Below are 72089 nucleotides of genomic sequence, written 5' to 3' on the forward strand. Positions count from 1 at the left end.
GGTATAAGAAAACATAAAGGAGCATGCAGTATTCCCGAGCTAGGGGCAGTGGGTGTCATTACCCATCAGGCCTGCGGGGGCAAGAGAGTGGTGTGGGGTGGCCATCTGACAGGCTTATGGAAGTAGCTTATGAAAGTATGCTTATGGCTTAGGTAGTAGCTACTACCCAGAAAACCCATGCGGAACCATGAAAATAAGTCTCCCAACTTTACTTTTCTTTAGAACTCATGCTAGTGCTCCCCGTTGTATGAACAGAATGAGAAACTAGAAGAGAAGAAAGATGACATAATTCTTTCTGGCCAGTCTTCTTAGGTACAGAGGTGAAAGGAGAAGTGAGGAGAGTTCATCTGGAGAAGCAATGAAAAGATTCCCAGGAAAGGCAATTAGTTCACTCCTACATCCACTTTGATTCTTTATTCAGACAAGAAGTTGGTCTCCCCAACAAAGTCCCATGAGCTACTTATCATGACCATGTTACTACCTGAAACCTAAATTATAAGCCATTATCAGTTCTTTTTTTCCACAGAAGGTAGTTGGGGAGGTAGTAAAGAAAGGGAGAAAGAAGCAATTAACTGTGTTAGTCTGTTCTCACACTGCTGTGAAGAATTACCTGAGAACGGATAATTTATGAAGAAAAAAGGTTTAATTGGCTGATAGTTCCACAGGGTGCACATGAAGCATGGCTGGGAGACCTCAAGAAATTTACAATAATGGCAGAAGTCAAAGGGAAAGTAAGCACATCTTAACATGGCAGAGCAGGAGAGTGAAAGAGAGAGAGAGAGAGCAAGAGCAACAGTAAAGGGGGAAATACTACAACCTTTCAAACAACCACATCTCATGAGAACTCCATCACAAGAACAGCAAGGAGGAAGCCCACCCCCATTTTTCAATCACACCCAGCTAGGCACCTTCCCTGACACATGGGGATTACAATTTGACATGAGATTTGGGTGGGGACACAGAGCCAAACTATATCACTAACATAAAACAGAATTGCTACAGTTGCTGCTTCTACAGCCAGTCACAAGATCTGTGCTAGTAATCATAGTTGCCACTAACTATTCTCTATTCCCTTATCCTATGTAAGCACCTCAATTATATAGGGCTCTTTAGATAGTGAGATGACCCAAATCATCATTACTGGGGAATATGAGTCCTTCGTGATCTTTATTGGGTTTTCATGGTTTTCCATTGACCAGGATAATTGAGCAAGAAAATACTTAGAGATGACCTAGTGAATTTTCTGGGCTCCAAGTATAGTTCTCTTTGCCCTCCTTGACATTCCTTTCTAGAGCACAGCCACAGTTTCAGATAATGGGCATATCATAAGACCAGTTACACTTCTTTTCTGTAAAAGGTTCTCTGGTTGGAGGTAATGTTAGGTGGGATATCATGATAAGGCATAAATGTAAGTCAAAAAGTGGTAATGCTCTCTGAAGTCCTCCAGGCAAGAAAGAAAAACCTGTTCCTGAAATTTGAGAATATTCCTAAGAAAATAAAGCACTCCTTTAGCCATGAAGGAAGAGATCAAATGTAATCAACTGGCTACCAGGTAGACAGATGAAGCCTCCAGGAATTGCTCCCATATCAATACTTGACTTTAGGCTCTCTTGGCAGGTGGGAACTCAACAGTGGCAGTCACAACAGGAGCCTGGGCAAGACCATGTTGTTGAGTGTATAAGGCTTATTTTCTGATTAAGATGCAGTCTTCTAAGACCAAAGAGATTCAGAGAAAAAGGTCGAGAACTATGCGCCAAGTCTGGCTTAATTTAGGCTTTAAAAATATCCAACCTCTCTTCTAAAATACAGTACCCAGATACCTCAAAGTTTTCCAAGAAAGGGGATAATGGATTCCTAATTCAAGTAAAGGCAGGGAAATATGTGACGATTCAATTCATCAGGCCCCTACCCATGTGGAGGATCTCTTCCTCTTGCAAATTTTGGAGGTTATAGGTTTTTTATTAAAAGACAAGTTGGGTAGAAGATATTGCATATTGGATGAGTTGCAATCCCCCAACCTCTCTTTCAGCATTGTTTCTATTCTACAGGCTCTCTATATACAAATTGTGGTCCACATATCAAGAGTATTGTTATCACCTGTGATCTTGTTGGCATTGTTCTACAGACCTAATAATCAGAATCTGCAGTATAACATGATCCCCAGGTGATTTAGATACATACTAAATTTTGAGAAGTACTGCTACAGACTTCTTTTCCCAGTATCCTGTCATAGAGTTTGTTGCACGACCTATGTTCTGCCAAGCAGATACACCTGCATGTGTGCAAGACTTGGAGAAATAAACTGAACAATTTCACATAGCAGTAGTTTTCAAACTTTAGCCTGTATCAGAAACACACATCATTAGGCCTCATGCCCAGAGTATCTGATTACATAGGTCTGGAGCACGGTAAGAGAATTTGCATTTCTAACAAGTTACCAGGTGATGCTGATACTGCTAGTTCAGGGACCACACTTTGAAAACTGCTCTCAAACAGCATCGTGGCAGGGGTGTTTGGTTCTTCTGAGGCCAATAGCAGTGACAACACTTGCCCAATGCAACATCCTTCTGATTGTGGCAGAAGCACTGGGGTTCTGAGGCCAATGGCAGCAGCAGCTTCCTTAGCAAGCCAGTTTTTCAGTGTGGTTCTGGGCATCGTTCCCAGAAGCTCAGCCTAGAGTCTGTACTTTTAACTTTCCCAATAATTTTGTGAACTATCATAAATCCCTTTCCAACTAAACTTGTTAGGTCAGATTCTGTTGCCTACAACTAAGAACCTGGCCAATGTTTCTCATACATATACTTAGCAAAGAGGTCTTAGAGATTATTTTTATTGTTGAGCCCACTTCACCTTGAAAGGCCAGCAGACAAAAGGGACAAGACTTAGCTAAAGCCTTAGTCAAAAATAAAGAGTATATTTAAATAGTGTCTCCTGCGTCATATATTTTAGGAACCCAATCACAGTAGCAGGTGACTGGAGTCTGACTGCAGCACAGGTGAAGAATTCTCAGCATCTAGCATTGTCCAGAGGACCTAACCTCAATTCCTGAGGCATGACTAACATCTGCATTATGTAAAGCTTAATATAGTGATTAAAAAGATCACATTTTAGGCTGGGCACGGTGACTAATGACTCTAATCCCAGCACTTTGGGAGGCTGAGGCGGGTAGATCACCTGAGCCTAGCTAGGAGTTTGAGACCAGCCTGACCAACATGGTGAAACACTGTCTCTACTAAAAAATACGAAAAAAAAAATTAGATGGACATGGTGGTGCTCACCAGTAATCCCAGCTACTTGATGCTGAGGCACAAGAAGAATCACTTAAACCCGGGAGGCGGAGGTTGCAGTGAGCCAACATCACACCACTGCACTCCAGCCTGGGCAACAGAGCAACACCCTGTCTCAGGAAAAAAATGAAAGAAAGAAAAATCACATTTTATTTATTTTATTTATTTAGAGACAGAGTCTCGCTCTGTTGGCCAGGCTAGAGTGTAGTGGCATGATCTCGGCTCACTGCAACCTCTGTCTCCCAGGCTCAAGCAATTCTCCTGCCTCAGCCTCCTGAGTAGCTGGGATTACAGGTGTGTGCCACCACACCCGGGTAATTTTTGTATTTTTAGTAGAGGCAGGGTTTCACCATGTTGGCCAGGCTGGTCTCGAACTCCTGACCTCGGGCAATCTGCCTGCCTTGGCCTCCCAAAGTGCTGGGATTACAGGCGTGAGCCACCGCACCCGGCCATAAAAGATCACATTTTAAATATCCATTGAGAAGAAATCTCTGTTGGGTATCCAAACCATATCATGAATTAGCAATGAAAGGCTTGACTTTTGATCATGCATAAACATATATTTAAAATAATCTTTCACAGCTAATGAGGCTAATTATATGTACTAACTAATCTTCCTCTGAAAAGCAGGGCTTGCAACTGAATTATGACACCACTGTTGAGTTCTGGCTTTCCAAATACTACCACACAACTGTTGATTAGGCAAAGCTGAGTTCATTGCTTACAACATAAGGCAGGATGCCCCTCCCCTACAAAAGTGCCTTGGCAGTGTCCCAATTTATTGGGAATTGGAAGTTTGGGTTAAGGTAGGTCTTTCAATTTGGAGGTTGTGGACAGTAGTACAAGCAAGATGGGGTTGGTTAGGATTTGGTGAAGATCATGAAACAGCAAGGCAAGGATTTTTGAGATTAAGAATTCAAAGAATTTGAGGATGCAAACTGTATGTTGATGTTTTCCATGAAAAGTTAAACCCAATAGCCTGGGCAAGAGTTTCATAGAAAAAGTAAGTTATGTTAATGCAGACAGTAAGTTATGAGGAGTAAATGGTCTTAGTTTTCAGTGTCTAAGCTTTGTGGAGCATCAGGCCACTGATTTTGGTTCTTATATACTACCAGAAAGTGAAATCCTTCAGGAAGGAACCTTCTACTACAAGTGCCTAGTAAGCACCTGGTACTCAATAAATGTTTGTCAGCTGCCCCACTGGATGGATTGATGGATGGATGGGCGGGTGGATGGATGAATGAATGGATGGATGGATGGGTGGATGTATGAATTCATAATGGTTTTATCTGCAGAATCACAGAAGGATCCAGTCAGAATCGGGGGCTATCCAATATTTTCTCATATGGCAAAGAATTTTGTAGTTATAATACAAAGCCAACAGGAAAGGAGGTTTCTGGTGGGTCATAGGGAGAGTAAGTTGCTACAGTATAAATTATAAAATTTCAGTCTGAAAAGGAGATGGGGCTCCTTCTGTAAAAAATCAGTTTAGAGTGTTCTTAAATGCCAGACATGCAGACAACAAAAGCGTTTGACAGGATTATGATCTCAGAGTCAGCGTAGGGTAGATCAATATGGGGGAGTGAATGCCATCTCCAAAAACACTACATCTTGGCGTATGTTTATGATTTACATTAGCCCCAAGAGAAATCAGAGGGGAAGAAGTCTTCAATTTGACTGTATTTAAAATCAACATCACTGAGAAACCACTAAAACTGTAAGTAGCTAAATGAAGTTTTCTGCTTCAGACTGAAAAGGGGGCTCAAGATGAAAATTGTCTAGTTAACAGCTGAATTCTACCAGAGGTACAAAGAGGAGCTGTTGCCATTTTTTTCTGAAACTATTCCAAACAATTGAAAAGGAGAGACTCCTCCCTAACTCATTCTTGGAGGCCAGCATCATCCTGATACCACAACCTGGAAGAGACGTAACAAAAAAAAAGAACACTTCAGGCCAATATCCCTGATAAACAATGATGCAAAAATTCTCTGCAGCACACCAGCATGGCACATGTATACATATGTAACTAACCTGCACAATGTGCACACGTACCCTAAAACTTAAAGTATAATAATAAAAGAAAAAAAAATTCTCAATAAAATACTGGCAAGCCAAATCCAGCAGCACATTAAAAAGCTTATCCACCACGATCAAGTCGGCTTCATCCCTGGGATGCCAGGCTGGTTCAACATACACAAATCAATAAACGTAATCCATCACATAAACAGAACCAATGACAAAAACTACATGATGCATCTATTGACAAATGATGCAGAAAAGGCCTTCAAAAAAATTCAACATCGCTTCATGTTAAAAACTCTCAATAAACTAGGTATTTATGGAACATATCTCAAAGTAATAAGAGCTATTTATGACAAACCCATAGCCGAAATCATACTGAATGGGCAAAAAGTGGAAATAGTCCCTTTGAAAACTGGCACAAGACAAGGATAACCTCTCTCACCACTCCTATTCAACATAGTATTGGAAGTTCTGGCCAGGGCAATCAGGCAGGAGAAAGAAATAAATGCATTCAAATAGGAAGAGAGGAAGTCAAATTGTCTTTGTTTGCAGAAGACACGATTGTATATTTAGAAAACCCTATCATCTCAGCCCAAAACTCCTTAAGCTGATAAGCAACTTCAGGAAACTCAGGATACAAAATCAATGTGCAAAAATCACAAGCATTCCTATACACCAACACTAGACAAGCAGAGAGGCAAATCATGAATGAACCCTCATTCACAACTGCCACAAAGAAAATAAAATACCTAGGAATACAGCTTACAAGAGACATGAAGGACCTCTTCAAGAACTACAAACCACTGCCCAAGGAAATAAGAGAGGACACAAACAAATGGAAAAATATTCCATGCTCATGGATAGGAAGAATCAACATCATGAAAATGGCCATACACCCAACATAATTTATAGATTCAGTGCTATTCCATCAAACTACCATTGACTTTCTTCACAGAATTAGAAAGAAACTACTTTAAATTTCATATGGAACCGAAAAAGAGCCCATATAGCCAAGACAATCCTAAGCAGAAAGAGCAAAGCTGGAGGCATCACGCTACCTGATTTCAAACTATACTACAAGGCTACAGTAACCAAAACAGCATGTTACTGGTACTAAAAGAGGCATATAGACCAATGGAACAGAACAGAGACCTCAGAAATAACACCACACATCTACAACCATCTGATCTTGGACAAACCTGACAAAAACAAGCAAAGGGGAATGGATTCCCTATTTAATAAATGGTGCTGGGGAAACTGGCTAGCCATATGTGGAAAACTGAAACTGGGCCCCTTTCTTACACCTTATACAAAAATTAATTCAAGATGGATTAAAGACTTAAATGTCAAGCCCAAAACTATTAAAAACCCCAGAAGAAAACCTAAGGAATACCACTCAGGACATAGACATGGGCAAAGACTTCATGATGAAAACACAAAAAGGAATTGCAACAAAAGCCAAAATTGCCAGGTGAGATCTAATTCAACTAAAGAGCTTCTGCACAGCAAAATAAACTAGCATCAGAATGAACAGGCACCCTACAGAATGGGAGAAAATTTTTGCAATCTACCCATCTGACAAAGGTCTAATATCCAGAATCTACAAGGAACTTAAACAAATTTACAAGAAAGAATGAACCCCATCAAAAAGTGGGCAAAGTACATGAACAGACACTTCTCAAAAGAAGGCATTTATGTGGCCAACAAATACATGAAAAAAGTTCATCATCACTGATCATTAGAAAAATGAAAATCAAAACTGCAATGAAATACCATCCCACACCAATCAGAATGGCATTTATTAAAAAGTCAGGAAACAATAGATGCTGGTGAGGCTGTGGAGAAATAGGAATGCTTTTACACTGTTGGTGGGAATGTAAATCAGTTGAACCATTGTGGAAGACAAGGTGGTGATTCCTCAAGGATCTGGATCCAGAAATACCATTTGACCCAGCAATCCCATTACTGGGTATACAACCAAAGGAATATAAATCCTTCTACTATAAAGACACATGCACACATATGTTTACTGCAACACTATTTACAATAGCGAAGACATGGAACCAACCCAAATGCCCATCAGTGATAGACTAGATAAAGAAAATGTGGTACATATACACCATGGAATACTAGGCAGCCATGAAAAAGAATGAAATTACGTTTTTAGAAGGGACATCAATGAAGCTTGAAGACATCATCTTCAGCATACTAACACAGGAACAAAAAAACCAAACACTGCATGTTCTCAGTCATAACTGGGAGTTGAACAATGAGAACACATGGACACAAGGAGGGGAACAACACACACCAGGGCCTGTTGCGGGGTTGGGGGCAAGGGAAGGGAAAGCTTTAGGACAAATACCTAATGCATGCAGGGCTTAAAACTTTGATGATGGGTTGATAGGTGCAGCAAACTACCCTGGCACATGTATACCTAGGTAACAAACAAGCACATTGTATACATGCATCCTATAATTTAATGTAAAATAAAAAAAATTTGTCTAGTTACAGAAACATAAAGAAAGTAATATTTTGGCATCTCTGTGACTCACGCAGTTTGTACACTGCTACATAACATACATTTTCTCTCCAATAAAAGGGTTCAGCTCCAAAAATCCCTGTGTCAGGAGAATTCACATTTCCAAAAATAAGTATAAATAAATAAGCTTTTAAGAGAAAGTTAAGACTGGCCCATCAAGGTTGTGGATTAACCTATGAAAGTTTTTATAAGTATAGTTTTTTTCTTTATTGAAAGCCAAACAATAAAGAATAGCATAATAAAACATCTCCCCAGCATTTTCAACAACATACCTGTGTATTTATTATGCCTTATGGTAGACAATATGCCTCGGCCCTGCCCTATACATATTATACTCCACATAAGTTACAAGGCTTTCTGGGTAGGTGAATGACTCCTTGACTCCTGTCTCCTGAATCACACAGTGACCCTAAAGAAGTACAGTAACTTGGCTGGAAAAAGCCTTAGGCAACTTTTATTTCAGTTACTACGCATATCAAAAAGTTACCTCTTAGGGCTTCCTTATACTCACTCACAGAACTTTAGCTCTGCTTATGGGGCTAGAACACATTCACCTCTCCTTCCTCCAGCCAATATGATGCAATTCTAACTTTGCTTCAGCCACCTTAATTTCTCCCAAAGCTGCATTTTAAAAACCATTCTCCTGCTCTGCCACCTGCTTTACTTCTTTTTTGCCTTTTCAAATTCGCAAGTCCTTACTCCCTCTTTTTCAAATTATCCCCAACAGGTGTGCATCTAATCAAAGTAAGATTTTCCTGATTGTGGAAAAGTGTACAAAAGTAAATTCACAGATGTACAATTTCATGAAAGAGAAATTGAATTTGGCAAGGGCTTTTTATAAATGCAATTATGTGTGAAAAGTGCTACAGTAGTGCTGTGGACAAAGTGCTAGGGAACCATTTGAAAAAACTTTTAAGCTTAAGCACCAGGCAGCTGGAGTCAAGAACAATTTCTTGTGGTAGAAACCTTTGCCAAGAGAATTCACATTTCTACATAATAAGTCTTTAAGGAAAACATAAGATTGGAAAACCAAGGTTCTGCGTGAAACTATGAAAGTTATTGTAACTAACTTTCAGTAGAGACTGGCTCTGTGCTTATAAATCTGCTGATAAGAAAACTACAGTCAAATTAACATGTTTCATTTACTTATCCATTCATTCAACAAATATTATTAAGAGCCTAATATACTCTTACTTCTGTGTTGAGTACTGGCAATGTAAGGGTAAGTAAATACACATCCTGACCCTGCACTGGATGATCTTTAGAGTTTGGATTTCCCATGCAACAGCTGACTTTTGCCCATAGAAAGCAACAGACCCGAGGGAGAAAAAGAAAAAAATCTTCAATTTGCTGTGCTTTTTAAATTAAATAATTACATCTAAAAGAAGATCAAATTTTTGTGCTTATGTCCATTTAACATTTTATGCTACTTTATAATTTCTTACCTTAACACTTTTTTCCTGATACTTTAAAATTTAATCTTTAGTTTGTATCCCTCTTTCAGAAAGCTGGATACTATGAAATAACATCAGGCTACATTCCTTTCACCAATAAAATCTAAAATCATTGTCATGGGAAGGTCATGATTCTCCCATTTCAATAGGACTAGTGATCTACTCCACTCATGATGTGGGAGAAACCATATTCAGTCTTCACTGGAACTGGGGCATTCATTGATTTATGAATACATGGATGCATGCAGGAATTCATTACAACAAATATTTGAAGAGAAATTACCATATGCTTAGCATTGAACTGAACCATGAGGATATATAGGGTAATAAAGGATAGGACCTGCCAACTAACTGCTGCTATTACTATTAATAATAATAATAATAATTGAATATCAGTGCTATAAAGTATGAACAAATTACTTTTGGAGGAAGGATTGACTGGACCTACCAAAGTAGATGGATAAAAATTTCACAGAAGAACAAATATTTGATTTAGTCCTGTGTTAATTTGGCCCTAAAATATAATTTGTGATTAAAATAGGATCTTGTGAATGTGTAGCTCCCATATTCTTTAGCATTGTGTTTGCTTATTGACAGTATATTTAATTCTACATTTTCTTTGAAGTAAGCCCCCCATAAGCAATAAGAAATGTTACTTAATTTGACTAGCCTGTTGTGAAGCACATTTTAAAACCCAACTTTTCCTAATGAATACTCAACCTCTAGGTATTATCGTTTGAATAAACTGTTCTAATTAATGCTTTGTTGTAAATAGCTTCTTGACTTCTACATAAAGTTAATCAAGTTGGATCTTAGAGTACTATCTGATGGTGTCCAGCATGACAATGATGTTTTCTAATAGGTGGCTCCTCTGAAAATAAGTTTTATGAAGGTCTAGCCAATAGTCTCTCAGCTGTCATTATGGTATTGCCCTAAATCTTCTTGGCAAATAGTTATAGTACTAGTTAGTACTACTGGAACAGAGAATCAGTCATAACCCCAATACTCAATACATAACCATGGTAATTGAGCTTGAAGATTGATAACAACATTGCAGAACAATAAAGTGTTTTACTTCCTAAGAATAGACTGTGTAACTCTAAACTCTGAGCCTTCTAGAAGGAAGGCTGCCCCTGAGAAATTGACATCAGGGAATTGGCTTTTTTACCCTCTCAATACGATTTCACAGATATCCTGAAAAGTTGCCTGCATTTGGAAGGCATGCAAATACTCCAAGTGTCCTGAGCAGTCGAGAATAGGCAGACAGAAAGAAAATCCCAGTGAGAATGGCAAAGAGAAGTTCCCAAAATACTTGCTCATATTCTCACTCCAGCCAAGTGATTTCATTGGCAGTGGGTCATCATTGTGGAAACCTGAAGTCCATTGAAACTTCCTCCAACAAAGGGCAGTATGGCTTTTCATCCCCTCTAAATGCTTCATACATTATAGCCTTAACATAAAATACAGGACTTACATTCTTCTATCCATTAGCATTTCTCTATGGATCAACATAAGCCTGAGATGACTGCACAGGCTATTATCTGGTATGTTAAAGAAATACAGTTGATCTTGACTTAAAATTGTTCTACACCATTAACTTCCAATGCCACCACTCTCTGCATTTGACCCAGTAAAAGTAAGACCTAAAGATAAAGCAATAAAATAAAAAAGGGTGCCACCACTTCTTTATTACACCCCTTTCTTGGGTAATCAGAGTGCTGTTTTTGTAACATACCCTTGTACCCTACAATCTTTCTAAATCCTTTCCATGAAAGCAACTCACAGGAAATAATTGGGAAGAAAGGAGGGCGAAAATGTCAATGCACATCGTACCTTTGAAATTCTGATCCCCAGAAGTAAAGAGTTACACACAGACAAAAAGAACTCTGAAAATAGTATATGCTGCAAATAAAATTTTTCTATTTCCCCAGTCATTTGGCCACATCTGGTGGTAAAGGATGCTGGAGAATACAGTCTAGCTGATGACAAAGAGTAAAAATGTTTTATTAAACAGCTGACAGTCTCTGCCTCTGACAGTACAGTACTAGATTAATTCCATACAGATAAAAGAATTTTCTCAGAAACTGGCACATCATCCTACCTTCCTGCTATATATCTATGTAAGGAATTTTTCCATTGTTCAGGACTATGGTGACTGTAACCGGCACCTGGACCACTTTGGGTCTATCAAGCTTAAAATGTTACAGCAGCAGGCTAAACCTGTAAGACCCAGAACCCTCTTTTAATGACAGTTTGTAAGATCCCCTTTATTGCCCTGAAATTAAATTCAAATATATTTACACAAATAATTTCCAAAAATATTAACATAATGTCATCATTATAAAGTAAAGAGAATAGGAAGATAATTTATAATAAAATGATACCTATTTCTATATGAAAATGTTCAGGTATTATAACAAGAAGCCATATGAAATAGTCAGATGTTTGTGTCTATACTTAGAATCAGCATGAATGTGACAACTACAAATGGAGTCGGGTACAGGTGTGTTGCATTGGCAACTCAAATACTGCAAATGGCGTTGCCATTGGTGATGTGATTTTCTGAAATGGTGAGCAACTCTTGATAGAGTTTCTAACAAAACAAATTACACTCTTCCCTCAATTTACAATGTACTTGCATTCCTAGAAATGTTGGTGTATATTAAAATTATGCAAAAATACTTTTTGTTTGTATGTAAAGTGGAATTAGGTTTTAGGTCCAAATAATTATGAGTAAATTTTTTACCTGCATGAATGCCTGTCAGGATATTTTAAAGCCATGCAGGATACAGAACTGTGCTTCTTCTCATGGGTCTGCCCTACACATGGCAGGAAATGTGGAATTACTGACCCACACACTGTCAGTAATCCTACCAAATGTCATAGCATGCAAAGATGTACCCACAAACTACAAAAACACCTCCAGGGTGTGGTATTGCCCCTGTTAAGAACCACTAAAATAGGAAGACAAGTGTGGCTAGTCAACAGAGGGCAGAGAAGAAAGCAGTAGGAAATGAATGAATCAGGGTGGTAGGGAGGAGCCAGACTGTGTTGCTGCTGCTGTTGTTATTGTTAAGTATTATGGGAAACCATTAGAAGATTCTAAGAAGGAAGTAACATAATGTATGATTTTTAACCATTAGAAGATTCTAAGAAGGAAGTAACATAATGTATGACTTTTAAAATATCACTTGGCTTGCTGTGTAAAGAGTGGATTATAAGGATATAGGAGTGGACAGATAGACCAGTTAGGAAGCTATTGCAAGTAGGTTGGGAAAAGATAATAATGCTTTGTATTAGGATGGTAGAGATGGACATGGGGTAACTGGCACATTCAGGACTTACTTTTGAGAACAAGAACTTGCTCATGGAGTCAGATGTGGGAGGCAAAGAAAAATGAAATCAGGAATGGCTCAAAAATTTTTGTTTGGGCAGCTAGGCAAGTAACAGACATTTTCTGAAATGGAAAAGATTAGTGAATTAAGAGGTTTTTATGAAAAATAAGAGTTTTGTTGTGGATATGTTAAGATACCTGCTAGATATGCCAAGTGCCAAGTAGAGCAAATGGTTGTCTATGTTGTCCAGAGCTCAGTAAAGTGGCCAAGAGTATTGAATGAGTTAAGTTGGGGGACATATATAGGTGGATGGAACTTTGGCACAATCACAGGTGGCACAAGAAAGTGAGCTATTAAAGGAAACTAAGAAGTTTTCTTTCAATTAGGTAGGAAAATATATGGTTACTAAATCAAAACAAGGAAACATTATTTAGGAAAGAGTCACATCTTTCTTGAATTATGCTGAAAGGTCGAGTAAGATGAACGTAGGAAATAATCATTTATTTTGGGATCATGAAGATTACCAGTGAGTTTCGTAAGAGCAGTTTCAGTGTGGTGATAAGGATCGAAATCCTATTAGATTGGGTTAATGAGAAAACAGGTGTCAGGAAGTAGACACTGCAACTATATACAACTCTTTCAAAAAGTTTTGATGTGAAACAGTGATGGTAAATAACAAAGTAACTGGAGTGAAATATACAAACTTTCTTTTAGGTGGGAGATTTCTGAAAATTTGCGTGCTGGTAAGAAATAATCAGAAGTATGGTTATAAAGGAAAAGTACAATATGTAAGGTACAGAAAATAAGAACTGAATGATAAAATATCTGAGTCTATTAGGGGCTGAGGAGTGGATAACAGATGTTATTAGTTACTCCACCCACTTCCTTTTGCACTTATCTCCACTTACTAAAGGCTGATTACTGGATATACCTACAACTGCCCCAGCACTATTTTTTTTTTTTGACACATGAACCATGTTGGCCTATAGGTGCAGCAAACTGAACATATCAAAGAGTTAATTCCCTCCAAGCAATTTTCAACCTATGATTGGCAGAGAAATTATGGATAAACTCATTAACTTCTTCTCCCCTACATTATGATGACACCGAGGTATGTTCTACACTGTCTCCCAGACACTTCCCAGCTGAATTAAATTCCAGGTACCTAAAATGGTAGCTTTCTTACAACACACATTTTATTGACCTCCTTCTCTTCTTTATCTTAATTCCTTGCTGGTGTTTCTTGGGACAACTTTTCAAATAAATTATTTGCAATTATATCCTTGTCTTATGGTTTATTTCTGGAAGAATACAAACCAAGACCCAAAGGAAGCAGTATAGAGTATCAAATCAACATAGGAATATGATATCAACTTTGTTTAGATATATCTTCGGAAGAAAGTCTTATAATAAAATTAAATTGTTAATATGAGTTTACATTAAATGGAGGATTCCATTTCAGTTGCATATCAGGGAGGATACTTTCAGTTGCATATCAGGGAGGATACTTTCAGTTGCATATCAGGGAGGATACTTTCAGTTGCAAATTACAGGAAACTCATCCCAAAGTGGTCTTATAAGAAACAGTATTTTTGAGTTTTACATATAAAATGTGTGGAGGAAGGACATAGCTTGATTCAGGTTTCAAATAATGTCATAGATTCAGTATATCTCATTTCAGTTGTTACCTTTGGTATCAACCAAAAAGTGACAAGTCTGGACAACAATTCTAGTCCCTAAGTCCTCTGAACTTTGAAAGTCATGAAAAAGAATGTGTCCACTTCCTTGATAGGATAAACAAAAGTCCCAGAATTGAAACTTGTTGGGTGTGATGGGCCAAAGAGAGGTGTGCCTATCTGTGTAGTAATCACTGTGGCCATAGGGGTGAAAGAGATGTGCTGATTCCCTCAACCCCAGTATCCCAGAGTGACTCCAACCTCCTATCCACAAGGGGCAAGTGGTCAACATTAGGCGGCAGATTCTCCTGTGTGAAGGCCTATTGGGGAAGTTGGCACATTCCACTTGCCTTCACTCCCACATTAAATCAGTTACCCAATTCTGAATTGTCTATGTCTTAGACATTTGTTCCTTACTCCCTTACCCAAATGACCGTACTCTAGTCCAAATCATTGGCATCTATCACATAGATTAGTCAGTAGGCTCCTAACTAGTTGAGATGCATCCTCTCTCATCAACCCACATTCATCCGTTATAAAACATCCAGAGATTTGTTCATAAAACTCAAATTTGATCATGTGACTTCCTTGTTTCAATCCTTTTAGTGATTCCCATTCCACTTACAATAAAGACCAAATCTTTAGAATAGCTGAGTTGCACCCTGACCACCTCTCTCATATCATCTTATACCACTTAGTTTTCCATGTTTCCACCATGCTGGATTTCTTTTGGCTCCTTGACCAAATCCTACTCCTTCCTACCATATGAATGTTGCAAAGGCTGCATTCTGTGTTTGGAAATCATTTCTCCTTCCCAACTCCTCACCTTTCACCAGCTAACTGACCTTTATGTCTCCCCTTAAATGTTTTTTCGCCAAAAAGTCTTCACTGATTCTTGCCTACTCCTGCCCCTGCCCCAGAATAAGTAAAGTCTGCCCATCACATGCTCCCACAGAACTCTGCATCTTGAATGCTTCTGACACTTGAGATTAGTCCCTTCTCCCACCGGAATTCATTTCAATGAGGACAAGCTAGGAGCTTCATATTTTAGTGAAAAAAAATAATTAATAAATGAAAACTACTGCTTCATACTTTGTTGAAATTGAGATCCCAGAAAACATATATTTAGAAAGCTGATAGTTGAGGGTAATTATATATAAGTTATGCTTACAATTATTATGAAAATAATAAAGCACAATAAAAGTACTGGAAGAAAACACTTTGATATCTTGAGGGTGGTTTTGTCAGATGTGTCAGGGGCAGTGTAATAAGGGGACAGGTAATTGCTTTCCATTCTTCCATATTTTGAAAATAATCTAAAATAATTATGTATATAATCATATGGGGATGCCAAAAACATTTTTAAATGACAGAAAATTATCATTGCTCATATTCATGAAGAAAAATTGTGCACTTAAGTAGGGATTTCAAAGCTTAATTCTTAAAACTCCCAGCTGGCGCTCTCAGAGAGCTCATTTAACTCTGGTTTTCAAACACTTTAAGCATTTGAAACCTTTTATTTTCAGCTGACATCTCATATGGAAATCTGATATATAAAACAGAAACAGAATTTTCTGGTAGGAGCAGGGCGAGAAACAAAGGCAAGTTACTACGACTCTGCAATATCCCCACACCCCACACTTTCTCAGTGCAGCCTTGAGAGATGTCCATAGAATGTGGGACTGTGGAGAAGAGTTTGAAAACCATGACCTCACTCAAACACAGAAATGATCAACAAAACCCAAGCCCCCAAATCTACAAAGTGAAGACCCAAATAGATGCTCATCCCTCAAATCCTAGAAACATGGAGGGTCTATATGTTTTTTAAATATATATTGGTTCAAAAATATCAAATACATCGGATGTTTCAATAATGGGAAAGCTGACATTTTTATTTTTAGGACTTTTAAAAAGCTTTTCTTCCTTTTCCTTTTCTCTTTTCTTTCATTCCCTTCTAGGACAATTCAGTTCTAAAACCACTGATGAGGATTAGGTAAGGTAAATGTCCTCACCGGAGTGGAGGATAATGGCCCACAACATAGTGTAAACTCCTGAGTGGGGTCAGAAGCCCTCCCACCAGCCCTGCCACCTCCACACCCCAAACCACTGGCAGCAGTGGTTTGAAATTATGAACCAGAGATGGGTAGGATGAGAAGTTTATCTATGTGTGGGGTGGCAGAAAAGGGTGTCAAAGCCCAGGCAGAGTGAGGAGACATTTGTGAGGACTGGGGGGTTGGTATCACTTGGAAATTGATTACAAAGATGCAGATTGGTTAAATAAGTAAACATATCAAGGATAATGGGAACCAGGCATCTCACTGTTAAAGAAGGAAACTCTAAACATGGAAAGGGAGAAAGCTAGAATTAACCCTGTATAGAGCCGAAGAGAAATTCGGGGTGTTGGTATGAGCTCACGATTTTTTTTTTTTTTGACGGAGTCTCATTCTGTCGCCAGACTGGAGTGTGGTGGCGCGATCTGGGCTCACTGCAACCTCCAACTCCCTGATTCAAGCAATTCTCCTACCTCAGTCTCCCGAGTAGCTGGAATTACAGGTAAGTGCCAGCATGCCCAGCTAATTTTTGTATTTTTAGTAGAGACGGGGTTTTACCATGTTGGCCAGAATGGTCTCGATCTCCTGAAATCATGATCCGCCCATCTTGGCCTCCCAAAATGCTGGGATTAGAGGCATGAGCCACCACGCCTGGTCTGACCTCATGATTTTTTAAATATAGATAGACAGGGGCAGAGATATAAATAAATAGAATATAGAGATATAAACATGTAAATGTACAGAGAGAAATGAGTGAAAATGAGAGGGCCTGGGAACAGTGACACCTCAACAGCCATGAGCACACAGAAACTATTTTCTAAGTACCAGGTACCACTAAATGGAGCCAGGCCCCTTGGAGACATGATTCATCTCAGGACTAAGGCAAAAAAGTGTACAATCAGTCTGGAATGCCTTTTTAATATCAGAAAGCAAAGGAGTGCTCAAAAAATAATAGTGACACATCTAAAAGATACAGAAACTGGCTTGAAGGAGAAAATCTGAACAAATTGGGGATAATTCAAACATAATGAAAATTATAAATTATAATCACTTGACTAGGAAACCATAAATCCTTACTGATACAAATAAATGAATAAGTTGAAAGCTTGATGGGGAAAAGAATGAATCAATGACACCAGTTTTATGAGGAAAAGGATATTTATATAGTATCAAAATATCCTCCCATCATACTTACAAATTACAAAGGGAAAAAGAGTAACATTTCAGTGGTGAAGACTGGCAGACACCATATTTATCAAGTAATCAAAGCAATAGCATCTGTAACACGACAAATAACAATTGTATGCACCTGATAGGAAACAGTGAGAGCACAATGTTGCTTCTGGGATATTTACGCTAAAGATGCATGACTTGACTCTACTGATTAAGAAACATCAGACCAACCCAAATAGAGGGACAACCTACAAAATAACTAGCCTATAATTTTCAAAAGTATCAAGTTCATGAAAGTCAAAGAAAGATGAAGTAACTGTTTCAGATTGAAGGAGACAAAAAAATGCAACAACAAAATGAAAGATATGATTCTGAACAAGATATTTTTGCTCTAAAGAGACATTACTGAGAAAATTGTAAGATTTAAATAGGGTCTGAGAATTATACGGTAGTTAAGTATCAATGTCAATTTCCTGATTTTGATGATTGTGTTGTGGTTATGTGGGGAAATGTCATGATGGTAGGAAATACACGCTAAAGTATTCAGAGTTGATGGGACATGAGATCAGCAACTTACCCTCAAATGGTGCAGAAAAATTTGTTATTCATTTTGTACTTGCAGTTTTCTGTTAGATGGAGAGTGATTCAAAACTTTAAAAAATTATAACAGGAAAACCCTGTCTAGGTTGAATTTTCACGTAGGAGTACCTTATAAACCACAACACAGCTTTATTTGGTGGCATTTCTCTCTCCTTCATTCCACTTGCTCTCACTCTCAGTGAGGTCCCTAATTCTCGCAATTACTACATTCAGTATCTCCCTTAACATAGACTGCTTTTGCCCTTTGGCAGGGAGAATATAAGGAACTCTATTTTCTATTTTAAAATTTCTCTAAGCCATCTTATAGGTGTTGGGATTTTGCATCCTTGTCTTCTTGGCCTGCCATCTGGAAGCTTGTTTCACTCCCTGTTTTGCCCTAGCTACCTTGACTAAGTCCTTGGTATTCAGCCAGTCTTTCCATTTTTTATTTGGTCAGTCAATAAAAGATAGGGAAATACTCAGTGAGTATCAACTCTGTGCCAGACACCATCCCAGACACAGGATAATAATACAGCCAAAACCCTTCTGATGAGCCCTATGTATTGAAACAAACAAGACTGTCTTCAAGAAGAGCTCATTTCTAAAGTCACAGTTGTTACTCTTCACAACATTCACACACACACACAAAAAAAAATTAGGAGGAGGAAGATAATAAGTAAAACGATTTATATACTGTTATTCTCTGATACTATTCCCATTGGAATGAGCAACACAGTTCTGGAAAATAAATGACCCGTACCTGAACCTATTAAATTGCCATGACTCATTTCTAAAGTATCCCATTTGGCTTATAATCCTTCTGAATCAATTCTATTAAAAATATCATTAACACTTGCTTACATCATTTACATAATGTGCAGGAACTAAATTAAAAGAGTTTGGAACAAACAGTGTATCTTGAGGCCTGGGTAGAATGTTATTGTATGCCCCATGATTTTTTGTTCTTACTGCAACATTCTCTTCATAGTAGTGAATGAGTGGTGGGAGGAGCTTTCACCTTAATGCCTGTTAAAGTGTCCCATGCTAATGCACAATGACTTATCTCATCTTCAAACTTTATTATTTGGAAGGAACCTATCCATATGCCTGGACAATATACAGATAAACACACCTGTCTCAGACTGAACTGCCCCTGAAGAATTATGGGATGACTATTATACTGCAGATTCATGCATTGAATTCTGGACTTCTCAAGAAAATTCCACAGCCAATGTCTTGCTTAGAGCTGATTTCTACATTGTACATTAAATATTTTTAACTGAAAATTGGTTTTTAATTTTATTTTAGAAATTACTGTCCCATGTGTTAAAAATACAAGACAATCTTATTGCCTAGATAAGCTACACAATTGTTCCATCCAGATTTTGCATCTACCTGATGCCCATAGGTATCACTGCTCTACTTAGACCATATCTCTTGAGCGGTAGGTTTCTAGTTTTATATAGTTAACCAAATGGCCACAATTACAGCGCTTTTTTCTTTTTGGTACACATTAAATCTCTGGCTCAGTCACCCAAATGAGATCCTTGCCTATCCACTGTGGTGTATAAGTTGTGTACAAAACAAGTCAGAATTTGCTCTACTTTCTAATACAATGATAGGGACTCTTGATCTTTACTAAGTTCCTGGCATTTTCCAAGTATCATAAAGCCCTCTCTGTATTATCTCATATGTTTTGCAGTTATCCCCTACCTGTGGTGAGAATGAGACCCAAAGTACAGAAGGAGAAACTGAAACACAAATAAGTTGATGTTAATCCTTGTGATCTCCAGACTCCACATCTAAAATGTCTTTTCACATTGCACTGAGAATAGGGTTGGGAGGAGAGAATATGGTTACCTAGCTATAGGTAATAATTTATATTAAGTCATGAAACTCTAGATACTCAAAGATGAACAAGTTTATCCTACTGCCTTCAGACCAGCTCAGACCAGCACGTCATCATTCCCCAACACTAAAAGGCTCTTGAAGGGTGTAGGTTAAGCTTTAAGACCCTGTAAATATAAAGATTCATCTTTATGCCAATAAAAATAATTTCTCTTACCATTTAAGCCAAACGTTCTTGTTTTACTAAAAATCAAAAGCAACTGGTAAATTTTTTTCCATAAAGAAACGATTGTATGCATTTTGAAATTCCCATTAGGAGCTGGGGACAGATCACCACAATCCAGTAGAGACTTAAGTAGATCATGGCTAGGCTACATTTTGGTAAACCTTCATCCAACTCTGGATCACCCCTCCGATGTGAACCCTCCAGGAGTCCTTACTGAGAGACTGGTAAGCTCTTTCTGCTTAATAGGTCATGACTCCAATTATTTGTCTCTTTATCTCCATGAGAGTGCCCAAAGATGCCCCACTCGCTTGTCAGAGTGTGACTTTCTGGTTTGCTTCTTAACTTCCTCCTCTGCCCAACTTAAGAATTCCACAAAAACTCAAGGGAAGATCTGTAAAGGTTGGGTATCTCTAGCATCTTGGCCCCTCGAGCATCTCCCCTCTCTCCAGCATCTTGGTCTCTCAAGTCCTAGGAGCCTTCATAACCCTGAGCTTTAATTGTTTTCTTTGCATTGTGGATTTATCAGAAGTTCTGCTGGCTTCTCTGCCTCTTAGCTGCAAACCCCTCTAGGATTTTTAGACTCTCTCCACTGGCCAAGAATGATAAATATCTCTGGAAGGAAAGCAGCTCACAAAATATCAACTCATCTCTCAATAATTACCTTCTTTTCTAGTAACTTGGCCCCTAAGTTACCTCAACTGTTCACCAAATTCTTCAAATACATCCTTTTTATATTTTGTCCCATTTTTCTATTGTTCTCAGTGGGAGTGTTGTTCTACCATAAGCTAATACATCATGCACTTTAGGATCTACTTTAATGATCTTTTAACTGAACATACATCATAGTTTAACATGACGCAATTTAAGTGCAAGTTCATAAAAGAACTAGCTCCTGTCCCCATTTTTCTGTGGCATCTTATTATTTCATGTGATATAATTTGAATAATGGAGAAAGGGTGGGTCTCTGCCCAAAAACATTTTATTCACATATATTTGTTACTTAAGATCCAACTTTAGGAAATATGTTCAAAGAATTATCTCTGTTCATATATAAATATCTCTAGAAGAAGTTTGGCAGTCATTAACATTGATGACGACGGATATCAGACTTTTATAAGAGGAGGAAGATAGAGGAAAAATAGGAGTCCAGGTCCTGCTAAGGAGAGAATTCCATGACCGGGTAGCCAGGAAAAAGAAAGGAAAGCCACAATGTGAGAAAAGTACCCTGAGAGGATCAAGCTTTTCTATATCCCAATTTTGGCCAGGACTGGCTCTAACCTGTCAGGATATTGTACCTCTATCCAGATGAATAAATACTAGGAAGAAGCTTAATGTTCAACAAGGTTGGATACTCTTCTTAGGGGCTGAAAGGGAGCAACTTTGTCTGCTGGCTTTGTAGAGGGTGTATAGCCCAACTAGGCCTGACCTATTCACTCCTTTTCTAATTTTCTTATTAGTAGACAAATGTTTCCATTGATCCAGCATGTTAATTTTTTTTCCCCGAACAATAATGAAACACATGGAAAAGTCTTGTGCTTGCATAGAAAAAAGTAACACATATGAAAGAAATGAAACTTTTGATCTTAAAGTGCTTGTGCTGTGAACAACATGTGCTAAATCAAACACTTTCTGTATACCCAAACTTTAGTCTTAGATTTGGTTTGGACTAAAGTAAGTTCTATTACTCATTGTGAAATGGGTGTGTTTCCTGTTTCTCTGGAAATGGGTGCTGGTTTGCATCAAGAGGCTTCATAAAGAAAGAGAAAAACCGCAAATCACTATACATGATCAACATTTGCCATTCTACTAGCACGTTGCTACAGCTGCTTCCAGCTTTGCTGGGGTAAAACACTGACACCTGTTATTCAGCGAGGTATATGTGGGATGGATGGAGCCATGAGAGGGAAGCCACAATGCCAACATGCTGCAAATGGCATTTTATTTGTTTCTAAAATTAAATGAAAATGGTTACAACCCTAGCCAACCTTGACCTTGGGCTCTCAGGGCCAAATTTGTTCTAAAACCAAGAAATAACACCTATATCTCAAAGATTCACAGGTGGAAAGAAATGGAAGACTACTCCTACAAGCAATGATTAATTTCAAATTAGGTGAATAAAAAGGAAATAATATTTATTAAACTCCTACCACATACCTGCTAGGCTCAGGGCTTATTGACCTTTTAACATTTAACTTTCACATTACTCCCATGATAGCTGGGATTATTCTCATTTTTCAAAACAGAAATTCATGGCTCTGAAAATTTGGATCACTTCCTGAGATGACCCCACTAATGAATGGTAGGTATGAGATTTAAGGCTGGGTGCTTCTGATTTCAAAGCTCATTGCTCCATGATGCCAAAATATCCACTTTGTATCATCCTGTCTTCTGGATTTTTTGAAGACCTTACTGCCATAGTAGACCATATTCAATGCCTTTTAAAATCACATGGAGGCATGTGTGCCTTATGTTTCACAGCGAGACAGCTCCATACGTAAGTTAAAGCCTGAGCACATAGTTGCCAGGGCCCTGATAATATCACCCTGGCATAAACTGACATAGTGGTAGGCCTCCTCAATTCAAGTTCTGTCAAATCCAATGACTTAATTAAAGCCCTGGGAATGATGGGAATTTCAATAGCAGGGCACTCTGGGAGCTTTCTATAATCTAAAGCAAATACAGAAATAAAACTACAGGAGAGAACCTATCAAAACCACAATATATCTATTACCACGGCTGTTTCTTCTCAGACACTAGGCTCCCTCCTGAGCCTATTATTAAGTGCAAATGACCAGGCTCAGTTACTGTTATTTTTAAAAACATTACTTATCGTGCATTGTGTTCTGAAACTTGTTGACTTATTTTAATTTGCATAATTATAGTAATTTTCTCCTATGTCAATGCTGTAGGATTATATTAGGATTTTGCCTTTTATTTAAAGAACTTTGCAGGTTCAAAAGCACATTGTTGTCATATCACTTTTGACCCTTTCAGGCAGTTGAGAGGCAGTGATGATGGAAGAATATATTTTGCTAAGTTTACTTCTTGGCTCATGATTGGAAGAACTGGCAGAGGTTTGAGAGACCAAAAAAGGGAAACAGAAATGAAAGAGATTAGGAGAGTAAAAGAATGTAAGGAGATGTCAAAACAAAGGGAAGACAAGCTCCTCCTCTGTAGAGCTTCTTCAGAGTGTACTTTAGTGTTTATTATAACATTTGCTTTTTTTTTTTTTTTTTTTTTAGCAACTCAGGGTACTTGGTCACATTTTACAGAAAATGAACTTATGAATAATTACTCATCTAGTTTGCCTTAGAGCCAGGTTAGAAAAGAAACCTGTATCTCTCAGCTCTTGATCAAATGTTCTTCTCCATGGAATAAATACTTCGTCCAAGAAGATTTGCACAGCAAAATATTCAAAGGACTGCTAAGCTATTAGGTGTCCACCCTTACATTGTAGAATAAATCAGGAAGCTTTCCACTGTGTGATCAATTCATTTATTTTATTTTTAAGAAAAATTGTCTATATTTACTTACCATATGTCCAGTGCTTAAATTCTACTTCCCCAAGTATTTTCACAGGTACCCCCAGGTTCTTCTGGTATGTCTTGAAACCAAAAAAATAACAAACCCCTGATAACATCAAGACAGCAGGATTCAGAACTTGGCTCCTGCCCATCAATCCCAAGTCCAAGGCTGTCCAAGGAAAGTACAGTCAGGTTCACATAAAATCCAAAACACTCTCCCCGAACTCCAAAAGGGAGATGAAGATAGAAGCTCATGGCCCTAGAAGATGCCATTACCATTCTGTTCCTTATTTCTCTTTTTTCTAAAGCTCTGTGGCCCCTCAGTCAGTGGAAGGACAATCAAGCAATTGAAACAGCCCAGAAGGACATGGGAAGAAAGGGGGCAGCACAGGGACGCCAATAAAGCTTACTAGTCTTGTAGAGAAGAAGAAGGGTTTCTGCATGGGCCATCTGACCCTGCAGATGAATTTCCAACTTTCTTCTAAGCACGGTCCACTGGATCACTCATCATGCCTTCAAATGCCACAAGATCTAAGTCAAATATATCCTCTTCTCCTCTTAAGCCAGTTTTTCTTTATAATTCTAAATTATAGAATTATAATTTACTACTTACTGCAGGAAGGTTATGAGGACCAGATGAAAGAGAGAATATACAAACATCTGTAGGCACTCAGAAAAAGTTGCATCAACTCTTAAAATGATTTTTCTCATTTCCAGTGTCATCACACAAATTAAGCCTTTATTGGAACTCACACTGATAATTGCAATATGTTCTGGCTTAATGGCTCTCAAGTGCATTGGCCCTAGTGTTCTCTTCCAGTATTATACACGTATGGATGCCACAGTCAAAACATCCCTCCCTGTTATCAGAACACCCCTATGCTTCCTCCCTATTTCTCGGTTTCTTCCCTAGTATCCCCTTCCCATGGAATGTTCTGCTTTCCCTTCTCTTAGCGCATCTCGAATTTCTTTACTTCCATAAAGTCTTTGTTTGATTTTTCATATTACATCTGATACCTACCATATTGTCAGTACATTCTACTCTAAGAATTTCATTAGTGTCTTCCTTGTACCACTGTCCAATTCCTTGTGTGTTAATCATATGTCCCTGTTTCAGCTTCTGCGTCCCAGTTTAGAACTTCTTTACATCAAAGTCTTACTTATCTTTATATGCTCAGGGTCTAACATAATGCTTTCCACAAATTTTTATTGTTTTCAATGTGTTCTTGGAAATACTTTTTTTTTTTTTTTTTTGAGACAGAGTCGCGCTCTGTTGCCCAGGCTGGAATGCAGTGGTGAGATCTCGGCTCACTGCAAGCTCCGCCTCCCGGGTTCACGCCATTCTCCTGCCTCAGCCTCCCGAGTAGCTGGGACTACAGGCTCCTGCCACCACACCCGGCTAATTTTTTGTATTTTTAGTAGAGACGGGGTTTCACCATGTTAGCCAGGATGGTCTCAATCTCCTGACCTCGTCATCCGCCCACTCGGCCGGAAATACTTTTTTTAACTGATCATATAGTAACATAGGATACTATCAAATTGAATTGTAATTACTTAGGAAAGAAAACTATACAGCCAGCTTTGAGATTCCCAGAGATTACTTAAGATGTCACCAAAACATGATTGAAAAATCAGTCACTAATCTGAACCAAGGCAACTCTAAAATAAGCTATTATGTCTTAGAATAGAAATAAGAAATGTTTTAGCTACAAAAATAATAGTATTGACTTTAAATATGTTATTGAAAATAATCTCTCTTATTTGTGAATATATATTCACATATATGGTGACATATATGGCATATATATATATTCATACATATATATTGATGACATATATATATATGTGTCACCAATAAGAAAGCTGAGGCTTAGCAAGAATGAATAGTTTGTGTAAGGCAGCATAGGTAAAGAAGAGTTAAACCAAGACTCAAGACAAGCCTTTCTGTCTTCACTGGCTGTGCTTTTCTCATCACTTTGCACCAACTGCTAGAGTTTTATCAACTCTACTTATGAAAACTTCAAGTCCTTCCTGGGTTTGGGAATAGGCAAAGAAAGATTAAAATACAGCATTTCCTGAGTCACGATGTTATAATCTAGGGCTTGGCAAACTTTTGCTGTAGAGGACCAGATAGTAAATATTTTAGGCTTTGTGGACCATATGGTCTACTCAAATCTGCCATTATTCTGTGAAAGCAGCCACAGAAAATATGTGATGGAATAAGCATGGCTGTGTTCCAATAAAACTTGGGAAACTTTAGAAAAATCAGACAGTGGACCCAATCAGGCCTGCAGGGTGTAGTTTTGACCCCTGTTAAAATCTACAATAAAGGTTCACCTACTGTCATGGCAAAGACGTCGGCAAAGTGCTGTCTTGTGCTAGTATGAAACATTAATGAATTAATCATTCATATTACACTTGTATTAGATATTTAGGGCACAATACTGCATAAAACATGGAAATTGACAAAATTATACATAATTACAACTCCGAAACACATGTTATTCCCACAACAGAAAATGAGATAATCTACTAAAACACATTTTAAAAATCTGAAAGTGGAAAGCATTTCTTTCCTGCAGTTGTTTGAATTTAGAGTATGTCATTAATAGATTTTAAGTCCAGAAAATAAATGAAGCCAAATACCTATGACCTTTGGTTTCTACATTCCCACTCCTAAAATAAATGATCCATTCCAGTGAGTGTGCACTATAGTACCCCAGACTAGAGATGATTCAATAATAACCTAATCTTTCTTAAGAAGAGGATTGTGTAGGAAATCACAGCATGCAGGATATAACTTGCTCTTAATAGAGATGTTTTGTTTTCATATAAGTGAGTGGAAATATTTGACCCAACATGGCAGACAATTTATTTATAGAGAAAATGCCTCTTTCCCTTGTGAGCTGGTTGAGAGCATTCCCTGAGATCTTCAGGTTGGTCATACAATTGTGGAAAGCTCACACAATGTGAGGTTATGGCTGAGTAAAGAATAGGAGGCACACTGCTTTGCTGTCTCTCCGGGAAGCCTGCCCTAACCTCCACAGCAGAAACTCTATCTCCTTTAGATCTTCTCTTATACTCATGGTTCAGAGCCCTCATTTGTTCCTATGTACTGTCTGGTATTGTTACCCATTTATTTCAAATATATGTCTTATTTTTAGAATTAGATTGTAATCTTTGAAATGGGATACATGGGAGTCTAAACCTCAATTTCACTTTTTATTAGCTTTGTGATTGTTGCCAAACTATTCATCTTCTGTGAATCAGTTGCAGATAGTAATAGCATCTATTTCATAGGCTTTTTGTTGGCTCACATTTAGTAACCAGCATAACCATTGTCACCACCATCACTATCATCGGTATTTTCATGCCTTCTCCTCTATTAAGTTTTCATTAACTGCCCAACCACAATTCATTGTTCACCACCTCACAGAATTTTCAGCATTGCCAAATACTTTATCATTTTTATGCTCATTAGGTCAACCTACTCCCAACAGAATTACCTTCACTTATTTATGTCCTGGGATTGTTATTGAGGGTAGACATAAAAAAAAAATTCATTTGAAAACCACCTATCTGTTTGAGGTACAGCTATAGATAAAAAACACTATGTTGTTCAATGTTCCTTTTATAAGGTCAGTTGTGATATGAATTAACCGAGAAAATGTCACCTTTTCTCAAAAATCAGAACACTACTTTCCAAGAGTAATAAGAATTATCTAACTACATTTTACTTGTTGCCCTAGATTCTCTGGATTCTGAGTGGTAATACCTCCTATTTTGTATGTTTCTTTTTTCTTTTGTGGGGCTTTGATTCTTTAAAAACAGTTCAGTGACATATATATTAACATCTCTCAATTTACATGTTGGTTAGTTTCTTGGAAAGTGGCAAGTGATTCAAAAACACTTAAATCAAACTTAAATTTGACATAATAAAAAAGGAGATATATTTTGGTAGGTTAAAAAAAAACAGTTTATGCTCCCCTTTTTTTTCCGTATCACATCAATATGAACTGCAAATAAACATTTTATGTAAACATGTGAACATATTAAAAATGTTTATTCATGAACAGAAACAGAGTCCCTGAGACTGTCCAATAGATCTACAATAACATAAGGCATGAAACCATTGGGAATTACCGCATACAAAGTGTTGCACACCAAGGTGAAAGATAAAACCCATAATGCTCATTAATTCACCTTTTTTAATGCATCTGAGAGCCTAGATTTTTACTCCACTGGTGTCAGCCTTTTTCTATTTCTTTTTCTGTGGGCCTTCTGGCTCACATTGTATTTTTTAGTCACGATTTTTACTTGAGATGGACACAGGACTCCATAAGGCATAATCTCAGGATACTTGAAGGGTATACATAGTAACTTAAAAGGATTTTGTGAGTGCTGGCCAAGCAGTCACTGTGCATTATGACGAGGGTAATGCCACATGCTGTCGACCTGACCACCAGGCAGTACTCTCAAATTAATGAAGGAACCCCTCATGCACATAAAATCTGGCAGGCAGTTTAAATCATGCCATTCTAAACTTAGGACACATATCTGCTAAATATTGTTAATTTCCTTATCACTTTCTTTCCATAACTTGCAAATAAAATACACACAAATTTACACATTGATAAATAGGTTTAGAAATACATAGTTTTAAGTTGAATCAAATATTCAACTTCTATAAGCCCTCATTTTCCTAATTATAAAACAATACTAGTATATCTCTTTCATGGAGTTGTTGTGAGAATTATATGAAATAATGCTGTTTAGTGTTTAACAGCATGCCTGACACGGTGAGTACTCATTAAGTGTTAGTCACTGTTCTTGGATATTACTGAAAAGTGACAGATGTCAGTAAATAAAAGTATTTACTGGGGTCTACTCTATCTCTAACGCTTCAAGCCAGTCTGATACATAAATTTAAAATGCCCCTATTGGTTCATGGAGGTGAAGAATAAACACCAGTCAACATTTGTTCTAACCTTATTTCCACCAAATCCCACCATTTAGCCCTAACGTTGGAAACTTCAACTAACAGTTAGCAACCAGAAACATGTGCATCTATCTTGCAGACCAACAATATTATAATTTCCTTGTGTGTAAAACTCTGTCTCTTTGTATCCATCCTTACACCCTCACCTCAGCTTTTCTACATTATGAAAGCTCAATGACAGTTAACAACCTGGCTTCCTATCCATTACACTAACCTCTGTTATCCAAGCACGGAACAACCCTCAAGCAGCAAGGAAAAAAAGAAAAAAATGAAAAAAAAGTCCTATCCTCTCTTCTCCCAGCTCATCTGCAGCTAGAGCTATGAAAGATATTTATGTCAAGTCACCCATCATTCAAGCTGAACTTGCATCAAGACAACACTATTTACAGACACTCTTATATAAGGAAAGCTAGGAGCAGCCAGTGATACATTTAAATGCAGAAGTATTCCAGAGGCCAAAAGGATGTAAATGGAATTTTCACAGCCAAAGCTTCATGGGAAAGCTTTTAAATTTTCCATTAAAAATCTGAGTAATTATTAGGGATAAATTTTAACAACCTGCAAGTAAATTTGCAACAAGTCCCCGGGTAATTCTGAGCCTCTCTTTATCTTTTCTTTTCAGCTCTCAGAATCCTAAATAGATTCAACCCTTTTTCCAAATGGACTGTCATTTACACACACACACACACACACACACACACAGTGTTGTGCTCAAGCTAATATGTGCTTACAGAGAGCTGATTGTTATTCCGGAAATTGTAAACTGATTGATACACTGTTTGTAGCTGAAATTGGCCATGGTGGGAAATATTTACACCACAGAAATCAGCAAACTCTACAAATCAGGCCTTTTTTTCCCCAGACAGTGAGTTCACCAGCACAGGTTGACTAATGTGCTGTTATTTGTGGAATTACAAGAAGTTATCAGGACTCAGCCTGGGGACATCTATAACAAAGCAAGAGTAAGATTTCCAAAAGAGAGCTCAGATGACTGAGAGAATGGCCAGCTATCAACAAAGCAAACATTTTAAAGGTAAGTTTGGGGAAATCAGACCCTGTATATTGTTAAAACACTAATACAATTTTTAACACTGCCTATGATGGTGACTCTTTTACCTATGCTCTAAAAAGCCAGTCAAGTTTTGGATCAGCCTAGGAATTCTATGTATACTATAGCTGTTTTCTGGACTAAGAAGACTGATAGAAAATAATAATGGCTCATAATAATGTAAATGTGGCTCAATCATTAGGAACAACATATGTGAATAACTGACCTGGTAATTCAGGGCCCCAAATGCTTTCTAACAGTGATTTCATGGACCAAGTCATTGTCAGTGCTCCTAATACTTAGGTACAAAGTGGATTCTCTAAATTAACAACGCAGCACACAAAGTCCCTGACAGTCCTATCTCTGTTCTGTGACCCATACATCAAAACCTATTCATTCTTTAAGACAAGGAGGGTGACAGAAAGATTCAAGCACAACTAAAGGCATTAAATATCTCTGGATCATCATGAGGAGGCAGAGGGAGGAGTAACACCAGTTGTGACAGGAATGGAGGAGCTTAATTTTAAATTGCTAAGATTAATCATCATTTCACAGTTATAAAACTACACATTTAACTTTCTTGCACTTTTTTCCAGAAGCAATTTCTTACAATATTTGTCTAAATGCAGACATTATATAAAAAAATAAACATTAATATATACCCTAAATGGTGTCAAAACTAGAACAATCAACATCTTAAAATGAATTCAGGTTTGTAAAAGGAAGAACATAAACAAGTTTTAAGCATTAAGCAAATAACCATCAAAAATAATTTTTAAGCACCAAGTGTTCACACAGCATTGCCTTCACTATATAAGTCGAAGGCAAATATAAGCTGAAGAAGTACTTCATCTTCCAAAGCCAAGAAATCGATATCTTAGTTTTATGAATAATTTTCATAGAAAATGTTACAGATGAACTCATAAAGCTTCTAGAATTTACTTTTTTATTTCCTGAACTTACTTTTAAGGATCAATGTAACAATACACAGTAACAGGTAGCCACACATGACTTCTTCCTTACATGACTCTTGTAAACTTAGGTTATTTTTACATTTTTAAAATATTATATGAAAATTATATATACACATATACCCACACATATATATACACGTGTGTATATATGTGTGTGTGTGTGTGTGTGTGTATGTGTGTATATATATATATATATATATATATATATATGATTACTATAAGGAATTGGCTCACATGATTATAAGAAGTCCAAGATCTGCAGTTGAGCCAATGGTATAGTTCTAGTCCAAGGCCAAAGGCCTGAGAACCAGGTGAGCTGATGGTAAATTCCAGTTCAAATCCAAAGGCAGGAGAAGATCAATGGCCCAGTTTAAAGACAGTCAGGCATGAAAAACAATTCTTTCTTACTCCACCTTTTATTCTATTCTGGCCTTCAACAGATTGGATGAGGCCTATCCACACTGGGGAGGACAATTTGCTTTACTTATTCTACCAATCCAAATGTTAACTTCATCCTGAAACACCCTCACAGACATACCCAGAAATCATGTTTAATCAAATATCTGGGAACCTCCTAGCCCATTCAAGTTGACACATAAAGTTAATCATCATACTGCCCAGTTGTGTAAGTTCCTAACTATAAGTCACTCAATATGACCATGGACCTTCCATTTTTTCAGAGCAAATAGAAAGTCATACATATATTTTTCTTGTCATATTTCCAATAAAATACATATGTTTTCTATTGGTTCTGTGTCTCTGGAGAACCCAGACTAATACAGATAGTAATCTTGTCTCTGACTTCATTGTCTATTCTTATATATTTTGTTGTTGCTGCTGCTGCTGTTTTTTATTTGCTTTTGCATTTGCCAAACTTTTCAGCTTTTTATGTCTATTTTTTATATTGAAACATTTCTGTAAATATCTTAATACTTCTTAGGGCAATGCAAAATATACATAAGTAAATAAAACATTTTCTATGTCATTTTCTTTAATCTTTAAAAATCAACAGATAAAAGTTTTTAATATTTATTAGCTACTTTTACCTTTTCATTAAGATTTTACTATTCTTTTCCTTTGCCTAATATCTATGGAGTGGTTGGTTATGTTTGTTTGTTGGTTGTTTTAACTAACAATAAATAACTATTATTTTATTAAGGCTAATGCATATGATGTAAATACATTTTTCAATTTGCTACTTGTCTTTTAAATGTTTATGCTGCATTTTGCTATACAGAAGTCTTTTACATCCTGTAAGAAGTCAAACTTTTTTTCTCTCTTAGTTATGGTTTTCCTTTTGATCTCATGTTACAAAGCCCTTTTATAGTCTAGCATCATAAAGACATTTACCTAGTTTCTCTAAATTAATGTTTTATTCTTAACAGTTTTAGTTCTTCTGAAGCTTATTTTTAATAACTTTTAAAATATCTTACTATTTTTACACCCATTAACCAACTATTTCATCTTTTACCACTGATTTTACACAACATACACAACTTATTATGTATTAGGTCTCTTTCTTGGCTTTCACTTCTGTTCATTTAAAATTTTCCATCTATTTTGGAGCTACTACAGTTCTACTACAACTATTTTAACTTTATAATTGGCTTCAGAATCTGGCAGTATAAGTTCCCACTCCTCACTCTTCTTCTTAAAAATCTCCAGGTATTTTTTCTTCCCAGTTTTTCACATAAATATGAGAATTATTATTAATCCTCCGTATTGATACACATATATATATAGACACACACACTCAAAGTTATATTTGGATTTGTATTAAATTTATGAATAACTTAGATGGCTAGATAATACAAATGTTTATCAGCCTGATAGAAATAAAAAAGGTACTGTCTTTGATGGCTTTGTTCCCGAACTGGTAAAGTCACAGCATATTTAGTTTGACCTGATCTGGTAAAGAACTTCCAAATAAATCAAAACTGGATAGTCATTTTTTAAACTATATTTTAAGTTCTGGGATACATGTGTAGAACATGCAGGTTTGTTACATAGGTATACACGTGCCATGGTGGTTTGCTGCACCCATCAACCTGTCATCTACATTAGGTGTTTCTCCTAATGCTATTTCTCCCCCAGCCCCCCACCCCCTGACAGGCCCTGGTATGTGATGTTCCCCTCCCTGTGTGCATGTATTCTCATTGTTCAACTCCCACTTACAAGTGAGAACATGCAGCATTTGGTTTTCTGTTCCTGTGTTAGTTCACTGATAGTGATGCTTTCCAGCTTCATCCATGTCCCTGCAAAGGATATGAACTCATCCTTTATATGGCTGCATAGTATTCCATGGTGTATATGGGCCACATTTTCTTTATCCAGTCTGTTATTGATGGGCATTTGGGTTGGTTCCAAATCTTTGCTATTGTGAATAGTACTGCAATAAACATACGTGTGCATGTGTCTTTACAGTAGAATGATTTATAATCCTTTGGGTGTATACGCAGCAATGAGATTGCTGGGTCAAATTTTTAAGCTCCATGGTAGAAACTTGGATTTGAAACTTAGGGATCTGTCCTAAAAAATCTTTTCTAGTATAAATCCTGTATTTCAAGGAAGATAATAATGTTAATGGGAAAAATACTTCTTTAAAGGCCAGTAGCCTAAAATACTCACTAGCTTTTGGCTTTCTTTGCTTTTCTTGGTATGTTCCTTCCTTCTTTCTCACATATTTAGCTTGTCAACATTCTGTATCTAAGATGTTCATTCAGCTAATGCATAGTTTATCATTTGAGAATATAATCATTGATTTTGCTCTACAAAATCCATAAGAAATATATTCTAATTTGTGAAGTAAGATGAACATGATCCTCAAGGTTACATAATTTAGATTTTACCAATTGTATTGGTCTTTCAGTGCAAACATGTTTTCATAATTATATATTAAGAAATCATTAAATGTTAATATGAAATTATTTTATAATGCAATCAAATACAAAGCATTTTGGTTTGGTCTATTAAGCAACATAATGCATGTGTGTGTGCATGTGTGTGTTTATTCATGCTTTATCTGGGAAAATATTTATTTCTGTCTTGAGGCTTCAGAGGTTTGCTTAATTGGGTCTTCATGTTGCCATAACCCAGCACAAGCTGTGATGGTAATTGTTATGTGACTAATAACACATGGCAAAAAATAAACAATAAAACATATCTACCTATATCTAGGGTATGTATGCCATAGAAAGTAATAGATTTTTATCTATGTTAAGTACAATGAATGGATTAAGTTGAAAAAGATCATGTACATCATTAATTACAAATTATTCATTTCATAGATGAGAAAACAGAGGCTCCAAGATCACGCAGGCCATATAGGGCCATATGCATTTGTCAGTCAAGCTCACTGAGACCCAGTTTCTTTCTCTGTAAAGAGATTCTATGATGATGACAGGTCAAATTTAAAAGATTGATAATTATATTATATGGCAAATAAAAGCATAGACATTACAATGAAATAACTGCTTTATCTCAACAAAATCTTAGAGAGAATGGGAAACTGAGTCCAAAATTGCAATGAGAAGAGTCTTCATAGAGTGCTAGAACCAAAAGTTCTGGACTTGAGCATAAGAAACCCAAGATGGATCCTGGTAGGCAAGAGCAGTTGCAGCAGACGGAGAAAAAGTCTTCTGCCTCTGGCTTTTATGCTGCAGGTTTTGGTGCTGTGAGATAGGCATTATCACTCATCAATCCACAAGCATATAGTACAGTATTATTCACTACAGTCATCATACATGAGGTCTCTAGAACTTAGTCATTCTACATAACTAAAACTTTTAGATCTTGAATAGTCTCATCACACACACATAGAAAAGGTAACTATGTGAAGTGATGGGTATTTCAATTAACTTGACTGTAGTAACAATTTCACAATGTACATTACATTGTCCAACAGAAACATAAATAATTTTTATAAAATAAAAACAAAAGGTTGTTAAAAAGCTATAGGCAGAAAGTAAATACAGTGGAGAAAATCTAATTTGTCTTTTTCTATTTTGAATGACTGCATGAGTATTACATTCTCACTTATGAAACTTCAAACAAATCGAAAATATGGGCAGTAAGAAATGAAAGTCCCATTCTATCCCCCACCCCTATACACTGCAAAACAGCAAATATGGCAGCCTGCTCCTTCCTCTGGGAGTTCCATCCTGGGGGGTACCAACTTGATGCCAGTCAGAACTCTTCTGTAGGAGGTGTCTGGAAATCCCTATTAGAGGTCTCACCCAATCAGAAGGAATGGGATTAGAGTCCTGCTTAAAGAAGTGTCAGGCTGCCTCCTGGCAGAGTGAGTATGCTGCACTTGGGGGCAATCCCCCATATCCAGACCACCCAGACTTTCCAGAGCCAGCAGGCAGGAACGGCTGTCAGCTAAGCTGCAGATACAGTGGCCACCCCTCCCACTGGTGGCTCCACCCCAGAGAGAGATCAGAGTCTGTTGTAAAACTCTGGCTAGAGTTGTTGAAATTCCCAGAGGGAGGCCCCACACAGTGAGAAGGTGAGAGGTGAAGCCAGCTGGACTTCCTGGGTCGAGTGGGGACTTGGAGAATTTTTCTGTCTAGCTAAAGGTTTGTAAATGCACCAATCAGCACTCTGTAAAAACGCCCCAATCAGTGCTCTGTAAAATGGACCAATCTGCAGGATGTGGTGGGGCCAAATAAGGGAATAAAAGCTGGCCACCCGAGCCAGCAGTGGCAACCCGCTCAGGTCCCCTTCCACGCTGTGGAAGTTTTGTTCTTTCGCTCTTCACAATAAATCTTGCTGCTGCTCACTCTTTGGGTCTGCACTACCTTTATGAGCTTTAACACTCACCACGAGGGTCTGCGGCTTCACTCTTGAAGTCAGCAAGACCATGAACCCACTGGGAGGAACAAACAACTCTGGACACGCCACCTTTAAGAGCTGTAACACTCACTGCAAAGGTCTGTGACTTCACTCCTAAAGTCAGCAAGACCATGAACCCACTGGAAAGAAGAAACTCCAGACACATCTGAACATCTGAAGGAACAAACTCTGGACACACTATCTTTAAGAAATGTAACACTCACCGCAAGGGTCCATGGCTTCATTCTTGGAGTCAGCAAGACCAAGAACCCACTGGAAGGAACCAATTCTGGACACATTTTGGCGACCACGAAGGGACAATCACCAAGCGGTGAGTACCATCGGACCCCTTTCACTAGCTATTCTGTCCTATCTTTCCTTAGAATTTGGGGGCTAAATACCAGGCACCTGCCAGCCAGTTAAAAGTGACTAATGCAGCCACCAGACTAAAGACATGGGTGCCAGGCTTTCTGGGAAAGAGCTCTCTTACAACCCCTGACCCCTCGAAGTTGGGAATGTTGGTTTGCCTGGAACCAGCTTCCGCTTTTCCTGTACTTCTGGACTGAGCCGAGGGTTGACAGAGAGGAAAGCCATTCAGCTCCGGGGTCCCGACAACAAGTTGGTTGACCCTGCGGCCATGAGCAGAGCTCTCAAAGTCATGTCGCCCAAGCGAGACTTGCCCATCTATCCTATCTATCTTGAACCTAGCCTCCTGGGTCCTAATGCCTGTCAGACAAACGTCCTCTCGCCTCTCTTCTCCAAGGCTAGTCCTGCTTCTAAAAACCACTCCCTGTCTCTGGTGCTTTTCTAGTTTCTCCTATAAGAATGATTTCTAGTATAAACTCCAGGACTCTATTCCCTTCTTTAGGCACCCGGGCTCACCAATCAGAAAGACATAATTTTTGCCCAAAGCCCCATCGGCGGTGGGGGGACTATCTGGAATTTTAGGATCCCTCCTCAGACTAGCAGGCCTAACAAAAGCTATTCCTCAAGCCAGGATATGCGGCACTTCAGAAATGGTATCTTTCCTGTTCATTTAAGTGAGGACAAAAGGCATCACTCTTCCAACTCTGGAGATCCCTACCCTCCCTTAGGGTATGGCCCTCCACTTCACTTTTGGGGCATAACATCTTTATAGGACAGTGCTAAGGTCCCAATACTAACAGGAGAATGCTTAGGACCCTAACAGGTTTTCGAGAATGTGTCAGTAAGGGACACTAAATCTGACCTTCCTTGGTCCTCCTTGTGGTCTAGGAGGAAAACTAGTGTTTCTGCTGCTGCATTGGTGAGCACAACTATTCCAATCAGCAGTGTCCAGGGACTGTTGCGGGTTCTTGGGCAAGAGGTGTTTCTACTGCTGTGTCAGTGAGCACAACTATTCCAATCAGCAAGGTCCAGGGACTGTTGAGGGTTCTTGGGCAGGGGGAGAAACAAACAAACCAAAACCATGGGTGGTTTTGTCTTTCAGATGGGAAACACTCAGGCATCAACAGGCTCACCCTTGAAATGCATCCCAAGCCATTGGGGCCAATTTGACCTGCAAACCCTGAAAAAGAGGTGGCTCATTTTTTTCTGCACTATGGCCTGGCCTCAATATTCTTTCTCTGATGGGGAAAAATGGCCACCTGAGGGAAGTATAAATTACAATACTATCCTGCAGCTTGACTTTTTCTGTAAAAGGGAAGGCAAATGGAATGAAATACCTTATGTCCAAGCTTTCTTTTCATTGAAGGAGAATCCACAACTATGCAAAGCTTGCAATTTACATCCCACAGGAGGACCTCTCAGCTTACCTCCATATCCTAGCCACCCTATAGCTCCCCTTCCTATTAATGATAAGCCTCCTCTAATATCCCCTGCCCAGAAGGAAACAAGCAAAGAAATCTTTAAGGGACAACAAAAACTCCCAGGCTATTGGTTATATCCCCTGCAAGCTGTAGGGGGACAGGAATTTGGCCCAACCCAGGTACATGTCCCCTTCTCCCTCTCTGATTTAAAGCAGATCAAGGCAGACCTGGGGAAGTTTTCAGATGACCCTGATAGGTACATAGGTGTCCTACAGGGTCTAGGGCAAACCTTCAATCTCACTTGGAGAGATGTCCTGCTATTGTTAGATCAAACCCTGGCCTTTAATGAAAAGAATGCAGCTTTAGCTGCAGCCCAAGAGTTTGGAGATACCTGGTATCTTCATCAAGTAAATTAAAGAATGACAGCTGAAGAAAGGGACAAATTCCCTACCAGTCAGCAAGCTGTCCCCAGTATGGATGCCCACTGGGACCTCGACTCAGATCATGGGGACTGGAGTCGTAAACATCTGTTGACCTGTGTTCTAGAAGGACTAAGGAGAATTAGGAAAAAGCCCATGAATTATTCAATGATGTCCACCATAACTCAGGGAAAGGAAGAAAATCCTTCTGCCTTCCTTGAGCAGCTACAGGAGGCCTTAAGAAAATATACTCCTCTGTCACCCAACTCACTAGTGGGTCAATTGATCCTAAAAGATAAGTTTATTACCCAATCAACCACAGATATCAGAAGAAAGCTCCAAAAGTGAGCCCTGGGCCCTGAACAAAATCTGGAGGCATTACTAAGCCTGGCAACCTTGGTATTCTATAGTAGGGACCAAGAGGAACAGGCCCAAAAGGAAAAGCGAGATCAGAGAAAGGCCATAGCCTTAGTCATGGCCCTCAGACAAACCTTGGTGGTTCAAAGAGGACAGAAAATGGAGCAGGCCAATCACCTGGTGGGGCTTGTTACCAGTGTGGTTTGCAAGGACACCTTAAAAAAGATTGTCCAACGAGAAACAAGCCGCCCCATCGTCCATGTCCACTATACGGAGGCAATCACTGGAAGTCACACTACCCCAGAGGGCAAAGCTTCTCTGGGCCAGAAGCCCCCAACCAGATGATCCAATGACAGGACTGAGGATGACTGCGGCAAGCACCCGTTCATGTCATCACCCCCTCACTGAGCCCTGGGTATGTTTAATCATTGAGGGCCAGGAAATTGACTTCCTCCTGGACACTGGCACGACCTTCTCAGTGTTAATCCCCTGTCTTGGACGACTGTCCTCAAGGTCCGTTACCATCCAAGGAATCCTGGGACAGCCTGTAACCAGGTATTTCTCCCACCTCCTCAGTTGTAATTGGGAGACTTTGCTCTTTTCACATGCCTTTCTTGTTATGCCTGAAAGTCCCACACCCTTATTAGGGAGGGATATATTAGCCAAAGCTGGAGCTATTATCTCCATGAAGACAGGGAACAAGTTACCCATTTGTTGTCCCCTACTTGAGGGAATCAACCCTGAAGTCTGGGCATTGGAAGGACAATTTGGAAGGGCAAAAAATGCCCATCCACTCCAAATCAGGCTAAAAGACCCCATCAGTTTTCCTTATCAAAGGCAATATCCCTTAAGGCCTGAAGCTCATAAAGGATTACAGGATATTGTTAAACATTTAAAAGCTCAAGACTCAGTAAGAAAATGCAGCAGTCCCTGCAACACCCCAATTCTAGGAGTACAAAAACTGAACAGTCAGTGGAGACTAGTGCAAGATCTTAGACTCATCAATGAGGCAGTAATTCCTCTATATCCAGTTGTACGCAACCCCTATACCCTTCTCTCTCAAGTACCAGAGGAAGCAGAATGGTTCACTGTTCTGGACCTCAAGGATGCCTTCTTCTGTATTCCCCTGCACTCTGACTCCCAGTTTCTTTTTGCCTTTGAGGATCCCACAGACCACACATCCCAACTTATGTGGATGGTCTTGCCCCAAAGGTTTAGAGATAGCCCTCATCTGTTTGGTCAGGCACAGGCCCAAGATCTAGGCCACTTCTCAAGTCCAGGCACTCTGGTCCTTCAGTATGTGGACGATTTACTTTTGGCTGCCAGTTCAGAATTTCATGCCAGCAGGCTACTCTAGATCTCTTGAACTTTCCAGCTAATCAAGGGTACGAGGCCTCTAGGTCGAAGGCCCAGCTTTGCCTACAGCAGGTCAAATATCTAGGCCTAATCTTAGCCAGAAGGACTAGGGCCCTCAGCAAGGAACGAATACAGCCTATAGTGGCTTATCCTTGCCCTAAGACATTAAAAAATTTCCCAGAGTTCCTTGGAATCACTGGCTTTTGCCAACTATGGATCCCCAGATACAGCGAGATAGCCAAGACCCTCTATACTCTAATCAAGGAGATGGAGAGGGCAAATACTCACCTAGTAGAATGGGAACCAGAGGCAGAAACAGCCTTCGAAACCTTAAAGCAGGCCCTAGTACAAGCTCCAGCTTTAAGCCTTCCCACAGGACAAAACTTCGCTTTATATGTCATAGAGAGAGCAGGGATAGCTCTTGGAGTCCTTACTCAGACTCACAGGACAACCCCACAACCAGTGGCATACCTAAGTAAGGAAATTGATGTAGTAGCAAAAGGCTGGCCTCACTGTTTAAGGACAGTTGTGGCAGTGGCTGTCTTAGTGTCAGAGGCTATCAAAATAATACAAGGAAAGGATTTCACTGTCTGGACTACTCATGATGTGAATGGCATACTAGGTGCCAAAGGCAGTTTATGGCCATCAGACAACTGCCTACTTAGATACCAGGCACTACTCCTTGAGGAACCAGTGCTTCAAATACATATGTGCATAGCCATCAACCCTGCCACTTTTCTCCCAGAAGATGGGGAACCAATCAAGCATGACTGCCAGCAAATTATAGTCCAGACTTATGCCACCCAAGATGATCTCTTAGAAGTCCCCTTAGCTAATCCTGACTTTAACCTATATAACAGTGGAAGTTCATTTGTAGAGAATGGGATACAAAGGGCAGGTTATGCCATAGTTAGTGATGTAACTGTACTTGGAAGTAAGCCTCTTTCCCCAGGGACTAGCACCCAGTTAGCAGAACTAGTGGCACTTACCCGAGCCTTAGAACTGGGAAAAGGAAAAAGAATAAATGTGTATACAGATAGCAAGTATGCTTATCTAATCCTACATGCCCATGCTGCAATATGGAAAGAAAGGGAGTTCCTAACCTCTGGGGGCACCCCCATTAAATACCACAAGGAAATTATGGAGTTATTGCACACAGTGCAAAAACCCAAAGAGGTGGCAGTCTTACACTGCCAAAGCCATCAGAAGGTGAAAGAGAAAAGGCAGAAGGAAACCGTCGGGCAGATGCTGAGGCCAAAATTGTTGCCAGGCAGAACCTCCCATTAGAAATACCTACAGAAGGACCCTTGGTATGGAACAACCCCCTCCAAGAGATTAAGCCCCAGTATTCCCCTACTGAAATGGAATGGGGACTTTCACAGAGACATAGTTTTCTCCCTTCAGGGTGGTTAACAACGGAAGAAGGAAAGGTATTTATACCTGAAGGCAGCCAGTGGAAAATACTTAAAACCAATCCTTCCCTGGCAAATGACAGTTGGCTTTGTATCTCTCTTATGTTGCCACTCCCATTCCCGCAAAAAAATTGGGTCTTTAGCAACTTAACCTACCACCCTCATTATGAAGGAAAAGACCCTTTCTGACTTCTGAATATGCAATCATTAGCCGACTTCCCCATCTCTGATAGGACGTCTAACAGGACGTGCAATCCAACTTTTATGTTCTTACCTTTCCAACCTCACCTATTACACAAGTAATGAAAAGCCCATACACGGTCCTGTAACTATGAATACCATCTTAACTTTCCAAGCCCCTTTATGCATCCAATGCAACCTGCTATCAGGCCTGCCCCTGGGGCACTTACTATTCCATCAGTGTAATTACACCCTATAACTTCAAGCCCCAACTAATCATAGTAACTTCTGAGTCACTCAAACAGCTCCATTCAGATGGCTTGTCCGCCTCTCAGGGCCTCCAAAAATCATTGCCTCCTCCCTGTTTAACAAACAGTCCAGGTTTTGTAATGGCAAACATACTCCCTGGATGACCATTCACCCCTGGACCCTCTGCAGCAGCACCCCCACCACTAGTGAATGCCTTCTCATCCCCTCTTTCAATCACTCTCTCGAATGGTTCCTAGTAGATATGAAATGATTTTTTCTCCAATGGGAAAATAGAACACAGGGAGCCACTCAGTTTGCTCCAAACACCCCTTTCCAGCCACTCACCGGAGCTACCTTAGCAAGTATTCTAGGAGTATGGGAAAATGAAAACAACAAACTTACACACCTTTTTAACATATACAACCAGTTCTGTCTACCCAGCCAAGGTATATCCTTATGTGGAATGTCAACCTATATCTGCCTCCCCACTAACTGGACAGGCACCTGCATCTTAGTCTCTCTAAGTCCCAACATTAAAATTGCCCCAGAAAATCAGACCCAATTGGTACCCCTCAAAGCTCAAGTCCATCAGTGCAGAGCCATACAACTGATACCCCTATTTATAGGGCTAGGAATGGCTACTGCTACAGGAACTGGAATAGCCAGTTTATCTACTTCAGTATCCTACTACCACACACTCTCAAAGGATTTCTCAGTTTGCAAGAAATAACAAAATCTATCCTTACTCTACAATCCCAAATAGACTGTTTGGCAGCAGTGACTCTCCAAAACTGCCAAGGCTTAGACCTCCTCACTGCTGAGAAAGGAGGACTCTGCACCTTCTTAGGGGAAGAGTGTTGTTTTTATACTAACCAGTCAGGGATAGTAAGAGATGCTGCCCGGCATTTACAGGAAAAGGCTTCTGAAATCAGACAATGCCTTTCAAACTCTTATACCAACCACTGGAGTTGGGCAACATGGCTTCTCCCCTTTCTAGGTCCTGTGGCAGCCATCTTGCTATCATTCGCCTTTGGGCCCTGTATTTTTAACCCTCTTGTCAAATTTGTTTCCTCTAGGATCAAGGCCATCAAGCTACAGATGATCTTACAAATGGAACCCCAAATAAGCTCAGCTAACAACTTCTACCGAGGACCCCTGGAGTGACCCGCTGGCCCTTTCACTGGCCTAAAGAGTTCCCCTCTGGAGGACACTACAACTGCAGGGCCCCTTCTTCACCCCTATCCAGCAGGAAGTAGCTAGAGTGGTCATCGCCCAATTCCCAACAGCAGTTGGGGTGTCCTGTTTAGATGGGGGATTGAGAGGTGAAGCCAGCTGGACTTCCTGGGTCGAGTGGGGACTTGGAGAACTTTTCTGTCTAGCTAAAGTTTGTAAACGCACCAATCAGCACTCTGTAAAAATGCACCAATCAGTGCTCTGTAAAATGGACTAATCAGCAGAACGTGGCGCGGCCAAATAAGGGAATAAAAGCTGGCCACCGAGCCAGCAGTGGCAACCTGCCTGGGTCCCAGTCCCCTTCCACACTGTGGAAGCTTTGTTCTTCTGCTTTTCACAATAAATCTTGCTGCTGCTCATTCTTTGGGTCTGCACTACCTTTATGAGCTGTAACACTCACTGTGAGGGTCTGCGGCTTCACTCCTCAAGTCAGTGAGACCACAAACCCACCAGGAGGAACAAACAACTCTGGATGCACCACCTTTAAGAGCTGTAACACTCACTGCGAAGGTCTGTGGCTCCACTCCTGAAGTCAGCAAGACCACGAACCCACTGGAAGGAAGAAACTCTGGACACATCTGAACATCTGAAGGAACAAACTCCAGACATGCTATCTTTAAGAACTGTAACACTCACCATGAGGGTCCGTGGCTTCATTCTTGAAGTCAGCGAGACCAAGAACCCACTGGAAGGAACCAATTCTGGACACAGACGGATGGATCAGGGTCCCACTTAAAGAAGCAGTCTGGCTACAATCTGCCAGAGCAGCTGTGCTGTGCTGTGGGGAATTCCTCCCAGTCCAGACTGCCCAGACTCCCTGGATCCAGCAGGCCAAAATGGCGGGTTCTAGCTGCAGAAATGGCAGTCACCCCTCGCCCCGGGATCCCAGTCATTTCAGGCAGTTTCCAGCTTGCTGCCACAGGCTGGCAGCTGGGTTTCCAAGCCAATGGGTCTTAACTTGTGAGGTGCTGTGGGAGTGGAGTCCACAGAGTGATGCCACTTGGCTCTCTAACTTCTGTTCCCTTTCCAGGGGAGTGCAAGGAGGATCTTCTGTCTCACCAGAATTCCCGGGACCAGAGTATGCAAAAACCCCCATGTCTCCCTGAGTGGCATCTCTGAGTGGCCACTGAGAGACCACACACCTCTGTGCTTCAGACCCAAGGCCCTGCTGGCATGGGTTCATGAGGAGATCTGCTCCATGGGTTGCAAAGATCCGTGAGAAAATCAAGGAAAAGCAATGAGTAATTGTGTGACCCTGCCCCACTTGGCTGGAGATAGGAGTTTTCCTGGTTTCATGCCCTACCCTGTTTTTCCTTGCTCTTAGGGTCACGTTTATTGTCTAGTCAGTCCCAATGTGAGAACCTGGATACCTCAGCTGAAGATGTAGGATTCACTTGCTGTTTTCTTTCTTCTCTGTGAGAGCTGTGAACCTCAGCTGCTTCTAATCAGCCATCTTGGCCTAGGATCTATCACAACGTACATTTACAATGTACAAAGTCTCTATTAATTTAAACATTACCTTAACAATAGAAATTTAGAGAATTTCTGTTTGGTGTGAGATATGGTTTGGCTCTCTGTCCTCACCCAAATTTCATCTCAAACTTTAATCTCCATGTGTCAGGGGAGGGCCCTGGTGGGAGGTGATTGAATCATCAGAGCAGACATGCCCCTTCTTGGTCTTGTGATTATGAGTTCTCATGAGAGCTGGTTGTTTGAAAGTATGTGGCACTTCCCCCTTCTCTCTCTCTCTTTCTCCTGCTCTGCCATGGTGAGACATGCTTGCTTCCCCTTTGCCCTCCATCATGATTGTAACTTTCCTGAGGCCTCCCAGTCATGCTTCCTGTTAAGCCTGCAGAACTGTGAATCAATTAAACCTTTTTTCATAAATTACCCAGTCTCAGGTAGTTCTTTATAGCTGTGTGAAAACAGACTAATACAGAAAATTGGTACCAGGAGAGTGGCACACTGCTATAAAGGTACCTGAAATGTGGAAGCAACTTTGGAACTGGGTAATGGGTAGAGGTTGGAACAGTTTGAAGGTCTCAGAAGAAGATAGGAAGATGCAGGAAAGTTTGGAAACTTCTAGAGACTTGCTGAATGGTTTTGACCAAAATGTTGATAATGATATGGACAGTAAAGTCCAGGCTGAGGGAGCCTCAGATGGAGATGAGGAACTTATTGGGAAATGGCGTAAAGGTCACTCTTGCTATGCTTTAGCAAAGAGACTGGTGGCATTTTGCCCCCGCACTAGAAATCTGTGGATCTTTGAACTTGAGAGATATGATTTAGGGTATCTGGTAGAAAAAGTTTCTAAGCTCAAAGCATTCAAGAAGTGACCTGGCTATTTCTAAAAGTGTATGTTCATATGCATGAAGAAATAGATGGTCTGAAATTGGAACTTATATTTAAAAGGAAAGCAGAGCCTAAAAGTTTGGAAAATTTGCAGCCTGACCATATGGTAGAAAAGAAAAACTGATTTTCTGGGGAGAAATTCAAGCCGGCTGCAGAAATTTGTATACGTAATGAGAAGACAAATGTTAATAGCCAAGACAATGGGGAAAATGTCTCCAGGGCATTTCAGAGATCTTCATGGCAGCCCCTCCCATCACAGGCCTGAAGGCCTAGGAGGGAAAAATGGCTTCATGGGCCAGGCCCAGGGCTCTGCTGCTCTATGCATCCTCAGGACATGGCACCCTGTGTCCCAGCCACTCCAATTCCATCCATGGCTAAAAGGGCCCAATGTATAGCTTAGGCCATACCTTCAGAGGGGGCAAGCCCCAAACCTTGGCAGCTTCCATGTGGTGTCAGGCCTGCAGGTGTGCAGAGGCAAGAACCAAGGTTTGGAAACCTCCACCTAGATCTCAGAGGACATACGGAAACACCTGGATGTCCAGACAAAAGTCTGCATTGGGGTGGAGCCCTCATGGAGAACCTCCACTAGGGCAGTGTGGAAGGGAAATGTAGGGTTGGAACCCCCAGAAAGAGTCCCCACAGGGGCACTGCCTAATGGAGCTGTGAGAAAAGGGCCACCATCCTCCAGACTCCAGAATGGTAGCTATAACAGCAGCTTGCATCATGCACCTGGAAAAGCCACAGGCACTCAGTGCCAGCCTGTTAAAGCAGCTGTGGGTGCTGTACCCTGCAGAGCCGCAGAGGCAGAGCTGCCCAAGGTTGTGGGAGCCCACCTCTTGCATCAGCATGCCCTGGGTGTGAGACATGGAGTCAAAGGAAACTATTTCAGAGCTTTAAGATTTAATGACTGCCCTGCTGGGTTCTCAACTTGCATGGGGCATGTAGCCCCTTTGTTTTGGCCATTTCTCCAACTTGTAATTGAAGCATTTACCCAATGCCTGTACCCTTATTTTATCTTGGAAGTAACTAACTTGTTTTTGATTTTACAGGCTCAGAGGCAAAAGGGACTTACCTTGTCTCAGATAAGATTTTGTACTGTAGACTTTTGAGTTAATGCTGAAATGAGTTAAGACTGGGAGATTGTCGAGAAGGGATCATTGTATTTTGCAATGTGAGAAGGACATGAGATTTGGGAGGGGCCAGGGGTGGAATGATATAGTTTATGTTTGTGTCTCTGCCTGAATTTCATGTCAAATTGGAGGAGGGACCTGATAGGAGGTGACTGCATCATGGGGACAGATCTCCTCCTTGTTATTCTTGTGATAGTAAGTGAGTTCTCATGAGATCTGATCATTTAAAAGTGTGTGGCACTTCTCCAACCTCCTGCTCTGCCATGGTAAGACGTGCTTGCTTCCCCTTCGCCTTCTGCCATAATTGTAAGTTTCCTGAGGCCTAGCCATGCTTCCTGAACAGCCTGAGGAACCGTGAAGTCCATTAAACCTCTTTTCTTCATAAATTACCCAGTCTTATGCTTAAGAACACCGCTTCAATTATCATTTTCTTATGTGCATATTTTTGCATGAATGAATTTCCATTAGGTTAGAGCTAGAATTGCTGAGTATATACATACATTTTTATAGACAGAGTCAAATTACTCTCAGAAAAGACCAGGCTTACTTATAAAACTATCACAATGTGTAAGCATATGTGTTTTTTTACATATAATAAATCCTGGGCAAAGGTCAATGTATTTAATATTTGTCACTTTTAAGGGCAAAGATTAGAATCATTTCTGTTTAAAGTTTTAACTCTGTTATAACCAACATTTGCATTCATTCTTTTTATTTCTCCTATAAATTACTAATTCATATTTTATATTTTCTTGTTTAGGCTTTATTTTCTTATCAATTAGAAGAAATTCTTAAAATATTTTTACTACTAATTCTTGGATTTTTCAGCTGACTTCTTCCATTTCCCATAAAGTATGACTACTTACTGTTCTCTTTGCTAATTAATTAAATTAATTATATTATATTACATATATAACAGATAATATTGCATATATTTCAAATATTATATACAATATAATTAATTAGGTATTATAACACCTAATAAGTGTTATATTAGAAGTATAACACTTCTAATCCTTTTTCTTATCTAGTTTTATTTCCTAGGAATTTATTTTGAAAGCAGCAATATCAGTGGACATCTTCCTTTTATTGCTAACTTCAATAGGTATATTTTTAATTTTCATCATTGAGACACAATGGAGAAAGAACAGTCTCTTCAATAAATGGTGCTGGGAAAACTGGATTTTCACATGCAAAAGAACGAAATTAGGCCCTTATCTTACACCATATACAAAAGTCTACTCAAAATAGATTTTTTAAAAACCTATGTGTAAGACCTGAAGTCATAAATTCCGAGAAGCATAGGAGAAAATCTCCTTGAATTGCCCTTGGCAATGACGTTTCGAATATCACACTCAAAGCTCAGGTTACAAAAATAAAAATAAGCAAATGGAACTATATCAAGCTAAAAAGCTTTTGTACAACAAAGGAAATAATCAACAAATGAATAAGCAGCCTATGGACTAGGAAAAAATTATTGCAAACCACATTTCTGATAGGGGGTTAGTATCCAAAATTTATAAAGAACTCTTTCAACTCAATAGCAGAAAAATAAATAACCTGATTAAAAACTAGATAAAGGACCTAAACACATATTTCCTCAAAGAAGACATAAAAATGGACAACTAGTATATGAAAAGGTATCCAACACTACTAATCATCAGGGAAGTAAAAATTAAAATCATAGGGATCACCTCACACCTGGAGGAATGGCTACTATCAAAAAGACAAGTGATAACAAATGTTGACAAGGGTATGGAGAAAAGATAATCCTACTACTCGGTTGGTGGGACTCTAGAATGGTACAGCCATTATGAAAGACAGTATGGAGGTTTCTAAAGAAATTAAAAATAGAACTACTCATCTTTTTGTAGTTCATGAGCACGATGATTGGGTTTTCACAAGAATGTGTGAGATGTGCCACCCTCTGAACCTTTTTATGATCTTGGCACATTACCCATCTGACCTGAAAAAAAAAACAAAAAGAACTACTCTACAATCCAGCAATTCTTTTTCTGGTATACACCCAAAGGAGAAGAAATCACCACCTCATAAAGATATCTGCACTTCCATGTTCATTGCAGCATTATTCACAATAGCCAAGATATGAAAAATGAAAACAACTTAATGCCCATTGGTGTACAAATGGATAAAGAAAATGTGGTATATCTACATATTCATAAAGTTGGGCCTTGAACAACACAGTTTGAACCGCACAGATCCTCTAACGTAAGAATTTTTTCAACAAATATGTTGAAAATTGTGTGGAGATTTGCAAATATTTGAAAAAAAACTTGCAGACAAACCACATAACCTAGAAATATTAAAAAAATAAGAAAAAGGTAGATGTGTTATGAATGCATAAAATATATGGAGACACTGTTTTATCAATTGCAATGATAAAATATACACAAACCTATTAGAAAAAAACCAACATTTATCCAAACTTACGCACACAAGCACAGACCATATATGAAGCCGTTTGCTGTCAAGAGAAATGTAAACAAACGTAAAAATGCAGTATTAAATCATAACTGCATAAAATTAAGTGCATATTGTACCACTGTAATAACTTTGTAGCCACCTCCTGTTACTACTGTGGTGATTCCAAGTATTGTGAGTATCCACTTAAAGCCATGTGACACAAATCATTTCTGATGAGGATTTTGTCTCCAGTAAATTTCGTATCACAGTAAAAAGTGATACCTTGGGTTATTGTGTATTTCTCATCATGTTTAGTGCAATGTAGTAAACTTTGAATAACACCATGTGACCCCCTACAAAGTGCCACTAGTGATGCTGGACGTGCTCCCAAGGAGAGAAAAGCCATGGCATTACAAGAAAAAGTTGAATTACTTCATAGATACTATAGTTTGAGGTCTACAGCTGCAGTTGTCCAGCATTTCAAGATAAAAGAATTCAGCATAAGAACCATTGTGAAAAAAAGAAAAGAAAAATAAAATTTATGAGGTTTTTGTGCCACTGTGCAAGCAAACATGAAAACTTTGCACTTTTTGTGCAATATATTTTTATCTCATATTGAAAACCCAGCTTTTATGTGGGTATAGGATTGATATAAGAAAGGCATTCTTATAGACTCTAAAATGATTCAAGAAAAAGTGAAGTCATTATATGACAACTTAAAGCAAAAGGAAAGGGAAGGATCTAAACCTGGATAATTTAATGCCAGCAAAGAATGGTTTGATAATTTCATAAAGAGCTTTGGCTTATTAAAATGTCAGCATAACAGGAGAAGTAGTTTCTGCTGACCAAGAGTCACCAGATGAGTTCCAAGATGTCATTTAAAAAAAAAAATCATCGAGGAAAAAGAGTATCTGCCTAACACGTTTCTAATGCAGATGAAAGTGCCCTGTTCTAGAAAGAAAAAATGCCAGAAAGGACACGTATTAGTAAAAAAGAGACGTAAGCACCAGGACTTAAGGCAGAAAGGGATAGGCTAACTCTACCATTTTGTGCAAATGTGGTTGGGTTTAATGATCAAGACTGCCCTTATCTATAAAGCTGCTAACTCCTGAGCCTTGAAGGAAAAAAATTAACACCAGCTGACAATCTTTTGGTTGTACAACACAAAGGCCTGGACGAGGACAACCCTTTTTCTGAATTAGTTTCATTGATGCCTTGTCCCTGAAGTCAGGAAGCACCTTGCCAGTAATGAACTGCCTTTTAAAGATTTTTTGACATTGGACAATGCCTCAGGCCACTCAAAACCCCATGAGTTCAACACCAAAGGCACTGAAGTGGTCTACTTGCCTTCAACAAGCCTTTAATTCAGCCTCTAGATCAGGGGGTCATAAGGGCCTGTAAGTCTCATTATATGTGGTACTCTAACCAAAGGATTGTCAATGCTATGGAAGATACTCTCTATAGAGAATATGATGAATGTCTGGAAGGATGGCACCATAAAAGATGCCATCATTGTTATAGAAAAAGCAGTGAAAGCCATCAAGCCTGAAACAATAAATTCCTGCCAGAGAAATCTGTGTCCAGATGTTGTACATGACTTCACAAGGTTTACAACAGAGCCAATAAAGGACATAAAAGAGATTGGAGATTTGGCAATAAAATTGGGGTGAAAGGTTTCAAGATATGAACGCTGGAGAAATTCAAGATCTAACAGACATCACACCAGAGGCATTAACAGTAGAAGATGTGATGGAGATGAATGCTTCCAAAGCAGTGCCAGACAAAGAGGAGATAGGGAAGCAGTGCCATAAAACAAATTGACATTAGACAATCTGGCAAAAAGGCTCCAATTATTCAAGATTGCTTTTGTGTTCTTTCACAACAGAGACCCTTCTAGGACAAAGGCACTGAAACTAAAGCAAATAGTAGAAGAAGAATTGATACCATATAAAAACATTTTTAAGACATGAAAAAGCAAAAAAGTCAGAGAGAAATTATGATGTTATTTCCATAATGTTACATAGAATGTGCCTTTGTCTCCTGCCTCCTATTTCACTTCCTCCACCTCTTCTGCCTCTGCTATCCCTGAAACAGCAAGACCAGCCCCTCCTCTTCCTCCTCCTCAGCCTACTCAACATGAAGATGATGAGAATGAAGACCTTCCTGTGATCCACTTCCACATAATGAATAGTAAATATATTTTCTCTTTTTAATGATTTTTAATAACATTATTTTCTCCAGCTTACTTTATTATAAGAATACAGTATAAATACAAAATATGTGTTCATCAAATGTTATCACCAGTAAGGCTCTGGTCAATAATAGGCTATTATTAGTTAAGTTGTAGGGGAGTCAAAAGTTATATGCAAATTTTCGATTGTGCAGGGTTCGTACCCCTAACCCTCACATTGTTGAATAGTCAACTACATATATATATACACGTATATATACATATACGTGTATATATATATACACGTGTATATATATCCTTAGAAAGAGATGCTGCCATTTGCCACAACATTAATGAAGTTGGAGGATATTGTGCTAAATATAATAAGCCAGACACAGAAAGAAAAGTGTTGCATAATTTTACCTGTATGTGGAACTTTATTTTAAAGAGTCAAATACACAAAGACAGAAAATGAAACAGTGGTTACCATGAGTGAGGAGGGGGAGGAAATGGAGAGATGTAGGTCAAAGAATACAAAATAGCAGATGTGAGGGATGAAAAAACCTAGAGATTTAATGTACACTATGAGGCCTAAAGTTAGTAAAACTGTATTGTATTAGGGACTTTTGTTAAATAAGTATATTTTAGCTATTCTTGTTACAAAAAGAAGTAACTATCTGAGATGAAAGAAAGGTTGATCTGTTTCACTATAGCAATCATCGTACAATTGATAGGTATCTAGTTGCATCCCATAACATCATGTGGTAAACTTCAAATATACACAATAAAATTTATTTTAAAAAATAAATTTAAAAAATTATCAATCATTGATTGTTAAGATTTATCTAGAAGTCTGCAAATCCTCATTGTGACAGGTTTTCAGTTTATATTAAACTATTAGAATTCCAGTTTCCTTTGATGCTGTCCCTGCACGACAGGGGCTGGAAGCCTGAGGGTAACATTTTCTTAAATCCTTTGCCCTCAAGTTTCTGTTTTAGATTCCACCATTAAGATGTACTTGTTTGAGATCTGGAAGGCAGGAGGGAAAAATAAATCATCATTTCTCCTCCAGCAGTAGTGGGCAGATTTTCGAACTTTAGCAGAAGTGAGGTTTTGTGGCAATCCCTGTCATCTCCTCCTGAGTCAACCAACTCAGTACAGCGGCCAGCTGTTACCAGAAGCTGCGATTTCCTGCAGTTCCTAACCAGGGTGTTAGTGGCAACTTCCTAATTTCCTGAAAACTTTGGAAAACCTAAAATCTAATCGTAGACTTTCCAAGGCCTTCACTTCTCTTGTCCTGCCAACTAACGTGTTTCTGAAACTTCTATTGAGATTAGATACGGCCAAGTGTACTTCAGTTTTGAAAGTAACCAACTTCCTATATTAAATTCTTGTTTAAAATACTTAGATTAGCTTTTGTTTCCTCAACAGAGTCCTGACAGATATACCTTTTATTAATAATGAATATTTTCTTTTATTTCTATTTCATTAAGAGTTTTTGTCAGAAAAGAGTATTAAATTTTACCAAGTAAGTGTTAACTGTGAGAATGACCTTAAAATCTTTAATAAGTTTCATCATGGATTTTCTAGTGTTGAGTGATGCTGGCATTTCTAGCCAGTATTTACTGAGTATTTTACTAGTCATATACGTGCTCAATAAAACTGCAGCATGATGTATGATTCTTTTAAGATGCTACTGAATTTGATTGGGTTATATTTTATGTAGCTTTTTGTTTACTCATAAATAAAATTAATCGTTTTTTATTATTCTTGACTGATTTACTAACAGATATGCTAGATTTATGAATGAGTTGAGATGCTTTCTATTTCAATACTGAGACAATATTACTTAAGTATTCTTTTTCTCTGATAAGTTTGTCAAAATCAGCTACAATAATTTGTACCTAAAACTGTTTTAAAAGTAAGTCATTGACCGCCTTTTCCATTTTTTCCTGTTTATTTATATATTCAGCTTTTCATCTCTTCTTTAGTCAGTTTTGACCATTTATATATTCCATAAAATAAATAATATACATAGTCAGTAAAATAGTTTCTTCTACAGCCATCCAAAGTACTTTTTTTTTACATCTTCAAAATCTTCTCCATAGCAATAATTATGTTTTCTCACTTGTTTCTGATACTAGGTAGTTACTTATTTTTAGTTAGACCTTTTTGTTGTTGGTGGTCCATTGAGAGAACCATCTTTTGCTTTTATTGATCAAATCTACTCTTGAGTGCTTTTATTGCATTAATTCCTGCTTACTAATTCTTGATAATTTTGTTATTTAGAAGTCTTATTTTATTAATTACTGCCTAATTTCTTTTTTCTGTTTGCTTGTTTTATCCAGGTTCATTACTTACCCTAGATTATTATTATTTTAGTTCACTTATTTTATTTTTTTATTATATAACAAATGCAATTAAAAGTAAAAGGCAACATAAACCAAGTCTGTCTACTTTCACCAATAGGGAATCTGTTGAAAAGATATTAGTGGTCATCAGGAAGCAAGGGAGTTAGGCCTCCTCATTGTTGAAGTATGGATGTCTTCATCCAGGAGGGAGCCCATCAATGAACTTGAGAGGCAGGATTGTGCAGCAGATTAGAGTGGGACTGGAAGCCCAGCTTTGCCACTGACTAGCTCTGTGACCTCTGCTAAGAATCTATACCTCCCTGAGCCTTAGTTTCCTTATTTGTGCAATGAGGGTACTAATAGGAACCTTCCTCATAGAGTTGTTGAAAGGAATGAATAAGTTTACATATAAAATCTTATAGAACAGAGTCTGGGACACAGTAAATATTCAGAAAGTGCTAAGTATTGTTCTATCCTCCGGAGAAACCTCACTTTCATCTGTCTTCTTCAATATCTTCTGAGAAGACTCCAGAGCTACTTCAAGCTCTACTCTGCTTCTTTCTCAGGCTCAATATCCAAGTCAGTAGCTGTCCACAGGCAGGCCATTCACTCTCTGAAGAAGGAAGTTCTTCAGGACATTTCCTGAAGATGTGGGCCAGAGAAAAGAGGAGGACAGCCATCCCAAATGCCTTCTTTTAATGTCCCTGGACATTCTGCCACACCGGGTGTGATATTTAATGTAGGCAACTGGTCACTTAATACTCAGGACAGAGAGGTCCTGAAGGCCACTTGTGTGCTGAGTGTTAACTCCTTGGATGCTAAGTTATAGGGAGGTTCCAGGGTCCTTTTTCCCTGGGGTTCATGGTAGTGGCTATTTATCAATTCACGTAATACATTTTAATTATGAAAGTACTAGTATGGCTGTACCTGTGTAGGGCTAAACGCAGCCCTGCTGACAACACAATCTGTGTTTTAGTTTATTATCTCTGACCTTGGAGCATCACTGGAAATACTTTTACTTGTGTAGGACTTTACTCCTGCCTGACTTGAGATGCATTTTCTATTAATCTGATCGATCCCATCTGCTTTCTCTCTTCTAGGCAACTCATCAAAATCTCTAATTATACCAAATGATTATATCTTTCCTTGATTTCCATCATAATTTAGAATAATAGATAGATATACAAATTGTTTTATAGGCCTATACGTATCTTTTAGTGATTTCAGTGAAATTGGTGTAGAGGAAGACACGCTCATTTCGTTCATCAACTTGATCTATTACACTTTTTAAAAAATTTTTAACTCATTGAATATGTATTCATCCGAGAAAAATTTACTTCCACTCCATGTCTGAAAGGCCAGATGTTCAATGTATTTCAGTTAATTGAGTTCAGGTTCAAATTAAGACAATGAATGAAAAAAGGAAGTTGTTCTATCTCTTCTTGCAATAATTTAACTATAAATATTAAACCAGTCTTAACCTAAGTCTAACCTTACTAAAATTAAATCATATTATACTTAAGCATCTCTAAAGGTTTGATTCATGGCAAAATATTGAATAATATGAGAAGCTCCTTTAAACAACCAAAAGAGACACTATTGATATCATTATAATCTTTGAATTAACAGATGTGCATTAAAAGATATAAGGTTTTGGTGGGATTTATATACATTTTTTAAAAGGCTATCAAGATGACCTATATCATCATTCACTGGTTTTCATGCCATGGCTTATTTGACATTTAAAGAGGTTGAAAATAAAAAGGATATAAGGGGAATGCCAAGGGGCATATAAAGTAAGGAACTGGATCAGAAGCCATCCAATGGAGAATTTAGAGCAATGCATGGACAGAGTTCACTAATGTTACAGATGTGAAGATGAAGAGGGGAGGGGAGGGGAAGGGAAGGGGAGGGGTAGGGTGAGGTGAGGTAAGAAGAAGAAAGGAGGGGTGGGGTAGGGTAGGGTAAAGAGGGGATGGGAGGCATGGGACAAAAAAGGGAGGGGAGGAGAGTGGACGGGTAGAGTGCGATATGGAGTGGAGGCTTTAGATGTGGTTAAGTTCACAGTGGTCCTAATGATCTTAGGGATCAAACTGAAATTAAATTTTGGTCAAAATGGACTCATCAACAATGATTTTTTTCAGTGATGTTTTGCAGATCAAAGTTCGTAACTGATAACCAGTTAATGGATGAGAAGAGACGAGGCTTTGTTTTAGCATATTCTCCAACACCATGGATACATAAGGCACAGATGAGGAGCAGTTCATGGCCAAAAATCTAGTTATCTCAGTCTGGTAAAATGTCTTAGGCTTTTTCCTCAAAGAGCTGTTCCTATGACCATCCCCTTGCCTGCCTCAGATGAGTCCTACCAGCAGGATGGAGCTTCAATATGTGACTCATGTATCTCCTTACTCTGCTAAGAAAAGTGTATAAAACACTCTGGGTCCTCATATTTTAGTTGATAGGAATCAAAAGAAGCAAAAAGCAAGAACACCAACTTACAAATTAAGACTAGAAAATATGTGATATTTCTTCCTCCCACACCACATTAAGCATTGCTAAGCAATCATGTTACTTTTTTTTTTTTTTTTTTTTTTTTACTAAATACAGACAGCCTTTGAATTCTCTAAGCAGAATTCCAGGCTATGTGTTATTGGCACTCTAGGTAAAATCCTGCCGGACATGACATAAATGCAAATTATTTTATAATTGAATAAACCACACTATTTCATCTATAGCTTACAGTTTATAAAGGGCTTTCAGATACCTTAAATCAAGGTTCATAAATACAGTAAGGATGGGTTTTAGTTTCATTGAACAAATGAGAAAGTTCAGAGGTAAAGTAATGCAGTTAGTAAGTAGAAGAGCCAGGATGTGAATGTCAGCATTTTGTTTTTCAAATCTGGTGCTTTTGCTATAGCCTACCTGATTTCCTGAATACACACACACACGAACCTATATATAAGTATGTAATTAAAAAGAGAAAATGAAAACAATTGTTAAGCAACACTACTACAATAATGGCAATGACAAAATACAATAACTATTTTCATTCTTGCCGAGTTTCTCGGTGCTTGCCAGTACTCAATCACCAAATAAAGTAGCAGTTTTTATGTTTCCTGGGTTTCCAGGTGTTAGGGTCCTTTAAGGAGTAAGCTCAATTCCACAGCGCCCTCTAGAGCTTGGGTCTTCTAATTCTTAGCCTCTGAGACAAGATAATTATAAAAAACTTTTTCAGTTTATATTTGCCTTATCAATGTAATCATTAGAATTAAAACTTATTAAGCATTTACTGTTGCTAACACTTTAGTTTGTACTCTGCATGTATTCTTATTTCTTTCTCTTATTCTGACACAGTAGGCATCAGTAACCTCATATTGTAGATGAGAAACCTGAAGCTCAGAGTTCAGGCAACTTGTCTAAATTAATTTAGTTCAAACAGAACAGAGCTAGAATTTAAATTCAAATCTTGACTTCAAATCTTGACTCCATGCTTTTCTCATAATGCAATGGTGCCTCTAAACCAAGAGATGGGCCAGTCAACTTAATGAATTTACACACAACACTCTCAAATTTTCCAAAACATATAAATCTGAGGCTGTTCTCCCCAGCATCACAGATAATTTCTTGTACCCTTTTAGATCGACAGTGGAAATATTTTTCTCTCCGCCCATATATTGAGATGCACTTCTCACTCATGGTTTCATCCTCCAACCCCCAACATATGGAGATTTCCTCATTTATGTGCTAATCTTTCTGAAAATTTAGAATGCAATATATAAAAATAAACCTACTACATCACCCTGGTTATACGTTTACACATGCACACACACAACACAAACCTCCTTCTCTTCTTTTAGGCTGTGTGTGCTATAACCTTCTCAAATATCAATGTCAATGTCATAATCATTTAGACTTAAAATCTTGTCTTCAGCTTTGACATTTATCATTGCTTGCTGAAATGTGATCAATTCCTCCCCCATGATATTTCTAAATGCACCTCTTTTTTCTAGCCTCATGAAAACCCCACCACATCAGCGGCTCATTACCACTGACATAAATTGCTATTATAACATCACTTCATTCCTCTTAAGAATTCTCATTCTAATCTACTTTTGACACTAGTTGCAGAATATGCTTCCCAACACACAGTCTTGTTTATGTCTCTCTGCTGCCCAATAAACATGCTTTGGTTACTAAATAATACCTGAGCACCTTTGTCTTGGCATTCAAGGCTGTTTATGATTTAGCCCAAACCAAAACATCAAGTAAATTCCTATTTCCCATCATGTTTCATTTATTAACTGTGCATCCTTGAGAAAGTAATTTTAGTACCATGAGTCTCAATTTCATCATCCATTGATTTTACATATATATATAATATACATAATTCCATATATATAATATATATAATACCTAAAATGCTGCTGATAATAAAATGATAGCATGCAACATTACATGATTACTTGGAAAATCAAGTAAGATAAATTATACACAAGCTTTTCGTGAACTGTAAAACTATTTACAAATGTTAAAGAACTCTAAGTTTGGAAGAGCTTTTTCGCATATGGTGCACATTCAAATCTTTCTCATCACAGCTCTCATGCTACCTCTTCCATGAAGTCTTCCCTGAACCACCCAATTCCTAATAATTTCTTCATCTCTGATCTCCCCTAGCTAATCTTCATTTACAATATCTATCACAATCTACATTACTTCAATTGTTACTATGCATGTTTCATTCCCCCTGCTAGATTGGAGGAAAGTTGAGGACATGCGCCTCACAGCAACATCTTTCAAAGTGCACACCAGAGGGCTTTTCCCAATGTAGGTGCTTAGGAAATGTTTAGAAATACCCGAATAAATGCACATAGTTTTATTCATATGTGTACTTGACTATAAACTCAACGAATATAGAATTTGTCTATCTCGTTCACCAATAAATACCCAGTACTTCGCGGTTCAAACTATGTAATAGGTTGAATGAGTTATCCTAAGCAAAAACAGATTGGCAAGAAGATTTGAAGGGAAAGAAAGGAGCTATGAGCATTTGCGATGCGCCATGTGGCTGTTTTAAAACATGTCAACAAGTTTCTGACACTCCTCCAATCAACGGGTAAACAAAGTCTCTTCCCTGTCTCCTTGAAAATGGGTGGGTCTTAATCCAGTCTATCATTGTTGGACATTTATACACCATGGAATACTATGCAGCCATAAAAAATGATGAGTTCATGTCCTTTGTAGGGACATGGATGAAGCTGGAAACCATCATTCTCAGCAAACTATCGCAAGGACAAAAAACCAAACACTGCATGTTATCACTCATAGGTGAGAACTGAACAATGAGAACACTTGGACACAGGAAGGGGAACATCACACACCAGGGCCTGTTGTGGGGTGGGGGGAGGGGGAGGGGGGAGGGATAGCATTAGGAGCTATACCTAATGTAAATGACGAGTTAATGAGTGCAGCACACCAACATGGTGCATGTATACATATGTAACAAACCTGCACGTTATGCGCATGTACCCTAGAACTTAAAGTATAATAAAAAAAAAGATATATATATATATATATATATAAATAAAGAAAATGGGTGGGTCTTAGTGACCTTCTTCTAACAAATAGAATGTGTCTTTCCAAGCTATATTGTGCAACACAACACAGCTTATGCCTTCCCATCCCCCCATCCCCGAAGTGTCTGTGTCTGTGTGTGTGAGAGTATGTGGGCACACACAAGAACATGGATAGTTTTCTTGCAATTCTCCTCATTGAAATAAAGGCATTGTGTTGAGAACAAATTCTATACACAGAGTTTATAGTCAAGTACACATCTGACTCAGAACACATGGAGAGGCCAAATAGGTGTTCCAACCACAGCCATAGCTGAGGACCCAGCTGACAGACAGCATCCACCTCCAGACACATGAATGAGTGAGCATGCAGATGATTCTAGCCCACCCTTTGATGCTGAGGGGAGTAGAGGAAAGCTGTCTTCACTGAGTCTTTCCCAAATTGCAAATTCATGAGCAAAGTAAATTTTGCTGTTTCTTTAAGCAACTAAGTTTTGGAATGGTTTCTTACATAAAAATAGACAGCAAAAACAGATATGTGTGTGTTTCCCCCTCAAAACATAGTATATAACATATATATTTATACATAATATATACATAACATATATGAATATATATACATATATATATTTGTTTGATAGCTTCAAAACAAGCTATCAAGGAATGGTCTCGCATCAACCTTTTATAGAAAGAGTAGAAAACTGAGGCCCTGAGAAAGTAAGAAAAACTGCCCAAGGCCTTATAGTTTGTAAATAACTGAGTTACACACACACACACACACACACTAGCTCAAGTCTTAGTCAACTTAAGGTCAAAGTCTATACATTTTCTTCTCCATCACTGCTTTCTCCCCAGTTCTTTAGAAAACGCACCTTCCTATAACCATTGTACCTTCTCTCAAATTTACAAGGGGGAAAAAAACCCAGCCATTTAATAGATATATGCATTTAATGATAAAAGTCACCATTTCTTTTTTAACTAGAGCACCTCATCTCTTCTATGTTCATAAAGCAACCATGTCCTTAGGCAATTATCAGTAAAAGACTCTCAGCACATCAAAAGCCCTCCAAAGTGTTTCACATTCCCTAGGAATTCATGTCCTTAATTAGATGAAACACACTTACATTTTAGTCACTGTTTCTAATATTTAAAATTAGAAATTATATATATGTTTTTGTGTGTATATGTGTATGAATAACTTGCTTCACAGTTTCATAACTTACATCTGTAAAAACACCAGAGGACACATGCAATTGGAAATATTTTATTAGAAATGAGCTGATAGAATCTGTTTAGTTGAAATTTGGAGACTGTATGTCAACAGGTATCGCAGAAGACTCATGAATGAATTTTTCATATTTATACACCGTGAGTCCTTTCTTTCAAGTAGTCATATATCTTGACCTTCTTTATTTTTTATCTCCCCACGTGGAGCTGACTACCATAATAATAAACCTTAAAAGGTCAAAATTGTAGCATCTATCAGTTCATCAAATTTTTAAAATTTCTCATGCCACTCTTTCATATTTGAGGGTCAGTACTCCAACTCTACTGCAAAAACTAGAAGTCCTAGGTTTGGAGGAAAAGGGATACTTCAAGCCAATTTGCATTATGAATGAAAATGTACAAGTTAAATAAAGGTCTCTCCTCCTCCGCAAAGTATGATCTAATACATGAATAAAAATGGACAAGGAATTTGTAACATTTACTTAAGATCACATTGTTCTGACAGGCTTTAAAAACTGCCTCTTGTTGAACTTCAGAGACATGCAAAACTCTTAAGTATTTTCAATTATGGTCCATGTGAATGTAGTAATGGATATCCTGGTATAGAAACTTTCATTTCCGTGGCCCTCAAACATCAATATCATGCTCCAGAATGATAGGTGGAGGTCACTAATAAGACAAAGCAGAACAAGAAAGCCTGCAATAAACCAGTACTTTATTAAGAAAATAATAAAAGCTAACAGGTACTAGACACATAATAAGTAAAAAGTGCAGTGTATGTAATTCCACACTGCCTGGAACATATCACCTGCTTAATCCAAAAGACAAACCTATTGTATAAGGGATATTATTGTGGCAGAGAATTCCAAATAGTCATTCTCCCCTTCTTCCTCTCCTTTAGTAATAGAACACCCAAAATTTAGCAGAGCACATGGTCATCCAGAAAAGAGCTGGATTTTCTAATCTCCCTGGTTTAACCATGTGGCTAAGTTCTAGCCAATGGGATGGATGATTGGATGGATGGATGGATGGATAGACAGACAGAGAGACAGACAGAAACAGACAGATAGATTAGATAGATAAACAGATGCTAAAATGATAAAGCAATTGCAGTAAAATGTTAACATTTGGAAATTTGAATGAAGAGCATATGGGAATTCTTTGTACTGCTTTTCTAACCTTTTCAAAGTCTGAAATAATATCAAATAAGAAAGTTTTAGAACAAATAAATAAAAGAAACCTGCCAAGTATAAGTCAGTCACTTTTAAAAGTTAGGTGCAAGTTGACTATTGGAATCATTAAAAATAGTGGCCCTAACATTACATAAACAATGTATATAACCTTCAAGGAGTTAACAGACTAGGAAACAGAATAAAACAAAATAACATATGATTAAAAGTATCTCTTAGCTGGTGGTTAAAAAAATTGGGCTTTAGAGCCAGAGTGCCAGGTTTGAATTCCAGCTCCATCTTTTATCACCTGCGTAAATCTATAAATCAGGAAAGTTACCTAATGTCTCTGTGCCTCAGTTACATCAATGATAAAGTAGGCATCAAAACGGTCTACCACATGGATTTGTTGTGAACAAGAAATTAGTTAATATCATTTCAAACATATAAGTGTTGGATAAATATTAGCTATTATACTGATAAGGTGTACAAAAGGTAAGGAAGGGAAGACTGTGTCTATCTGTGGAGGCAAAAATACTTTCTTTTCACAAATTCATTAAACTGAAATGAGAGGAAGGCACACGATCAGAATTTATAGTGAATAGCAAAGTCTGTGTTGCAAGTGTAACAGAATTGCAAATGTAGCAGCAGATGTTTGAAACAGAATATCTCAACTAAGAGTACTTGAGACATTTTGAGATGTAGTCCCTGAAATTATCTTGCAAAGTAAATATGCATTATCAACCAAGATAGTTTTGGTCTCTTCTCCCAGGGAAATGGATTCGTTTGAGAAATAATGCTTTATTTTTTAGCTGTACCATTTATTTTTCTATCAAACCGTTTCAAGCTGATATACATTTAGCTTTACTTCATGTCATGTATTTGAAAAAAAAGATTTGAAAAATCAAGATTTTTAAAATATATGACATGTAGTAAAGCTAAGATTAGATTAGATAATGGTGATCACCCCTTCTACTGATGACTGTTCAATGATTATCTTATAAAGGGTATAATTTTTGGTTCAGTCATCAGCAGATGAAATTCCTCAGATAGTTTCTCAATTGTGTTAGTCATTAGCCCACCCTCTGCAATATCCTCCTCCTCTTTTTTCTTACTACCTGCTCAAGGTGATAGATCCTGATTGGACTAAGCCAATCACAGCCATCTGGTCAACAATTTATCAGTTTTCCTTGAAATTAGTCTTGGGCATGTGACCTATCTCTGGCAAATGAGACTTATGGAGATGTGGCTGGGAAATGTTTCCTTTCCTAAAAAAAAAAAAAAAAGAAGAAGGCTCTAACATATTCCCCTTCTACCTTCTTTCTATCTTGAATACATACGTGGTGTTTGGACTGAAAGACATTTTTTGGGACCAAAAAGTAACAAATATAAAGAAAAAGTAAAAAGATTCTCGCCCTTCCACCATCAAGGCACTAAATCAAAGAGAGTAGTCATCTACTTCCTGGCTTCTTGTTATGTAACAAATATAAGACGCAATTCTTTTAAGACACTATAAGCTGGGTGGTTACTTAGAGCAGAATGAATTTCTAATGGGCACAACAGCCAATTTAGGATCTTAGATAATATTGATCTCCATTGTTTTAATAGTAAAACTTGCTCATCATGAAGCAGTAAATCAAGGAACTCTTTCAATATCAAAAATTTCAGGTAGAAATGATACCAAAATGTATAAGAAATGAGTCCCAAGCTTTAAATAACTCTTCTAGCCTTGTGGATAAGAATTTAATAAATATTGAGCAAAGAACTTTAGTGCTGCAGTATTTGGAGTCATAATAAAAAGTAGAGGTTAATTTTTACAATGTCAAAAGCAGCTTGTGATTAGTATAAAATGTAAATGTTAAACTACAGAATTTTTGAGTCCTCTAATAGCACCCAATTCCTTAATCAGTTTGTACCTGATGATCGGTTATCCCCCCATAATAAATTACTGGTAAGTAATAAGAAATCAGAGGCTTTTTGGTTAATTGTACCAAAGCCAAATCAAAAAAGTTGAGAGAACAAGCAGCAGTAAGATACAGTGGTCCATGTTCACTACAAATTGGAACGTAGGCTTTGAAAGCTCTGAAAACTTTTCTAAGGTCAAAGGCAAGCACTGTTTAACTTCCAAATCCAGGGAAGAATTTTTCTTCAAGAGGCAGTAAAATGAATTAATATCACTTGCCATTTGTAAAGCCAAAACATGATAAAGATTGCATATTTCCAGAATGCTTAATCTATTTTTAATAAATGTATATTACAGATTACATGAATTATATCTTAGGGAAGCTAGCAGCTAGCTTCTTTGATTCGATTCAATCTTTAAAAAATAACATTGCAAATTCTAATTTTGCTTTGATTTTTCTAAATAAAGTATTAATGTGTCAAAAGAACATCAAATTTCTGAAGTATTTCCCCATTTGCCTTCTGCTAATTTCATAGTCAGAATATCACAGATATAGGCCATAGACTTGGCATCAAAAGCAGTGGAATCAGATGTCATAATTGGCCTCAAAGCATGTCTAGATTTCAACAACAGTTCAATGGAGAACAGTAGGAAGAAAAGGCTGAGGCTAGGTTTCAAACTAATGGCTGTAAGTATCCAGCTTCCCAATTCACAAACAACCTGGCCCTTTCAGCTCTGATTTTGATGGGTATAAATGTGTAAAGGGTATAAGCTAATGGGTTGGCACATGACAATAGACTCTGACAAAGTAATGCAAACTCAGGTAGGAATGACTATCTTGTTGCCAGAGTAAGGGAGTCAGTTGATTTGAATTGAAATAGTAACCCAAAATTAGTTGGAGCCATAAAGACCTGGTCTCCTCTCACAGAGAAAAAGGTCTAGGGAGACAGGCCGGGCCCCAGCCAAAGGATTCTGAAGAGTCCTGCAGATGCCTAGCTATAGAAAGTAGGTAAATTATAGGGCTAGTAAGAAAAGGATTTGGCTTACTAAATATACTGATGATCAGGAGTGACTGGATGATAGTTTCAGGGCAGCAAAACTAAATGCAAACCCTACACTGACACCTAACGGGTTGCAATGTGTGGCTAAGGTCAGCTGAGGGAATGCACCGAGTTATGTCTGCAGATAGAAGAACTTAATAATCATAACCTGTGCAAGGCTGGAACAGGTAGTAACTGCCATTCTGAATGAAGGCACTTAACTAAAAATGTTCTTCAGTGAATGATGATGGCCTGTGCCTCATCGGGATTTATGGGTAATAAGATATTATGATAAGCAAAGTCAAGTTTTACAAGCTGTGAGATGAGAACTGACTGTAAATTCCTACCATAGATTCAGCAGAAGTGTTTCAAACACATTGTGTGATGTCTTATCCTACCATTAAAGGTGAGTTTCTGCACAAATAGTATATGGACTATACTATTTGTGTATAGTGGCTGGATGAAAAACACCTCACTTCGTTAAATATCTTAGAACATCTTCATCCACTGCCCACCAAAATTTTAAAAATTCCTAGTTGATTTTGAAATCACCGAATCCAATTGCAATTATATTATCTCTCCTTCATATGCTTCTGTTTCTTTGGTGAACATTTTAATAACATTTTATACATTTCTGTTAACTGGCTATTCTAATAGTATAAATCCCAAGAACCATTTTAAGTTCTTTCTGAAAAGCACTTTGCTTTCCTTGAACTGTTTGTCTTGTCTTCTATTCAAACAAGGGACCTGTTTGGAAATAAAATGATTCACAAGCCAGTTCCTGGAGTATTAACTGGGTAATCACTATGATTAGCCTCAACCACTCTGACAAAAACAAACAAATAACTTGTACACAAATACTATATTGAAAATATACCTTTACCAATAATTGATATATTACTGCCTGAATTTACTTACTAGATTATATTTCAGATATTGAGCCTTTGTTAAGAACTGTTGTAGATATTGCAATGTCTTAGGGTATTTTACCAGGCGAGTGCATATCCAGTTGATTTACAAGATATCCATATCCAGCTGCTATATGCGTTTCTTAGGATTCCTTTTATTGCAAGTGATAGAAACCCAGTGAAAACTAGTCTGAGCCACCCCCACCAAAAAAAATAAAATGATTGGTTATGAAAATGATCAAAATAGCAGCAGATGTGGCTGCATTTAATTTGAAATTTGGTCCCTTATTTTCCAGGTTACAAAGTAAAGTATTTTTATTTTTTAAGATCATAAATCTTAAGGTTGGCTGATCCAGAAAAAACCACTCTAATATAAAGCCTGCCAATAAGGTAATTCTACAAGTTAACTCCTTTGATAATTTTTTGAGATGCCATAATTGAGAAGCTGCATTAGTATGATGATTTTCCAATATCCATACAGAAAAATGTTATATTATCCTGTTGTTTATACTAAAAGATCAGGATCGTTATATCTCTATTGTGGGCAATTTCCTTAAACATCCTCTTTTGCATGTAACATTGTTTGCTTTGCATTTATTTATATGAAATAATCTTTCCTAACCCTGAAATTTTGATTTCATTGGACTTGAACATACATTCTCACCTTTTCCTTCATCTTTCTAAGTGGCTTTTAAAAGTAGGTCTCTTACATTCTGTGTAGAGATGGGTTTCACTTTTTTTCTTTGTTTTGTTTTTAACAAATCTAGTCGTCTGCTTTCTTCCTGTTGTTTCTTAAATTAGGCAACTTTATTTATTTATTTATTTAGAGACAGAGTCTTGCTGGAGTGCAGTGGTGCAATCTCAGCTCATTGCAACCTCCGCCTCCCGAGTTCAAGCAATTCTGCCTCAGCCTCTCAAGTAGCTGGAATTATAGGCACCCGCCACCATGCCCGCCTAAATTTGTATTTTTAGTAGAGATGCGGTTTTGCCGTGTTGGCCAGGCTGGTCTCGAACTCGACCTCAGCTGATCCACCCACCTCAGCCTCCCAAAGTGCTGGGATTACAGGCATGAGCCACGGCACCTGGCCTAACTTTATTTTCTTTATAGTTGAATTGACATTGTTATTCTGACATAATTTTGGATTTACTTGTTATTTCATATTTGTAGCTTGTATTTTTAAACATTAGGTGTGTGTTGTCATTGTTGTTTCATTTTATTTTGTTGTCTGTTTGTTTTGATCCAGAAAAGTACTTTTTCTTTGACACTTGGTAATTTGAAAAGTGAAATATTTCTTCCCTTTTCACCCATTTCCCACTAGTGTTTTAGTTAACTCCTCTGGAATTTTCATGCCAGGACATCTTTATCAAAATATTATTGTATTACCCACCCAGTATATGCCCCCACTCGATTTCATTCCTTACCTTTCTTTATAGTTTTATCATATACACATATGTAAGTGTGCAAGCACACTGACACATAAATATGCTTTCTTAATCCACTATTTGATTTTGGCTGTTTTAGGATTCATATAATGCAATCATTCCATATGTATCATTTTAAGATTCCTTTCTCAAAATCATGCTTTAGAGATTCATCCAGATTGATGTGTGCAGCTGCAGTTCATTAATTTCCACTGCAGTAGAGAATGCTACTGTAGGAAGACAGCACAAATTGTGTAATCATTTAACTGGGTCTGGATATTCTTGTACATATGCAAATCTCCTGGTAGTGGTTACTGTATAAAAGTTTCTCCGGTGTGCATAATATGCATAGTTATGAGTTATTTTGATAATCAAAGGGGTATAGTCATGGTCATCTTTATAAGATAAATGCACTATGTTCCCAAAAGTATTGTTCCAATTTTTAAACCCAGTAACAATATGTGAGTGCCCCCATTGCTCCACATTCTTGGTAGCAAGTGACACTATCAAGCACTTTAATTGTTACCATTACAGGGAGTATGAAATGAAGTATCTCACTGTGGTTTTCAATTGTGTTTCCTTTATATTGTGTAAGCTTAAGAATATTTTCGTGTCTGTTGACCATCATTTTGTCCCTGTGTAAAATGGTCATTCAGGTCTTTTACTCATTTTTTAAAAGGTATTTTAAAAGGGACTATTTTTCTTACTGATTGATAGCTGATCTGTATATATTCAGGGCACTAACTTTGTGTTAGTTTAATATACTTACATGTCTTCTTTATGAATTGCCTGGTCACTATTTTATGATGTCTTTGATAAACATAAATTCTTCATTTTAATCTAGATGAATTAATTAATTTTCCCTATACAATTATACTTTTTGAGACTTATTTAAGAAATCCTTCACTATCCAAGGTCATGAAGATATTCTCTTATCAATTAAAAGTTGTAAAGCTTTGTCATTGACATTAAAGTTCAGTTCATCTGGAATTGTGTGTGTGTGTGTGTGTGTGTGTGTGACAGAGAGAGAGAGAGAGAGAGAGAGAGAGAGAGAGAGATGAGCTACAGATCCATTTAAATATTTTTTTCAAAATGAATAATCAATTTTCCTGGCAGTGTTGACTGAATTCTTCATGCTTTCCCTATGGGTCTCCAGTGCTAGCTGTGTCATAAATGAAGCCATTGACATGGTTGGGCTTTGTGTCCCCACCCAAATCTCATCTTGAACTGTAATCCCCAAGTGTTGAGGGAGAGACCTACTGGGAAGAGAAAGGTTTATGGGAGTTGTTTCCCCCATGCTGTTCTCATGATAGTGAGTGAATTATCAGGAGATCTGATGGTTTCATAGATGGAAGTTTTCCCTGCACCCTCACACACTACTCTCTCCTGCCACCATGTGAGAAGGTCCAAGCTGTCTTCCCCTTCACCTTCGCCATGATTGTAAGTTTCCTGAGGCGTCCCCCATCATGTGAAATTATGAGTCAATTAAACCTCTTTCCTTTATAAGTTACCCAGTCTCAGATAGTATCTTTATAGCAGTGTCAAAAGACACTAACACAGCCACCATGTATTTGTGATCCTGTTTCAAAGTTCACTATTTTTGCCATTCAATTTATATATCATTGCACAGATACTTATTGTCTTCATTACTATATTTGTATTATAAGTCGATATGTAAAAGACCAACTCCTCCCCAGATTCTTTTTCTTCAGGAATGACTTTGTTACTTGAGGTCATTTTTACTCAGGTCTTCTTTAATGACTTTCAGTAACAATTAATCTTATTACTTTCTACATAAAAGTCATTTTATTTTATTTTACTTTATTTTTTTGAGACAGGGTCTCATTCTGTTGCCCAAGCTGGAGTATAGGAGCATCATCTCAGCTCACTACAACCTCTGCCTCCTGGGTTCAAGGGATCCTCCTACCTCAGCCTCCCAAGTAGCTGGGACCACAGACACGTGCCACTACACCCAGATAATTTTTGGTATTTTTGGTAGAGACAGGGTTTTGCTATATTTTCCAGGCTGGTCTTGAACTCCTGTCTTCAAGTAATCTGCCCATCTCAGCCTCCCAAAGTACTGGGATTACAGGCCTGAGCCACCACACCTTGCCCATAAAAGTCATTTTAAACCTTACTTTTTGTTATTTTACTAATGTAAATAATATGCTTTTAAATTAATATATTGATGACCTATTTTTGAGAAACAACCCATGTCAAAACTCAGTAGCTTAGAAACAACAATGTTTTATTCCTCTTGATTCTAGCATCTGGGCTGGGTGGTTTCTTTGCTAGAAACTGACAAAGACACAGGGTATCTGCTAGGACTAGACGGTACAAGACATCTTCTTCACCCATATGACTGTTGTCTCTGCAGGAACGGAAGCAACAACTGGGAGATGGATAAGTGTGTCCCCCTCTTATGCAGCTTTCCCATGTCGCATGCTTGTGTTTGCACACAGCATGATGGCCTCAGCATAGCTGGACCTCTTACTTGGTGACTGCTTCCAAGAGAAAGGAAGTAGAAGCCCCCTAGTCCCTTAAAGGATCCTGGAATTGGCACAGCATAACTATTGCCCTGATATGTTGGACAAATTCAGTCATAAGTACATCCCAGTTTCAAGGGAAAGAGAAATAGACTCTACTTCTTGATGGGAGGAGTGACATACACAAATAAGAAGAGAAGGAATTGATGACGGCCTTGGGCCACAACAACTCACATTACTGCCAACTGCTAACTAGACTCACCCTCATTTGGGACCCCCATATTTTATCTCCCTATGGTATCAGATGCAGATTTGAAATCCGATATGTTGTCACCTAAACATGGACTATTTGGGGGAGGAGATGATTCTACAGGTCTTCAGGAGTAGAGAACTGTGAACTAAAAATATATATTATCTGCCCCCTAAACACCCAACAAATAATGGTGAGGCAAAAACAGAATAAAAACATTAGACCTTTCTGCGCATAAAGTAAAAAAAGAAACACATATAGCAATTTTACTGTTTCAGAACAATTCTGAAACATAACCAATCATATACTCCCAGTTCTCTCTGCTCCAAGAACAAGAAATGTTTCTGGACTTGGCCCTGGTTCTGCTCTCTTGAGATATTTATGGCTTGGGGCTCTGCCCTCTGAGTCATCCTTCCTTTCCCATGCAAATATTCCATGTTTGCTGCTGAATAGATTTGTCACTCTGCCTACTGCTTACATAAGGTTGGGAGCCATAAAACTGCTTTTCATTTTAGTATCATCTCTCTCTTTTTATTCTATTTTGCAATGCTGTCCTCAATACAATTTTCTTAAAAGCTTGGTGGATTTCCTATGAATTTTATTTCAGTTGGCTCCATTAGAGAAAAGTTTCACCCACAGATACTGTCTAGGCAAAATGCTCCCTTCAGGTCAGAGTGCTGTGGGGCAACACACTTAAAGTTCTTAGAAGCCTTTTTGTCTGACTTAGAAGGTGTTTGAGGCACTTACTCCAATCTTCGAAATGTTTTCAGAAAGGATCTCATAGCTATGCAACTGATTTGATTTTAACACTAAGGTAAATATTTTACTGACAATTCCCTGCACTTGTTCTTTCCCTTGAGGCCATTTCTTACTCTGGGGGCATTTTGTCAGCTGAAGAAGCTGGTAATGAGAAACAGTTTAATTTTTAAAACTAGCAAATCTAATCTAAGAAGATTAGATTTTTTTCCCTAACATCTGGTATAAACTGAGCAGCTTCTTTACTATTTTGTCTCTCTTCATGTATCTATCATAGACAGCTTCCAACATTCTGCTAGAAATCTTAGACAAACCCACAGTCCATTAGATTCACTTTCTTTCTTCCATGTAGTTGTAGGCAATGGTGCTGCCAGCATTCCACCACTATGTTAACATGGATAGTCTTTTTCACCAGCCTCCAGTAACAATTTCCTCACTGCCTTTTATGCTTTCTTCCACTCACTGCTCAGTAACAAAGCCAGTATCACATTTTAGGTTTCTGTTACGGCCACACCCTACATGTAGGTACTGCATTCCATTACAGTTATCTATTGTTGCGTAACATACTACCCCAAAATGTAGTGGCTTAAAACACAGATATATAATTTTTTAATGATTCTCTAATTTGGATTTGGCTCAGCTAGACAGTTCCTCCACCTTATAAGTTATCTTCCAGAGCAAATGTCCAAGATGGCTGCTTCCCTTAGCTTGTGCCTCAGCAGGGATGGATGGAATAGTGGGGATGTCACTAGGCATCCTCTCTCTCTCTCCCTCGCCATGTGGGTAGATTGTGCTTCCTCATAGCATGATGTCGTCACAGTCGTTTGACTTTTTACATGGTGGCCAGCTTCTAAGAGTGAAAAAGAACGAGCTGCCGGTCCTCTTAAATGCCAGGTCTGGAATCCACACACCATCACTGCTACCACATTCTATTGCAAGGACAGGCAAGACTCAAAGGAATGGGAAATAGATTTCAGTTTTTAAAGTGAGGAGTAGCGTGCATATTGATGGTGACCACACTTGGAAACTAACGCTGTTAAATTTTTTTGATTCTTTAAAATTGATAAAATTGATCCTTTAAAAATGATGGAAATAAAACAGCTTTTACTGAATGTATTATATCAGAAAACCTTCAGAAATTATTTTAATTTCTAATAATTTGTCTATCAGTTACTTTCAGTTTTCTGTGTAAACAATCATATCATCTGTGGCAAGGACCTCCAATGCAATCTGATCACTGTCTTGGCTTAGATATGATTATTCACAAAATAATCCAAACAATGTGCATGCTTCTATCCTAAGTTAACTCTAGAACTTAACATCTTCAGAGTCCTCATTAATGTGAGCAAGTCTGGATCAAAAATATTCTTTGCAAAAACATTTTTAAAAAATCAGTATCTGCACAATATTTAGAGAAACATATTGCATTCTTAAAAGAATATCTGTACCCAAATATGATTGTTGTGAAAAGACTAAATGTAGCAATTGTAGTGTTACTCTCTGAAGCAACTGTGTTTGGAACTGACAAATAATCTGTCTTAATAATGCCCCCACTTAAGTATGGCATAATTTGCAAATACAAAAACCAAATATTTGCTTTATGTAAGCCCTGATTTAAAACATGAATCAAGGACCATAGCACCTGAGTTTCTCAACCATCCTCTTACACCTATCAGCTTTATGACTTATAAATGTTTAACCTGTAAGTCTGTCAGTGTTGCCATCTTTAAAATGGACTATAGGCTGGGCAAAGTGGTTTACAACTGTAATCTCAGCACTTTGAAAGGCCATGGTGAGAGAATCGCTTGAGGCCAGGAGTTTGAAAATAGCTTGGGCAACATAGCAAGACCTCATCTCTACTTTAAAAAAAAAAAAAAAAAAGCCAGGCATGATGGTACACACCTGTAGTCTCAACTACTTGGGGAGGCTGAGACAGGAAGATTGGTTGAGTCCAGAAGTTAGAGGCTGCAGTGAGCTATGATCACGCCATGGCATTCCAACCTGGGGAACAGAGAAAGACTCTGTCTCTAAAAATAAATAAATAAAGTGGAACTATAATTATTGCCTTGCCTGTGGAAGGCAATTACTATGACTATGGTGTCAAAGATTTATATAAAAGCAATTTTTTAAATTATCAGTGTCTTGAAAATATACAAGACTACGTTTTTGTGACATAACTTTTCTCACTTAAAAACAAGGTGTTTCCCAGAAATACTTGTTTGCGCTTCTATTGACATAATTTCCAAGGGTCCACAATTCTTGCATGTGAATTTATTGCAGTATTTTGATGCTGGCCCATAAGAGGAGTTTTTGGAGGCTGAGATTACACTTGGGATATCCACTAGAGCCGACAGAATCTCTGTTGTC

At 38.2% G+C, this 72089-nt stretch overlaps 1 non-coding gene across 1 annotated transcript, besides 2 other annotated features; it reads left to right on the forward strand.

Annotated features, from left to right (window-relative positions):
* Positions 21609-21718: an enhancer, noted in NCBI's record as "active region_16612". NCBI's record gives its function as "activates an Ori minimal core promoter by ATAC-STARR-seq in GM12878 lymphoblastoid cells {active_cell/tissue: GM12878}" and the evidence as "EXISTENCE:reporter gene assay evidence [ECO:0000049][PMID:35858748]".
* Positions 36799-37331: an enhancer, noted in NCBI's record as "NANOG hESC enhancer chr2:148070432-148070964 (GRCh37/hg19 assembly coordinates)". NCBI's record gives its function as "activates a minimal SCP1, AML or CMV promoter by ChIP-STARR-seq in naive H9 embryonic stem cells {active_cell/tissue: H9 hESC(naive)}" and the evidence as "EXISTENCE:reporter gene assay evidence [ECO:0000049][PMID:30033119]".
* LOC124906150 (small nucleolar RNA U13) lies at positions 47906-48010 on the forward strand. Its single transcript, XR_007088739.1, has one exon. It is a non-coding gene; the product is annotated as a small nucleolar RNA U13 (small nucleolar RNA).
* Positions 48011-72089: the final 24079 nt, after the last annotated feature.

Source organism: Homo sapiens, chromosome 2 (genome assembly GCF_000001405.40).
Source record: "Homo sapiens chromosome 2, GRCh38.p14 Primary Assembly".
NCBI classification, from domain to species: Eukaryota; Metazoa; Chordata; class Mammalia; order Primates; family Hominidae; genus Homo; species Homo sapiens.